Here is a 71932-nt window from a genome sequence, read left to right as displayed (position 1 = left end):
GTCAAAGCAAAGCCGAATAATAGACAATCAATGGAGGAGGATGCCACAGACATGGACAGTAAATAACCACAGACAGCCTCTTTATTGTTACTATTGTTCAGCTTCATGCTTACAGACTCAGACCTGTTGTTTTTGATTGGAAAAAAAAAGGCCAAGTGAGGAGATCTCTCCGTGGATGAGAGATCTTTAATCTAACGCCACATCTGGGACTTTGATAGGCCTTTTATGAGCTTGAAAGTCAGCAGTCTTCTCTCTTTCCCCTCCAGGCTCATTTACCGACGCATCATTCAGAATAAACTGGATGTGTCAATTTTGGTGCTCAATGCGCAAGATATCAAGGGAAGATGAAAGAACGGCTGTAATCTCTGAGGTGGAATGTGAATGTGTTTTGAGGCCTCCAGCGTGCGATTTAGAGATGCTGGGGCTTGAGCAAAACTTGGACAACAACGTCTGCTTCAAGGTAAAACCACATCTAAAACTGACAAACCTTGATCTCCACATTGAGAGATTACGCGACCCTGTCTGTGGACATATAGGGGGCTTATCATGTGTGCTGTGGGTGGAGAGCGATGGGTGAGGGGTACGAAAAGAAGAATATGTAATCTCACTTCAATCTGAAAACACTTTTGGCCATTCAGGCACTTTATGACTTGATTTATGTCTCCTTCCCTCGATGTGGAATGCCAAGTGCATGTCAGTCGCGAGTTGTCAAACGGTCTGCTGAACCCTCTGTCAGCCCTCCATGCCAAGTGTTCATCAGATAGTCCCTCAGCCAGTTAGTCAGCAACATCTCAGCACTGCAACAGAACAATGGCACTCAGAGGCCATCGCTGAATGTTCGTGCTTTTGCAATGGTGAAGACTGTTGGAAATCCATGCACACTGTCTCAATTTGCTTTTTAAAATCAAAACAGAAAGGCAGTTACGGAAGCCACATGTGAACAATTTATTTGAGTCCTGAGATTAATTTCAGAATTAGAATTAGAGTTTTATCTCAGAATTCTGGGAATAAAGTCAGAATCTCAGAACTCAAATCCATTTTTCACATGTGACTCTAATCCTCTTTCGTAGGCTGAATGTTCCAACTAAGTGGCCGAATGATAAAAATGAGTGTTTGGTATCTGACTGGGCCTTAGCAAGACATTATAATGGCAGTTGTGCTGACATCAGGGATTGCTTGGCTTGAATTGCTGTTACTGGAGCATCTCAAATAGCTTAAGCATGCAAGGATGGCTGACCAATGGAAGAGCAAACAGAATATGACAGGGAAGCTATCTCCATGATGAATAAACAAATTAAAATTCCTTTCAAGAAACAAACGCTCTCTAAATCTAGATTGATTGGACACTTATCTCAACAAGCATAACGCTATTCATCTCCAGAAGGTCAACCTGTTTAATTGCAAAAACACATTTTCCCAGGTCACGCTGTATACATTTTCAAGCCTATAGCTGTTGTTTAAGGATAGCCCTCCAACGCATGCACACAATTCATTTTCATTTCATTTATGTTACGCTGTGTCAAGTTCAATAAAGCTGATCTGACTTCAATCTCAAAACGCTGAACCTGCCCTCCACTAGAAGCTCTGTCTCCTGCCTTTGAAGAGACATTTTGTAACCTGCCCTGGAGGAGCTCAAGCACCCTTCTTTCTCAGAATCTGCCTGTTGTTCGCCAGCAAATGGAAGGGAATCTGGTTAGAGGGGATGAAGTGAGTGATCGAGCATCGTGTGCTCTGGTGTTCCAGCCGTTCAAAACAAGCCCGCAGTAATAAGAGGACTCCCCCTGGCTCCATGCAAACAGTTGATTTATATCTGATCCCCAACGCCATGACATCCCACACACTTCCTCTCCGAGACGAGAAAGAAACTGAGGGGGCAGGTAGGGGAAAGAGAGGGATTGGAAGGGGGATTAAGAAAGAAAGCATGGATAGCAATGCAACAAGAGACTAGAGGGTATCATCTTGCCATTATATAGCCTTCATCTATAGCTATAACTTGCCATGCTACAGCTGTAGAGTGTGAGTCCTTCTTCTTTTCTGCTTCAATATACTATAAATATACAATATACTATCCAATATGCCATGTAAGGAAAAACATGGCTCAATCACCAAAAAAGGCAAGAGACATTGAATTGGCATAAGTCTCCTCTCAAAGCCCAGTATATTTAAATTGGAGTTACTTAGTGTTTGCCAGGCAGCCTGATGGAAGCCATCTTGCCGTTTCCTCCCCTCCACTTTAAGCATGACTCCATGGAACAGGTTGGAGCGTCCCGAGCCGCCCTCCAACTCCAACATCTAATAACTCAAGTGCGGTAAACAGCCTTAGGTGTGCCCATGCATTTCGGGGATAAGTGCTTGTTTTCAAAGAAGGGAGGTAACATCCCAACATGAGCATGCTTTTTCCATTTCTGTTCCATCTTGAAATAAACCAGAATTGGGCGTTACAGTGGTCTTAACGTTCTGTCTGGGACTTTTGACTCATTTTTACAGTGAATAAAGTTGTACTGTGTCCTACATTTTGCGTACTGTAAATAAAATACTACCCTCCATGCATCTTTGGTTCTGTACTGCATGTCTTCAGATGGGGAACAAATGTTTTACAACAGATCCTGTCCACACCTTAAGAAAATATAGTAAATGTCTACCAAAGATGGGAATAATGGGATACTTTGATGGGGATTGATCCCCATTGTAAAATTCTATTTTTGCTTGGTCAGGGATTTCTAAATATTGCAGGATTTAAATCATTTCATTCTCCTGAAATGGTTTGGAAAGACAAAACTGCAGCTTCAGAATCACCCACTTCCATTTTCTAGAAGCAGCCTAGCTGCCAGACTATATAACAGCATCATCAGGGAATACAATAATCAATTGATAAACAGTGCCAACCATGAAACTAGCCTCTCCCTGGCCAACAAAAGAGAACATTGGTGTGATTACAACTCAGCACCTCAGCTGATTAGTATACATGTGATTGTAGTGTCTAATGCCACCACATCCCTAGGGCTGCTCAGATAGAGTTTGATTACAGTAAAAGCAGAGATTGGCAGTTCCATGCTAATATTATCTCTGTGTATCTGCAGGAGAACAATGGAACGCCGGTGTACTGGGGCACTCATTAACATGGAGAGACGCTGTACAGTTATTCAAACAAGCCTGTAATCATCGGATTCTCGGTTTTGTGTTCATGCCACCATTAGACAATGAGCAAGTTTGGGGACAGCTGTTCCTTTCATTACAATGCAACTCTGTATTTACAGGCTTTTATTTCCCAGATACCTGCCATGTGGGAACCTGAGGCTGAATAATGATTAGGTCTGCACAATATCACTGTATATTAAAGACACATTAATATGCATTTCACAGCAAACAGCTTATGGTGCTCATTTACAGTAGAATGTAGCTGCAGTTCAGCCTGTCATTGAACATGACAGGATTTCCAATAAGCATTCAGACCACTCAGTTGTGTCATTAGGATCACTGACTATACCCACTCTGTTATATAATCTCCTGAATAACAGTTATTCTTCTCCCGGTACCGGTAAACAAAAGAAGTCTGTTTATCAACATCAGCTTTGTTCTGTCAGGCAACTTCCTCCCTGACAGCGACAACTTCCTGCCCGACAGTTTTTTCCCCGCGCTGATTATCCGTCGCTCCATACTTCCAGCCTCTCGCTGGTAGCGTGGACGATCTCAGGTGCTTACAGACGTCTGCCTTTGAATGAGGAGTATTTTCAGGGGATGAAAGTCCTTTTCATCTGGCAACCTTTCTACCTCTCTCAGCCTCTTCATTTCCTCCGACTTTCCAGCGAGCGTACGTCTCATCTGTCAAGCACCCAATGACATTTGTTTGTCTTTTTTCCCCCTAAAAGCAGACAGTGGAGGACATGGTTGAATGGATGGTGAATGCCACATGGTATTACCTCTGCCAGAGCTTTAGGTTCAGCGCTAAAGAGCAGAAACACTGTCCTCAGTTCAACTCAAAAACAGTGTGAATGAAACTTTCAAGAATATAAGAATATCAGCAATGACATTTTTAAGTGAACTGAGAATTTCATCAACATGTATACTGATTAAAAGTGTATATAGGATTTCTGAATTGCTGCAGCTGCCTTGGTGTGATCCCTCCTGAGGTTATTTGGAATTTTATCCTTTCCACAGTTTCTCCTCCTTAATGCATTATAAGGCCACGCTTACTTTGGACGTTGGTTCCTCTAAAAGTGCTTTGCAGCAAACTTGAACAAGATCAAAGGTTATGTCTTTAACCTAAAACGCCACACTGAAGGCATTACTAACTGATAAAAGGGATCAAAAATGCAACTGTAAAAGTAAATAGCCTAATAAAAGAGGATCGGAGACAGGCATGTGGCTGTACAGACCGGGCCCGATGTACAGACCGGCCTGTAGAAGCATTAGCAGGGAAGACGTGTCACAAATCATAGATAAAAGATAAGCCCTCCAGGTCAAGGATCGCAATCAGGACTGAAAATGGATCCCAGAGGACAAGATCAGAGGCCACGAGGACAGAGATCCGACTTAATCCTGCTACTCAATCTTGAACTCAAACAAGAAGGTTCAAAAAGAAAGGGCTTATTCGTACGGAAAGTGATAGGGAGATGATAGCTTCGAGAGGTACACTGGGTGAATGGAACAAACATTCCCGATGATAAATCAGGCTAGGTGGGAGGCAATAAAAAAAGAGAGGGTTGACCGAAATAGCTCCGTTAAAGCAGGCACAGCGAAGGCACATCACACACACAGCACAGTCATTTCAATGGAGACTCAGGGGGCAAATCAGTCTTGCATGATCCAATAACTGCAAAATAAACACGCCAACACACGTGCACGCTCACACACGTGCACACTCTCTCACACAGACAAACATTGGATATGGATATCATGGCATGGATATGACATAGTGTCGACATTTTTCACAGCTAACTGTCTTTCCATTGCAGGTACATTTTTTGTTGATATGCACATTTCCGAGAAACCTAGGGAGCATTTCCCTAAAAAAAATACAGTTACCCTCCACACAAAAGCCTAATACCTAAACAAGTCAGCTCTCAAATGATGCACATCTTGTTAACGTGTACTGTAAATATCACCATTACTGACATTTTGTGCCTGCAGAAAATGGACTGATTTAAATGCCAACAGAAAAACTACTGGTCATGCAGATGATCCAGCCCAAACAAACAGCCAGGAGAAAAAGGCCTATGCAAATGACTGACCTTCCAAACGCAGCCTTCGAAATACCTGCAGAAAAACAATTTCTTATGTGAAAGTAATTTCTTTCCAGGACACCAAACCAAAATACTCGAAGAAAACCAAACTGTCGTCCAAATGACTTGTTTTTCTGAGTATTTCAAATTTTTCAAATTCCAAATACTCCAAAAAAAGAAAAAAAAGTAACGCAAATGATTGACTTCAAATGCGTCAAGGTGTGTGCCAGGGCTGCATAGACCTGTCAGAGGCAACAGCGGCGGGCAGAGGAGCAGCGGCTAAGATCATTATTGCAGTGCTAAAGGAGAGGAGAGGAGAGGAGAGGAGAGGAGAGGAGAGGAGGGGAGAGGAGAGGAGAGGAGGGGAGAGGAGAGGAGAGGAGGAGAGGAGGGGAGAGGAGGAGAGGAGAGGAGGGGAGAGGAGAGGAGGGGAGGGGAGGGGAGAGGAGAGGAGGGGAGAGGAGAGGAGAGGAGAGGAGAGGAGAGGAGAGGAGAGGAGAGGAGGAGAGGAGAGGAGGGGAGAGGAGGAGAGGAGAGGAGGGGAGAGGAGAGGAGGAGAGGAGGGGAGAGGAGGAGAGGAGAGGAGGAGAGGAGGGGAGAGGAGAGGAGGGGAGAGGAGGAGAGGAGGGGAGAGGAGGGGAGAGGAGAGGAGGGGAGGGGAGAGGAGAGGAGGAGAGGAGGGGAGGAGAAGAGAGGAGGGGAGAGGAGAGGAGGAGAGGAGGGGAGGAGAAGAGAGGAGGGGAGAGGAGAGGAGGAGAGGAGGGGAGAGGAGGAGAGGAGAGGAGGGGAGAGGAGAGGAGGGGAGGGGAGAGGAGAGGAGAGGAGGAGAGGAGAGGAGGGGAGAGGAGGAGAGGAGGAGAGAGGAGGAGAGAGGAGAGGAGAGGAGGGGAGAGGAGAGAGGAGAGGAGGGGAGAGGAGAGGAGGGGAGAGGAGAGGAGAGGAGGGGAGGGGAGGAGAGGAGAGGAGGGGAGGAGAGGAGAGAGATGAAGTGTTATCAACCCCATTGTTGTCCTGGCTGTGTGTGTGTGTGTGTGTGTGTGTGTGTGTGTGTGAGAGATAGACGAGGGAGTACAGTATATGTGTGTGTGTGTGTGTGTGCGAGATAGACGAGGGAGTACAGTATGTGTGTGTGTGTGTGTGTGTGTGTGTGGGCACAGTTTATTTATAATTATGTACTTCTAAATTTAGTACTGTCTTACAAGTGTATGTGTGTGTGACTGCATGCCAGTGTGTCACTACCTACTTTGCACTCTCATAAACACATTAGTGGTGCCTGCCTTCATCCTTCATTGCGTGTGTGTGTGTGTGTGTGTGTGTGTATGTGTGTGAGAGAGAGAGAGAGAGAGAGAGAGAGAGAGAGAGAGAGCACAGAAACATCTCAGTACATTGAGGGAAGCGTTTCTTTTCACTTGAATATTGTGGAGGGCTTAATGCGGCAAAACAAAATAAATAAATGTACCTTTATGAAATAAATAATTAGATGAACGAATAGGTATACATATTTCTATACATTATTAATACTCACTGTATTATTAAAAAATATTCTTGTTTCCTATTATTTACGGACTATTGAATGTTGAATTACTTTGTTAAAATGACTAAATAAGTTAAAAATGATTACAATTATACTGCTTTGTTTTTCATTATTTTTATAATGAATTGTTTTGAAACATACTGTATATAAATGAATAAATAAATTGTCATATAATTGAGTAATACTAAACTCAAATCAAAATAGAACTTTGTGATCAAGTAACATGATTGCATTTAATTGCCAATTTATTTAACAATAACAGATTTTATTTCCAAAGGGCTTATTTCAAAGAACTCATTTCATTTCACAATAGCTCTTTTCCGAATGACACATTTCTGAGAGGCTCTTATTTCCCCCTTTCCCTTTGTCATTTCATAACAATACTTTTAATTTCATAATAACACTTTTCATAATAGTGTGGTTGTCAAGCAACACAAATGCGACTAGACCTATTTGCTCATTGGATTTTCCTTTGTAATCCATTACTTTGTCTGGCATGAAGAGCTCAAACAGCGTTGAAAAGCCTCTATGCTGTCTCACAGACGGCATTATGGGTAACTTGCTGTCACATTCCTCGAAAAACCCAAATTTGAAAGAAATAATATAAAAGAGTATGACTAAATCTAGCTATAGAAAACAAGAAAATTACCATGATGCTTAGAGACAGCTGCATTGATCAATGTGCCTGGAAGACAAGCATAATATAAGGAGACATCTGCTACTAACAGAGTCGTATGGCTTGATTTTATTTAGGTAACTCATCTGGAGGCCAGAGAGTGTTAGCTACACCTTGAGTAACTTGTCTGAAAGACAGACATACTGTATGTCGGTAGATATATGAATTGTTTTTGCTTGACTGCTCGCTGTAGATCTGCCTGGCAGGAGTTTTAAGAAACTCATCTGGAGGAAAACAGTTGTGATGAGACAACTTGATCAACTTGTCTGGGAGACAGATATACATTATGAGTTACACTACTTGTTGTATAATAGATATAGCAGATATACTGTATGAGGTGTAAAAGCCTACTTGTTGATTGGCTGCTTGCTATAGAGTTGTCTGTCAGGAGTTTCTCTTCTTAACTGGTCTGGAAGACAAACAGGTGTGTTAGGGCCAGTCCTGACTAACTTTTTCATTCATTCATTCATTTTCTTTACCCACTTATTCTACTCAGGGTCATGGGGAGCTGGAGCCTATCCCAGCATGCAGTAGGTGGAAGACATATATGAGATATATATATATATTTATTTAATATTATATATTTGTATTTTATGGGCTGTATTTTATGAGCAACTTGTCTGGAAGACAAGGTTACTTTTTGGGGACAAATTATTTGCTTTTGGTAGGCTGCTACCTACTAGGACAGGTTAGGAGATATGAGTTTTGTTTTTGCTGGGCTGTTGCCCTTCTGTTTGTCTGGGAGCTTTGTAAACAGCAGCCAAGTGTCAGCTGAGGACATGTTCAGGTGTGCTCATCTTTCCTAGTTTTGGGAGAGGAGTTAGCAAGTTACCTTTTGGTCTGTAAAATGATCTGTAAGGCGAGGGTTCAGGTCTTAAACACCTTTTACGCACTAGAAGCACCTTATGCTAGCATAGAGAGTGGCAAATTAACACTCGTCACAAGGAAAACAAAATGAAATTGCTGAATCTTTGGCAGTGACTGGGTGTCAGTGGAGTGGAGCCCCCCTGGGTCCACAGCCACCTCAGCCATCAGGGAAAATACTGCTTTCAGTACGGATTCAACTCTAAACTCTCATTGGTGTTTGCTGTATTGTTGCTTTAGTCTGAATGTTTGAGTAACCAATGATTGACAGACACTTACACTATTATGAAAAGGAACACTATGAAATGATGAGTGTCATTATGAAATGAAAAAGGGGAAAATAACCACTCAGAAAAAGTGCCATTATGAAATGAAAATATATATTTTTTAAAAGCACTCATAAAACCTCTTATTATCAAATAAAAATGAAAATAATGCAATCATGTTTTTGTATAAATAATAATCACAGAATAATATTCGATAACAAATTGAGCATTATTTAATCATTTAACAATTTATTAACTCATTCATATATATTTCTGTATTTATTCATATAATTATTATTATTATTATTTCAAAAACACATATTTATCTATTTTATTCCGGCACATTTGACACTCCACGGTGCATTCAGCCTTTACAGAACAGATGAAAACTTTTGATAGCAGAATAATGTAGTGGGGCTTTGAGGCTTTGAAGTCCTTTTTGGGAATATTAGGTAACCCTGGAGGTAAAGCAGGCAATCACTCTCCCCTCTCTATCTCTTTCAAACACACACACACACTTTCTCTCTCCCACAGTAGACCGCGTGTTATTTTTAGCCAAAGAATAATGATCTGTTGAGGACCGGAGCAGACTTCTTCACTATTCATCCTCTGCATATTGTTAGAGACAGTCGGAGCAGCTGTCTTGGCAGGCAGCGACCCGGCCAGCCGAGTCACAGAGATGGATGACTCTCCTTTAGCCAACTGCTAAATACAAACACCACTACCATTTAAATGCCATTTAGCCAATTAAACACATTTTTAACTGCATGTGCTTAGTAGAATGTCACCATCTGGCATTTAAAAAAAAAAAAATAAGAAGAAAAAATATAAATATAAACAGTTTTGAAAGTTGTTCGAGACACAAAAGCCCCTCCTGACTGACGGCAGCAGATAATGGCCGGCCTGAGCGCTGCCCGAGCAGAATTGCCTGGCGTGAAACCCAGCCCGCATTGACGAGGTTCCCAAATCATTAACAGACATCGGCAGGCACGGCCTCGCCAGGTTTTATTGTCCCTGAATAATGGATCTAATTAGATCATCAAGGGTGGAAAGGACACAGCGCTCTCCGTATACAAGGGTGCGCATTTTCTTCGCGGTAAAAATAGAAATACACCGATATCTGCCTTGTGCTAAGTTTTTGTTTTTCGCTGCCCATCCCGACGCAGTGCTGGAAATGACATGCAGAGAGCAGGTTAGTGTATTATCAGTATCAGTATGGGTGATTGGCTGCATAATACTGGCTGAAGGATCATTTTTTGGCCTATGGCTGGATTACACCTCACTCTCAGTATAGTGCGACGCTTCCCCGCTGCGTTTGCAAATCGTAGCTCAAAATTGGCTCCTGCTAAATGTTATGTAAAGTAGGGGACTAATTCCTCTGCACTCTTTGATTGGTCATGCCCTGGCACCTACAGTATAAGACCGCACTGAGCTGGCATTAGCAGAGCACGGATTATTGACTGCAGTTCGCTGCTGTGGCGATAACAAAAACTCCTTACAGATTATTTCCAGTGCTAACGATTGTTATTCGTCAAGCCATTCCCCACAATATGCTACACGGTCCCAAGCCATTTTTACCATAAAGCATTATGGGAATGTAGAATGTAAGCCTCGTGGCAAGAAATATCTGGGGACCTTGTAAGTTTTTTTCTGGCGAAATCAACTGAGGCTTCAAAGAGATATACATAACTTAATATGACATTTTGAAGAGTGGGCGTTCAACTGCAGACAAAGCTTTGATCCTCCAGTTCTTTATAGTGGTGAAATAAATGAGGCAGCAATGGAACGCTCAATTGATTGGAATATGATCATTTGATAGAGAGAGAGAGAGAGAGAGAGAGAGAGACAGAGAGAGAGAGAGAGAGAGAAATGATCCTGGGGGAAATAATCAACACAACACTCAATCAATGTATCTCACAACTATCTACAGATTGTTGTGGTGAGGATAGTGAAGCCATTTCTGTGGTGATCTCATCTGATTCATATTGGTAGGCCTCTGACATTGTGTGTGTGTGTGTGTGTGTGTATGTGAGTACGTGTGTGCATGCTCTCTACGAATCCCAAACTATTTAAGATCAAACACAGCATTATATTTTCAAACTGATGAATGTAACCACTATTCAGAAAATAACAGTATGGATACTTAATGGCAACTCATTGCCATCCAGTGGAGGTCAAGATATGAAAAGTATTACAGAAAGGTAAAAATTCTGCTCCGACTGACTTGACGTCACCGCTCTAAAAATAACTCCAAATGAGATAAGTAGTCTTTTTTTTTTTCCGGCTCAGTTTCAGTATTCTGTCTTTTCAGGACCATTTAGATAAAACGGGAACATGCTAGGAAGGGATCTGTTTTATAGCTTTCCCCGTTTAGCCGGACGCTCGGTCCAGCTGTGCGTTGGTACGGTCGATGAGTTCACCGCGGTTTATCACAACATTAGTCCTTATCGGTGGCTGGCAAAGGTATTTTACTGCTGTACATGTGGGTCTGCTGGAGGGGGGAAACTAACTTCGCACCACCCCACACACACACACACACACACACATATATATATAAAACACAAAAACTCACACATACATACACAGAGGTGAAGAGTGTGGCTCTCTCTCTGTCTCATTCCCTCTCTGTCTGATACCATTACCATTATCTCAGCCGTGCTCATGGCAACCATTTGGAGCCCAGGAAGAGTCTGGCTGGCTAAGTACACTGTAAATTGCCCCACTATTAACTAATCAGTGGATAGGTGTACACTGATGCACTTGATGGTCTGCACCGTTACAGTGGATCTCTGCGGTGAAAAGCACAGATCACAGCCTGATAGAAATGCACTGATCAAAGGTTTAAAGACATGTTACATAAAGACACGCAACAGCCGAGCTAAATGACTACTTTTATGACTAAGTGTTTAAATGTTGTGTGTTAAGTTGTGCCTGAGTTGTTGTGTGTTAAGCGCAGCCAGCAGACTGCTTTATGCACAGAATAGTCAGTGTAATTAAGATTTGATTAAGTGTCTGATTTTCTAACTGAATAATTGATCAAATGATTTTAATTCAACCATTCATTCATTGAAAAACTGTCCCATGTGAATTCTATGATTCTTCTGGGAGGCAAATTAGCTTTTGCTGTACTATTTATTTAAATTTCCAGCTGGCTCAGTCTTATCGCTGACTGGTCGGACATGCTGACTTCTGTCATGCAGCGTACATTGCGTACACAACTTTTGATAAGCTTGTCCCACTTTTGAGTATGAGACTCAAAAGCACATTTTTACTAATATTCTGCAGCCTGCTTCGTGGAAGAAGTTTATGAATTGTATCTTAAGAAAAATAACTTTTTTGAAAATCAATTGGTACGTTGTAAATTCCAATATTGTTCCAGTTAGTGTGAGAGAACTTTCACAAGGTTTAAACTCAAATATACAAAACCCTTTGTATATTTTTTTATGTAAAGTTACTTTCAGGTCTGACTTTGGAATAAAAGGATAAACACTGAGATCAAACATCCCCGCAGGATCTTCAGAACAAGTTCACGGTGAAGAAAGATGGCGGCGGATGGGCCTGTGTTGTCATGTAGGTGACTTAACGGCAAAGGCTCTCTCTACTCCCCCACTCCATCTGCGGATCATAACTCACGTCTTTAAGATAACCTTGCTTTTTCAATTCCAGAAAAAACACACGCGCATTCTTCTAGTGTGTGCTTTCAATTATCACTGTGAAGGGAGGACCCTTTCTCCAGTGCCCTCCCCCTCCCACCCCTTCCTCTTCTCTCTCCACACCAAGATATATTTTTCAAAAGAATCTTTGCTTCTATCAGTCATTGACTCGATCTGGCATAAAAAAAATGAGCTGAAAGAGAGGCGAAGGCAGCCGAAGTCATCACATCCACCCACGTGCGTGCTCACAAGCCTCAGAAACCTTTGTCTCTGTGGAAGTGGCAGACATTTGCTTTTGGCTAAGTTTTTTCCAGTTCTGCTCAAAACTTGGAAAACTTGTTTAAATAGGTAAATGAGATAGAGTCGGTGCAAATGATGATATGAATTAATACCATTAGTATTTTTGCTGAGAGTCTCAAACATACCAAGGACCAAATCAACCAGCACAGAGGACACATGGGCCGAGATGGATAGAGAACTATCTGGATCACAAGAGACGTCTTTTTCAAAGCTTCATATCCGCATGCAACACGGATCCCCTCAGGATCCCCCTTTTGTCCTACACCACTAACTCCCACTTGCGTCCATGTGCGATTGCAGAGGAAGCGCATTGCAGCTGAGGGCTATGGGAAAGCAATTAAAGAAGTATTTTGTCCATGGACTTCAGCCGAAAGGCATTAGCTACGATTCCCTTCTGGGCACAGTGTTCCTAGTACGCTTTGTTGGGTCTGGGAGTGGACTGTGTCTGAGAGAGAGAGAGAGAGAGAGAGAGAGAGGTGCTGTTATCACAAGTAAGCACAGTAACCCACAGGACGACTAAAATAGTAGCGCAAGCACTGCAACAGACCTTTAATACTGGGACCGGGGGTAAAAATGTAAAGAGATGAAGAGAGAGAGCAAGTCAGACAAAGAGGAATGAAAGAACCGGAGGGAAGTGAATATGCATGACTATAAAAATAAAGTGATAAAAGACAAATAGAAACAGAGAATAAAGACAGAAGGAAGAAACCAGTGACAAAGGAGAATAAGAGTAAGGCCCATTCACATCTAGAATGATAACTCTAAAGAGAACTGTAAATATAAAAAGATTAATATCATTGTAAGTAAATAGAATGTCTGTATTCCCACTGCAATGTGAACTATAAAAACATCCAAAACGATAACTATAACTATATTTTTGTTCAATCTCAAGCGTGATTCTTTTGGATGCAGAGACAACGATTCAACATTTTCAACCAATCAAATTCAAGTTGTAAGAAAGAAGCGGGTGGGAGAATCTGGTAGCTCACTGCAGTGATGCTTCATTTGCTGAGGAACATTATCACAGATATCGCTGTAGTGTGAATGCTGAAGACTGTATCGTTATAGTTTATAGTTATCTTTATAGTGATCCTTCTGGATGTGAATGAGCCTTAAAGGAGTAAGTGGGAGCAAAGAGCGTATGAAGAAGGAGTGGTTTTTCTGCTGATCTCTCTCTCTCTCTCCACAACAATCCCCCAAACTGTCGTTCTGTAGCGTTAACAGGCCCTCCCTCGCCGCTGGAGACGGCTCAGCCTGGACGCTGTATTGCTCTGACTTGTTAAGTGGTTGTTAAGTGTTAGCCAGGGGCACGTTCACCAAGCACGCACTGTGGGCTCCATAACAAACAACAGCCTTTCTGTTCCCATTTCTGGCCCTTATCTAGCAGCTTGGATGTCATGCACTTCAGCTGTGCAACATTATTTTGTAACATTTAGGAAGAATCTAAAGTAGTGTTGGATTAAGATGAATATTATGTCTTGGGCCAATTTGAGCGGGATGCTAGAGGTTTGCTTATAAGTTAGATCGTAGACATCGTTGGTGAGGCTGAAAAGTGGCACAGTGCACACTGTTTGAAGTTTCACAGGGTTGAGCAGACATTATGCAGTGTGTGTGTGTTTGTGCAAATATCACTCGTGTGAAGATAAATGGCATGGAAATAAATAGCAACATCTTTCTGGGGCCACAGACAAAATGTCTCGCTCTGAGAAACACCACCGTTGCATCCGATTTGAAAACGCACCACGGAACTTTCAGAAATAATTGCCTCGCATCAAGAAATTGAGAAGGTTAAAAAGAGGGAGAAACATTTGGTCACATCCTCAAAAGTCAGCTTAACGGCTTGCCCTGGGCACCGCCAATCAATCATGGAACCTTAATAGGTTGCGATTACACCTGGTATTCTGCAGACCCCATGAGACACAGAGAGACTACAAGCACAAGCCAAAATGAGGGTGAAAAAGAGTCGGAGAACGGCAAAGGGAATCAATCAGCAGTCTAGGAGAGTCATTGCTCGCAGGGAAATTATATTGAAGGAGGGATAATATAACAAGTCAGAATTACCAATGTCTCACAGCACACAGAGCTGCCCTTGGAGGGAGGAAAGTAAGCTACATTAATTATTGCCAAACACACGGTGCATTCAGGCCCCCCGAGAGTGAGACTCATGATGTTGAACAGCAGGGGGCTTTTAGTGGGACGCCAAACGTCATTGAAGCTCCTTCTACGATCTTTCATCGGGCCTCAAAACTTTTCCTCAGACGTTATCCGAATGGGAGTCTCGGTGCCATTGACATGTATTTGTTTCAAAATGATTGGATGGCTGCTGCTTTTGCTGTCAAAACTTTTCTTCACTGTGTTTGTTATATATTCTTCACTGTTTGGGTTCTCGCACACCAACTCATAAATTAGTTGAAATAAACTGTTCCGCGCTATTTATCCGATGATAATTTAAACTGTGATCTTTTCATCCGCTCGCTGCCATATGATGGGTTCTGTGTAATGCAAAGTGCAGATTCTCATTAATAAAAAGATAAGTATCTGCGGCATCTTCTAGACAGATTGTGGAGTCGTATGCAGACAGATGCATCAGTGCTGTGTGACAGTGCCAAATGCGGAGAATCAGAGCCAGAAATACTCCCATGCGTCACTCTGAATGTCAGTGTTTATGGAAAAGGACAAGCATATCTGGAGCGATAATCTGGACACCTGGCTGGTAAACAGCAAGGAGGATCTCCTGAGGTGAACAGGGAAAGGCAGACACACAACGGTGTGTTTTGCCTGGCAGTGAGGACAGCAAGACAGGTTGAATCCATGCGGGAGACAAAAAAAAAAGCACTTTTTTCTCTCCTGACTTTTCAGGACGTATCAGTCGGAAAGAGAAAAAAAAGCAGAGTGCAAACAATTCCGTTTTTAGTGACAACTCCAGACTTCAGACGAATGTGAAGCAAACCAACTGGAAACACAAAACAAAAAAAAAGCCGCTGTCAAATATTCAATAGTGGCCCACTGATGCCCAAGCCCCTCGCTCTGTCAGTGAACTGGAATTATGTGCAGCCTGTGTGTTTCCCCAAGCGACAGAAAGCCATCAGGGGTTGACACCGCCGTACGGAAAACCCTCGGGAGGGGTTTTCCACCCAAACGAGAGAGAGAGAGAGAGAGAAGGAGAAAGAAGATTACGAGAAAAAAGGGGAGGATGGAGAGAACACAGAGACGGGCAGAAGACAGAGAAAGAGGCCGGGAATGCAATTAACTGTGAAGGACAAAGAGCGAAAGGACAAAGCGGCAACAGAGGACAGAGACGGAGAGAGAAGAAGAAGGGAGAGAGCGACAGAGAGAACGGAATCAAACAAGACGAGGGCTTGCCAGCGAGTCAGTCCAGCTGTAGCAAAGAGGGGGAAAGAACAAAGAAATCAGGCAGGGAAAACAAGAGGTGAACATCTAAAGCTGTCGCAGACAGTATTAAGAGCGGGTGAAATGAGGTTCACGCAACAGGCACCCGAACAGCCCCAAACACACACGAATAAAAGCTTGCTAGTAGCAGTAAGAGGGGGAAGTAAAATAGATAAAAGAAGAAAAGCAGAACAAAAGCGCAGAATAACAGGCGACTGAATTAGAGAAAATGGACTGCAAATACCAGTGAGATAAAGAGAGAGAGTCTGGAGAAAATGAAACAATTGTGTGTCATTTCTAGTTGCGCTGACAGCGGAAAATAGAACCGTAAGGGTATTAGCATGCTAATTGGATCCTTGATACAAGCTTGTCTGCACTGTTTACTGTCAAGATCATCCTGAAACAATGAATAGAGATGCCTCTGCAGCACGTTGGCTTTTAAAGGCTCAATGGTAGATTTTCTGTTTCACTATATACAGTATATATATTACAGTTTCATCCAGAGGGACTTCCAATAGCACATGGATGTTGCTATGACTATTTGGCTACAGGAGCGACTCTGTAACCACTAGGCAACCCTGCTTCCCCACTCATTGGTCATTAATAATGTCCAGAGCTACAAAAGCAACTCGATGGGGTCATTATCAACATTAAATATTTGCAAAAGACATTGTAGTAATGTAGTCACTGTTTGCAAGGTTTCTCTTGTTAAAGAGAGCAGAAATTGGAGATTTGGGATTGTAATAAGGTGTAACAGCTGTCTTTAGCCTGCTGGAAATTAAGAAGCCATTCTGGAGAATTGAATTGGCATTAAAGCAGCAATTGAACAGCTTTAATGGAGCTTAAATGAGCCTTCCACACAGAAAACTATTTGATAATGAGCCATTAAACCATTAAAAAAACACATGTCCATGAAAGTTATAACAGCCTTGGCAGGGAATTTTGTAGCTTCTCAACAAATTACCTTTATGGCCCAAAACGTCTTCCGTGATTTTCATGACCTTACGGCAAAGTTGTGAAATGAACACTGTCCATTAAGTGCAGAAGAAGATGAAAGAAAGTAATGGGCAGGTGATGTGGAAGTGCACGTCCCTTGGCCTCGCTAACGAACATTCATGGTTTCAGATAGGGAACATTCTATTGATCCAGGAAGTAGGGGAGCACGTTTCGCCATTATCTGTGCAGCTGTAGCGTCTTGAGTGGCGCTGCTGCAAATTGAATCCATGTACAAGAGGAGGGAAAGATGTCAGAGGCCAGGGGAGACACAAAGCTATCATCGGTTTTGTGAAGCCGAAAGCGGATGAAAAAGTGAAACAATAGAGAATATTCACTCGAAAATATAAACAATTGGCATCGGAGGAGAAAGGTGAAAATGAGATGAACAAAACCAGAAAGGCTACAGAGCGTGAAAATGTGATAAAAATCCATTTTACCAACATCACCAGTCTCTCACTGCAGCTACGCGCTTTCTCTCTCTCTCTTTCCCACTCCTTCCATCTCTGTCTGTCTCTCTCTCTCTCTCTCTCTCACACACACACACACACACACACTACTCTGGCCATCTCCGTGGTATAGACCCCCATTTGTTGTACCATTGGCCATTCACTCTATTCTAGCACCACCTATTGATGCTACTCCAACTGTTCACTATACAGATACAGCACTGTTCATAGGACTGAGAGGTAGCACTGTAAACCATACGCTGACGTTTGTATTAAGGCCCTGACTAAGCTATATTGGAGATCTTTTTTGATCCACAAATGTCATGTGCATCAAGTTCCCCAAGTCTTTAGAGAATACAAGAGCAAATCACATTTTTGCAAAGGTCTAGTAATCCAAAACTGTCCCCCCAGCCACCCGCACTTGGTAAACAGCTTAGAGGGGTGGAGATAAATGGAACAGATCTCTATGAAATTAAATTTTACGACAGCAGATCCTCTTGTCTCTTCATGGAAAATCATGAACAAGAGCATTTGCCTAAATAAAGTTCATAGCTGAGTCACACGGCGGGCTGAGAGCGGAGTGACATGAAAGATAGATGGACAGATTTTACTGAATGGCTGCAGCTGTGCCGCACACATATTGCAACACTTAAACATAATCACATCCTATAACCAGTCCGGAGCGCTCGATATTTTCAGCTAAGTCAACTTCAGCGTCCCTTCGCTACTCTGTAAGTGTCTTCGCCGTGTTACAGAGACTTAGCAGCGCTTGTCGTGAGCCGCCGTGCGTCTATCATGAAATACGGGAGCCTGACCTCTGGCAGTGACAACACAGTAGTACTTATTATGTAATGGAAAAGGTTAAACCGCACCCTTGGATCTGTCTTAGCCTGATGTATGGCTTGCTAGCCTGGGAACTCCAAACCTCAACGTGTGACATTTTGCAGTCGGTCCAAATGATGCAGGTTGGATTCTCAGAAACGGTTAGTCTGGCTCTTCTTTCAAGGCTTGCAAAACAGCCAATAAAAGTAGTTAATCGTATGACAGCGAAATTGTCCCAATCATCCAACTGACGTAAAAAAAGCATGCGGATCAAAGAGGAGGCTTTTCCTCAGACAGCTTGGACTAGGATCCTGTTAAGGCACAGGATTCTTGACGGGTTTATTTTGCCAAAAGAGCTTTAAACACCGAGGTAAGTTTCGCCGTTCTGTCACATTAGCCCTAAGGAGTAAAATGAGCGCCGCCTTGTCCGTGAACACGCCGATGACGACGCCCAGGCAGAGGGAAAGAGTGGCATTTAGGGCCATTCCACGCACCTATGAATAAAACATGGACCATTAGCTCGATTAATATTGAAGAATAACAACAGGCTCTGGGATAGTCGGCTGACCTTGCTTGAGTGATGGTTCTCAGTTACACGACTCTGTGTGTGCGTGTGTGAGAGAGAGAGTGGGAGAGTGTGTGTGTGTGTGAGAGAGTGGAGTGTGTGTGCACGCGCAGGTGCATTCGCATTTGAGCAGTGAATGCATGTCATTTTCTCAGGGCAATTGCCTAAGCGGTGGAGAATTACAGGAGTATAGTACTCCAAAATCCAAAATAAGAAGCTGCATAACCGTGCTCATCTCCCCCATTGATCTTCTCCACCCCATTCATTTGGGCATAAAGCTATTAAGCGGTTCCTCTGACATTTGGATACCAGTGAAGTCTAAAACGCATTGGACACGGTTTTGAATTCTAAAACTGCTCCTCTAAAGGCCTGTCATCTATTTCCTTCTCCGTCTTTTCTTCTGGCAGACCCCTCTCTCTCAGACCTCTCGCCCCTGTCCCTTCAGACAAGAGGGGGGTCAAATTTGCCGCTCACAGACGGGCAGATCGACAGCCAGAGCGTGGGATGATGAATGACGAACTTATCTGTGACACTTAGAGAGCAGCCAGACGTGTTGCCAGCCCTGCCCGTCTCACTGCAGGGAGCTGGACGCACCTCCGTCTGCCTGTCTGCACGTATCTCCTCATTCCTCTCCCCCGTCTTTCTCATTCTCTGCTGTTTCTGCCTGTCTGTCTGTCTGTCTCTCTCTCCCCTCTCCTTGCCTGTATTGCACAGTATGTTTCTCTGTCCTCTGTATGTGCTGTGTGTCTCTCGCCGCTTGCCCTGCTCTCTGCAGTCGTCTCGGTCCACTTCAGCCTCCTCACTCCCCGATGCCTCTCATAAAATCTTGGCTGACACAAGCCATTGCCCTAAACACGGTTACGTAAACACAAAGGAATCCCCAAAGAAGAATCCTGATTTAGCCACAGACATCTTCAAGGCAGCCACTTCAGCGTCTGCTCTGTTTCTGCCCCGATTGCACGTTGAAACGAGCCAGGCTGCGTACAGCGATGATTTTGGATTATTTTAGTTTCCGGCTTGTGGGCTGACGGGTCCATGAAGGAATGCTTCATCCCCTTCCATGAATTTGCAAATACAATCAATAAAGAGGGTGAATGCATGAGGGTGGTTCGAAGCGGTGTCAAAAATTCTCACGGAGGAGTGAGAAGTCCTGGTTGGATGTGGCTCATGAAAATAATAGCCCATACAAAGTCAACAGGCCAGTGTGAGAGGAAAGATTTGCCAGTTTAGTTGCTCTCTCCATACAGAAGCTGTATTCTATCAGTATGGCATTATGGTTGATACAGTACAGGACAGATCAATGCAGAGAAGTTGGATGCATTGACCTTTTAACAGTGTGTGTGTGCCTACTTTTGTGCATGCGTGTGTATTTTCATGTGTGTACTTGCATGTGTGTGTACTTGCATATGTGTGTGTACATAAGTGTGTTTGTCCTCGTGTGTTTATTAACTCGTAAAATTATATTTATTGCTGGGAACCTAACAGATGTCTCTCCATTCCCATCCTGTTAATTTCTCTGAAGAGAAGCAGGAGCTCGCATGAATGCAAGCGCGTCTGCTGGTGCGTGTATATACTGTGTGTGTATGTGTGTGTGTGGGCATCCGTATGTGGTGCGTGTGTGTGTCTGTGCTATAAGAGGGTTACATCTCTAGCACACACTTCTCCACATCTCTTTGGCTGCAGAGAGGAGGCATGTTGAAAGAGCTACAGCGCTGCCTTTTCTGCAGTTTCTCCACTGGCTAATGTTAGAAATTCACCTGTAAATTACTATTGATTCACCACTCAGTATCCAGTCTGAAGAAGTTGACTGTAGGTGTTCTTGAGCATCGTAACCTGTATTAAATATCCAATGAATTATTGCATTCCCCAGGATTTTGTTTTGTTTGAAATGCCTTGTATAATTAAGAAAATGTGTGCAATATCTGTTTACCATATCAAATCCAATTTAGAGTCTATTTATACTCATATTTCAGTTTTTCCACCATACATATAGAATATTTGTATCAGGCTACATCAAAACATGTCACATAACATGACTCACATTCTGTATTTTCATAATTCCTCTCTTGTTTAAAATAATCTTGAGCTGAGCCGGTGTTTATTTAGAGAGCCGTGCATATTCTACTACATGCTGTCATATCCATTTATAACCACTGAAAAATGACAATCCGTTTCATATTGTGTGTCTGCAGTCACAGTCATTCCATGCTGAAGGAGCCGCGCAGTCTCATCGACAGTGGAGCGCAAATATCACACAAAATACAGCAAACGAGGGTTGAAATTGAAAGACAAACTCCCCAGAAATTGTGCGGTAGCCTATTTGAATCACCTTCCTAATCTTATTACCCTGTTCACCAGTAACTCATTAAGTTAAAACCTGAACAAAAGCCTGATTCGGTGACTTACCTTACTTAAACAGATTTTAGACTGCAATCCCGCTGAGTGAAACGGATGCTGCGGTTCAGACGCGCCCGGCGGTGTCCTGCCTAGACCCGGAGCTTCCTCGGAGACTGACTCCCATCTTCTGCGCTCCTATTTAACGCAGTGTCAGTGCAAAAGTTTTTTTTTTTCATCCACGGATATAAAAAAGCACAATAAAATCAATCAGGTGCTACTACTGCCGCGGCTTTGTCCATTTAGTCTACTTTTTTATGAGCTCAATTAATGACCGGCGGTGCGCGCTTTGGAGGAGCGCAGGCAGGGCGCCTGTCGGTAGCCGTTGTGCGCGGTGACACTTCACTGCCCGGTAATCCAAGTGCGTCTAACAGCCTCCCGTTACTGAGGATGAGCGTGCGCCGGAGCTCCTCCTCGCCTTATCTCTCGTTAAAGACACACGGCGTGGCAAACCGGTATCCCGACTGCTTGTGCGCCTTGTCCGGTTTGGACACTCCTCCGGACACTAGAGATGAGTGTTAATAAGCACACACACCGTAACGACAAATCACTGTAACGATCATATAACACTTCTATAGGGACGCAGGTTAGTGTGGAGCCTACGTGGTGCTCATAGTGACTTTATAATGACCTTGGAGGTACTGTATGGTTCATCTCCTATAGTATCGCTATAATATTCCTATAATACTCCTATAGGGACTTCTAGTGTGTCTGTGGTACTCAATAGTGAATTTATAGTGACCTTATCCTACTTTTTCTTTAGCTCCTATCACTATAATATTCCAATAAGATATTTTAGTCTATGTACTTATATCCTTTATAGTTTTGCGGTGTTATTTGTGTAGCCTGGTCTACATCTTTCTAAATAGTTCTTTTTCGTAAGGGCAGAACCAGCCTTGAAGGTTTTGAATCTCCACAGTCGCTTCAAGGTTTTAAGTCTAACGAATAAGACGAGGCTGTACTGCAAACAGTTTTCCTGGTAAATGTATTGTGTGTAAAATTGGAAATTGCTCATATCAAATAGGCTTATTCTATTCAGCAGTCTATTTTGAGCTTGCGAAGGTATAGTCAGCCTTGTCCTCCTCTTCCTCCTCCTCCTCCATCATCATCATCACCAACCATCACAAAAAAAAAGGTTTGGTTATCAAAACTGGTTATCAAACTGGTTATCAAATTATGAATTGTATATAGAGCGTATTCAAGTATTGAGTATTTGACTTAAAGGAGCACCTCTAATCATCATGCTCATCCTCATTATCACCATTACTGTATCTTCCTCCTCTTCCTCCTCCTCCTCTTCATCATCATTATGGTCATCATAATTTCCACTATTCATGATAATCCACATCAGCATCATAATCATCCGCATAGACATGAGTGTAAACAGGCTCTGTACTCATTTGACAAAGCTACAGATCAAGTCGATTCCCGAGGGACCGTTGATCATAATCTAAACCTGTTTGTCTAATATCAAACCAGACAAGTCTTCCTGAGGATTTTGGACTCTCTAGTCCTGAAGCAAGAACATTATGTTAGATGTGGTTTATTCAAAGTAATACAGCAGAAATCCATATCACTAAGAAAGCAACTCATTTGACAGATGATTTCCTTATTTGAGGCATATAATTTGACGTTTGGTAGTCTGATTTGACATTTCCATAGTTGGTGTGTGTGGTAAACAGGCAGCATCTGTGGACCTGCCACTATCGGGAACACTTAGTCAAAGAGGAAGTGTCTTCTCACTGCTGTCTTTTTGTTCTACAACTTTCTCTCTGCACTTAATTACAACACATCCAGGTGTTCGTCTGCAGTTCCTGCCATCACAAATTTAGCACTCATCTGTCTTCGTCACACACACATACACACACACACACAACACACACACACACACACCATCATCATCATCGGCATCGTCATCCACAAAAAACCCACACCGGCACGTACATACAAATACATAAGCACATATGGATATCCACACACGCACACACACATGCACACACACACACGCACACACACTAAGGCAGAGAGGAGCTGGTGGGCATGAAGCTACATATTTATAACATATTATTACAGTGAAATGCATGATGGGCCTGTCATCTCTAAGACCAGGAGATCTGCAAACAAGCAGCTCTGCCTTCAAACCAGCAGAAAGCAGGAAAAGGCAGAAAATCCAGCCGGGAGGGAAGAAGAGGGTTGGGCAAACAGAGGTCTTCTTCGGGATAGTATTCATCTTCCAACTTCGAAAACAACGTTGCCCTTGTCAGCCACATGTGACGTGCATTTGCACATGTCTACGCAAAGTTCATTAGATTAACCCTAAATCAAACTGACTATCCAGTAACACACATTTCTCATCAGCCAGATGTATTGCAGTGCAACCCAGAATTGGAGATTATGAAAAGAGAAGAAATCCTTTTTCGCGTTGTGATAACGCGTTGCAATCCCTGATGTTGGGCTCTTTTTTTCTACTTCAAAGGGCTTCCTGCTCCTTTCCTCCTCCCCATTTCATCATCCATTACTGCTGCCCAGTATAGCAGCTTTCAAAGGTCAGTCACACCTGGATAAGTCATGTTTAGCATACGACACCGCAGGAAGCTGTCTTCCCAAGACCTTATCAGCATTCCCTTTCTGCAGAGCCCCCACTGGCCGGTCAAATCTGAAATTATGTTGCAGACGGTATTGTGGGTAAAGGACACTTCCACGAAAAGGGAAGTCTTTTTCTCAAAACCCCATCATTACGGTCCCAGTTTGTGGTGATAATGGAAGGTGGACGGATGATGAAAATGGAGCTGGAGGGACGCCTGTTTTGTGGGAGACGCTGCTTTCTAGGCTGAGTTTGTGAATCTACAGCATAATGATGCAGGGGAGAATGTCATGTGAGTTTGATGTCAGTGTTGGTGGTTTGAAATTAACAGGATGACGATGCATCATATCAGTGATGGCCAAAAATACATGCAATACTGGCATGAAGGAATGTATTTGCTTGTATTGTTTACTTTGTTTTTTGTTTTTTATTTCAAAATACTAAAAACATTTGAGGCTGGAATGCTTTTTAGCCTCTAATGAGATTGTGGGGTTGGATGCTCTCTGGATAAAAAAGGGTCTTCTGGTAATCATGTGGACAAGACAGGGATCCAAGGCTTCTATGTGCTTCTATCCTGATGAAGACCAGGGGGCCGAAACACAGTTTCTAACTTACAATTATTCTAGCCTAATAGAATAAATTACTCTGAGCTTTTTGGATGGCCTTGGTCTCTCTCTCTTCTGTGTGCTTACTAAAAATACATCTTTTAAACAGTGATTACTAATCATCCATTCAGAAACAAAATCCATGTCCCACGTCAAGTAAAAAACTTAATGGAAAAAAGGGAAAAATTAATCTGTTAACTGTCATCTTATTGCTCAGTTGCATGTCTCTATTCATACAGGTTATGTTGTGTAACGTCTTTTTTTAGGTTTGGATTCAAGGGTTTGGATGGTTGCAGACCTGAACACCCTGTGATGTGCAGCACAGAGTCAATCATAGTTCCATACCATTTTCCCACTGAGTCTGATTGGAGCATAACTTCATACCAAGCAGAGGCCTTATGATGCAGTCCTATCACTTGATCAGTTGATTATTTTTAACGGTGAATAGTCTCAGCCTCCTGTCACAGGGCAGAGCTATTCAAGTACCTCACAAGGGCCTTTTGTTTTACTATCAAAAAGCGTATTTGTAAAGTATTACGTGGAAGTACGGTGTCGTCAGAAATATTTCTATGAATTACATTAAGGTTATTTTTTACGCTTATAAAACCGTCCAAATATAGTCAAATATGTATTTCAAATGAATGCATTGGAAATTCTGCCCATCTGAGCGTCACATATGAAGAAATTGGATGTCATGGGGCATTCAGTGACAAAATACTTTTCAAAGCCTGGAGATCTGAAATAACAAGATGCATAATGCTCATTAGTTTGTATTGTGATAGAAGTGTGGGTTTCTGTGGCAAAACGTGGAGGTGTGAGATGTGCATGGAGAATAGGGCTGATTAAATATGATTTTCAGGGCTTAAATTCGCTCATGTACTGTTATACAGTATCTCACCCAGTTCCTCCCATACCATCCAGATCACACTTCAAACATCTGACTCCCCAGCATTGTCCTATTCAAAGATGCTGATAAAAAAACAACACAATCTCTACATTCTGTGACCAGGACTGCATCGCTTCACTCGCCCGGGGATCAGACACCAAAATATGTCCAGTTTAGTTTACAGCAGGCATCACAACAGAAGGATTGTTCCCCATTTGCATACAGCCTGCTTATTCAGGGACTTTGCAGTTCTCCAGTCCAACTCTCTTGGGGGGAGCGTGTGGTCGGTCCGCTTTCCCAGATGTGATATATATTAAAAAAAACACTTTATTAAGCAACAAATCCAATTGTGCCAATGTGTTTACCTAGTGTGTCTGCAGAGAACTGCTGAATAGGAGCTCAATATAAAGTCTTTAACCTCTGGGAAGCTGGTAATAGAAGTGCACAGGCGAAGAAGCAGCCCGAGCTTAGATTGAAATCTTTTTTTTTTTTTTGCACTTTTTAAATGTGCCAGAAAAAAAAAAATCATCTGGCTTAGGTGAAAATAGGCATCTGTATTCATTCGTTCTGCTCAAGTTATTTTTAATATTCCCAACCTTGATGAAAAAGGATTCTGGCACATTCGCAGGAGGGTGAAGGCAGTAGATTTATCTACAGCTATGAGTCATCTGCTGTAAAGGGTGATTCTGTTCTCAGACAGCAAATTTGCATTACAATCAATACAGTAAACACTGCGGCTTGTGGACAATGGGTGCGATTTTGTCAATTAGATAAGAAATTGCACATTCAAAAATGAAAATTCACTCCAAAAATCAATTACTGTAGCACTACCGGAGCCAAGACAGGTTGAAATTACATTAGGACTCCAGGAGCAGGGTGTGTGGGTGAAGAAATGGAATGACTATTAGTAACTCTCTAACGCATGACCACATTAATCTGTCTCAAGTTGGCATCTCTCCAGGAATCCGTTGGTCATTTCTACCTGCGATGGCCTCCAAAACATCTCAGCAGCAGAATTATGGAGCTGTCGGGGTTCTGTCATCGCACGACAGCCAAATGTGTTCAGCAGCCAGGTAGACAGTGAAGAACAGCCCAGTTCTTCATCATCAGACACATCAATCCTATGTGTAAGAGAGAGGGGGGGGGGGGGGGGGGACGTTCCACTTTGCCCAACAGAGGCTGGTGGATGCTGGGGAAACTGTGATGCCATGTCGGGGCTGAGAAGCTGATGTTTGGTCTACAGTTTAAACAGACCAAAAACTGTGAAAATGCACTAAAAGGCATGCAGTATGTTATTCCTGTGACCATAGTTCAGTTGTTGTGAAAATTATCATTCTCTATTAGGCCCAGAAACTAGAAAACCAAGACCCTAATGTGAAACCCCCTTGTGCTGCTCCTTTGACAACAAATTGGGACGTGATTTTCCGTACTCATGGAATTGAGCCAATATTATGTCATATGTCATTAGGGTCAACAAAGTCAGCCTTCAATCTATAGACAAGGGAGCAGCTCTAGAGTTTTGTTGCTTGATCATATCACAGATATCTTGGACTTCCAGTTTCTGGCTTTAGGAGGCACTTGCTTTCATTAACAAAATGTAAACTGATCTGTCTAAAGTCATAGAAATAACATGCATTCTATATAGGCTGCATTTTCCCTTTGAGGAATTGTTTGTTTTAAATTCCTAATTATTGCTTGATAATCTAGTCATTTCACACACTGTAAGGAGTATTTTGTGAATGAGAAACACAAAAATGAAAAGAGTGATGCTGATTTGGTTTAGCGCTGAATCTAGAGGGGAAACGGGTGAAACATGTAGTTGGATCTCCACCCGGTGGCTGTTTATATTCCCATCCTGCCAAAGCTGTGAGATCACTCTGAAAGAAGTGCTCATAACAGCAAACAAGATCCACCTACAGAAAGACACCGTGGTAGAAATGCTGCTGAGTCAGCGCCTGATCTGCTTGATGCGGATTTCTCCAGTATAGTAGGGAAACATAAAATACCTGCATTGCCTTAGAAAAACATTTTCAGGAGGCTACTGCGAGCCTCTTTGCAGTTAACAATTTCACTCAAACTTATTTAAAAACTTGGCTTGTCAGGCTAGAAACATCATTTCACATAGTCATGACTTTCCTCTACGTCTGAGAGGAACTTTCAATTACAAAATTAATATATTTACATTCATTTGTACCTCAAAGCAGGAGCATCACATGCCTCTATTTTCTTTTGGCTCTTATTAGATATATAAACCTGCCACCAGAGGGCGTCTAAGACACTCTCCTGCACCTACAGCTTCATGCATCCTCAAAGCAGTCCATTATCCTAAGGGGAAACTCTAAATTGACCAGTTATATCGTGTTTTATCAACTTGCAGTGAACTGTATGAAATGTGCATTGATATCATACTGGTACTCTACCTTCAGCACATATGTAGTGTTCATTAGTGAGTTCAAAAGCATTATTCAGCTATACAGTAATACTACACACAGTGTTTATACCACAAAATCAGGACAGTAAAAAAATTTGATAACAGTTTTCTAAATTACAGTATGACAGAGTGTGAGAAATTGACAAACGTAGCCTCATATATGGAATTCATCATGCTTTTCAACAGAACCATGTTTCAATGTAAAAGTCCATTAATTAGCAGGGGGAACGAGGGTTAAATTACCCTGCCTAATGTAGTGCAGCTAATGCAATATTGCCAGAGCAAGATCAGTTCATCTCAAGCACTCCGAGCTAAGCCAAATCTTTTGTAATTAGTTTAATATCGGCACCCATAAACATTCCAAGTCAGAGCTTTGTTGTAATTAAAAATTAACCACTGCGTCCATTTGCACCGACTCAAACATTCGTCATGTCGTTTGGTGATTAAAATACCACCGTAAGAAAGATGGATACATTACTACAGAAAGTAATCAAACTCAAAACAAACGGTTTGTTGTCAGAACGGTGAGAGTTGGCATCAGGTGCTGAAAGGCTAAAACCTTCACACTGCAGTAGAAAAAGAGTGAGCAGGGTATATAAATCAAAGATGATCTTTTCACACAACTGTTTTCAGGGTTTGGATCATGCTCTCTGTTATTTTCCTTTCCTCATGTCTGGTTCATTTGCCCTCAAAAGATTCATGCATGTCTTTTGTGTGATCTATATTAGAGCAGTGAGGCCTTATAACCACTAACTTTAGCTTTTAGGTTTAGGTAGAGTTCGACATCAGTAGTGTAGTTGAGCGTATACAGAAGTGTACAAAGTGTGTACTGACCTCTTGACCTCCTTTCTGGAACATGTATCCTCCCTTTTAGACTAATTTACCATTAACCTATATTGGATGGTGCCCATCTCCTCTTCAGTATCATCCCCCATGGGCTCCATCTATTTCTACACCTCTTGACTATGCTATTATTGGTCTTTTCTATTGGTTCAAAAGTAGAGATAGAGGAAAAAAGTTTACCTCACAGGGCAAGAAATGTATATATATAAGCTTAAAGACACAATGAAACCACATTTTGAGAGAATCTTGCTTCCTTAATGTGATGTATTTCCTGTTGAAACAGGGTGTTGGTGTGGGACATAGTGGGGCGGGATCATTCACAAGTGTAAACCACTGGGATATCAGTTAGGGAGAGAAAGGCAGTTTTATTTGATAGGATGGGCGGGGGGGCGGGATTGTTCAAAAATCTGTGATGGTTTTATATTTTTTATGAATTTCTATTTACGTGCAGCATGAAGTCACCACTTCAGATTTTCCATTTTCCAGTAAGTAAAAGTAATGAGATTTTTTTTGTCATTTTTTTTGGCATAAATTGTCAAATAGGTGTATTGTATAGTTAGAATGAGCTAAAATGGTGGAAAAAATAATTTTTCATCTCAGTGTGACTTTAACCTCATTTCCTAAACCCACTGCTGCAGTAAATTCATCTCTGTTCCGTTGAAAGCGGTGGACCAAGATGATCCCAAGGCTAAGTTGCTTTTGAGAAGCTGCGGCGCAGACTGTTATAATGACAGACTCTCACATCCCTATCTAATGGATGATTTAGCTTTGGTTCTTAATAGCGGGGGGCCTAGCCAGACGTATTACCTCTTAGTACTATTTATAGCTGAGCTGAATGGGCGAGCGGTTTCCTTTGATATCTCCCATAAATATTTATTGTCTCAAAAATCACACAGCGTTTCAACTATATTCTATTATAGGAGATGGAACAAAGTAAGGGTTTAGGACAGACAGGCCGTCCTAAAAGACAAGTATAATTCATCGGCTGTCTTCTTCAGTGGGGTTATGGAGTGTTTTGATGTCTCCTATGGTGCCAAAATTATTATATCTGAGAAAACTAAACTGGTTTTATGAAATATTAGCTTGTAAAATCGTACTCATAGACAGAAATATAACATATGACACTCCATTTCTGCCCTTTTCATTTTACAGACAAAAAAGGAGCTCAGGTGAAAGTGTGTGTGTGTGTGTGTGTGTGTGTGTGTGTGCATGTGTGCATGGATGCATTCGTGTTTGTGTCTATGATTGTGTGTGTACTTTACTATGATTACATATTGGGCTGTATATACTGCAGCAACATTCCTGGAAGATTCACATTTTGTAAATACAACCTGCAGCTTCTTCTCCTCTAAACACACAGCAGTATTCCACGACTGCTTCCTTCCTGATTCAAGGATACACAACCTAGAATGGCTTGAATGCCCTGCACAGTATTACCAGATAAGGAGGGGAGACGGCAGTGTCAATAAAGAATGGAAGAGGCCTCGAGATAAAGTGAAAGTGACTGAGGGAAAGTGAAGAAACCAGACAAGGGTTGTTTTTTTTCGTTGCTGCTGCAGTATTGGGCTTGAGTGAAAGAAGTGAAGGCAACCCTTACTGAATGCTGTGAGAGAGGACAGAATAGATTGTTGTCACATATTCAAGTCAGCTAATTAACCAAATGTTACCCAATACGTTCCTGCAAAAATTGTGCAAATGTACAAGAAACAAAACGATACTTGCACCAAATGTTTGATGTATATTTTATCAAAAATGTGCTTATGATAAAAAAGATCACTCTCATAATGTATTACATTAAAATACAATACAATACATACATACATACATACATACAGTATATCAAAATACACAATCTGGAACATAAGTGCAGTAGTAACAAACTTCATCAACAGCATACAGTAAAATCACATTGAAAGATTTGCATATAAAGCATTTCCAACAGATGCAACATATAGTTGGAATTGAGAAAAAATGTTAGTGTTCGCGCTCTTTTGTCAGTGTGCGGGCTACTTCCTTCAACCCAGACAAAAAAAAAAAAGTATGTGCCATTACAAACTGTCTTTGGAAAATAAACCAACAAAAATACTGCTGTTGGAATGATAGATTCACATTTGTCTAAATAGTTGCCCACAGTCCTCAGCTGTGCACCACACTACAGTATAGTTTACATCTGGTCAACACAAAGAATAGTGCAAGAAGTTAGTTTTGAAAGTCCCAGTTTAATGCCGGTTAGTTTGCATTGCGTGCTTGTCCAAGTGAAAACTCCTGAGACCAAGTGTCAAACGTCTAAACCTGCATGAAAGTGACGCTGTGATTTCTATTCCTCCTCATGCGACGTCCTTTTCCGGGCTGCTTTTTTCTTCCTGAAACAAAAAGTGAATGACAACTCATTAGCACAATAAGCTCTAATTCTACAATCTTGCTGACCCTCTGTGTTCATGATCAATTAAACACTTCCCCACACAGACACATCGTCACACGCAGAGACAGCTCTTGGTTCTAACGTTATGATTGGCTGCCGCTCATAAATGCTCTTGAAGACGTCTCTATCATCCCCGAGAGCGTGCTAATGGTTTCTTGGGATGCATTTTTCAAAACCGATAATGAAAACCAGTTGAGCGTTATTTGGGTTACTCCCAATTTCCCTCTCCCTCTCTGAATTCTCTCCATCATCAAACAAACAAATGGTTCCTGGATGCAGATCTAAGCAGGCAATTTCTCCTCAAATATTCATCTTCCGTTCTTCAATACAGGCTTCTTGGTGGACTGTGAAACTTTCGCATACATTCCACTATAATTTACTCCCACTCACACACGCACATACCTTTGGCACAAACATCCATGCAGCTCTGCCTTGAGACGAAGTTGTTGCTGCTCCCTCCGCAGCCGGAGTATATGAACTCCTCACACATCTTGGTGGCTTTGTTGTAGTAATACCTTGGTATGGAGGCTGAGCACTTGCCTTTGTCCAGAGGATCCAGGCAGAGCACAGGAACCGCTAAAAAAATAAACCACAAAACACACAAACTATGACAATAAGGCCTCTCAGTAGTCCTTGGAGAGGAGCACTATCAAAACAAACACAGTTCAAGTATTTGTATTCTTCACTGCTATGCTGAAATACCACTTGCCTGCATGCTGGTAACCACCAGAAACTAATTTCTTCCTTTCCTATTTTCCAACAAACTAAAAATTGTCCTCATTTTCTTGAGTGCTATTTTTGAGGCACAGCAAACATTTTTCCTGGGTTTGTTAAATCATTTCCTTAATGCTCAAATATCTTCATCTATTGTGCATCCTGACAAAGGCGTGATGTGGCATTCTTTTGATCCATAAAAAGCACCCAGTCTCATTCATCTGCAATGCTTCTTCCACAGTACTGTCACTTTATCTCTCTGAGATGCTTCTTTCATCCTGAATCAAATCATCAATAGTATTTCACACAATGTTTATGTATGCAACAATACTTTCCTTTTTTACATTTTGCCACACTGCACTCCATGTATGCACATTGCTGCCATTGTGCACCAGACTTCAGGTTAAATAAGTGTCTTTTTTTAGGTGACTCTACTTACTCTTGTGTGGACTGCAGTACTCTGTGCAGGAGGTGAGGTCTTGGAAGCGGTTGGAGTTGCCCTGGCAGCCGCCGTAGTAAAAGGACTCACACTGCATGGTGGTCATGTTGAAGAAGTAGCGCAGGTAGAGGGCGCGGCAGGGACCCTCCTCCTTGGTAAACCTACAGATCTGGGGAATCTCTGGGGAGAACAAGGACAGGGTTTGGGTGCTGTGAGTGAGATTGAAGATTTCTTGACATTTCTCAGAGCCTTCAAGTTGCACCCTTTGCTTCTTCCACAGAAACACCATACCATCAAAACTACATTGATGAAGTGCTTATTTCCCAAGGTACATTCATGAATGCAACATTTTGAATGCAAAGATTAAAACAAGAGGCATTTAAAGGTCAGGAAGGGGCACTGTCAGTTTAAGTGCATGCATATCACATGGAGAACTTACTTGGTATTCTGAAACATGTTTTCTGGCACTCCTGATAACTCTTGAAGTTGTTGGCATTTCCCTGGCAGCCTCCGTAGTAGAACGTCTCGCATTTCTGAGTGATCGTGTTGTAGTAATACCGCTCGATCTCCCCTCTGCAAGGTCCCTCGTCCACTTGAAGGAGACACGCGCCTGAAAGCAGCAGAGAAAGTTTGTTGTTTGCAACACAAAATAGGATGAAACTGTAAATAAGCTGCGAAAGTTGAAAACAATGCTGCACTTAATATTCCTGGGCAGCTCTATTCTATTCTCAAACTGGATATCAAAATTATGCCAAAAGTCTTTTACGCCTGAGGCCAAATTATGGTTTGAGTTCCGCAAAATATAGAAAAGTCGAGGAATACTTGAGAAAAAGCAGATACGCTCTTTTTTCCTCCATTACCTTTAGGTGGCAACGCAAAGACGTTGTAAAACGCAGAGAGAAGTGTAAATAGGGTTAATATGCAAAACTCCATGTTTAGTTTGTAGTCAAGTTTGGTTCCAGCTCCAGTCTTTTCCGCTCTCCCGAACATCCCGTCAGCGGCAGCTTTATAAATTGTTGAGGTTTTCCCAGGGGAAAGTTTTAGGGGCGGGATGGAGTGACTCATTTCCATAAAATGTCGACCGGATTAGAGCGATGATGAAGTTATTAATTGCATCACAGAGGGACCGTATTACGTTTGTAGAGAGTTGTAATGTCTACGCACAAGTCTGTTAAGTCGTGACTAAGAACATATTCAACCAACTAACCTTGCATTGACATGGGAATTTATTTATTTATTTTCGAATTAATGACATCTTTTCTCATAATTCTGATTCTGGTTTGGCCCTTCAAAATAATAACGCGGCAGTTTAAACGTATAGAAATATAGATTTAAACCAATTCATTTGTATTTTTTCGTCCTAACCAATAACTGAGTCCTACACACTAATATTTTCTGTCATAATAATCATGAAAATATCGTAACATGTGGCACTTTTTAACTATAAAGGCTGCATGTATTACACTGTGCAGCAGTTATGAGACAAGATGTCATTAATTCGAAATAAACGGGCTAATCTTTTTTTTTTCCAGGTGAATGCAACTCTTCCATAGTCCTGCCTGTGATAAGACAGTTTGAGTGGTGCCCTACTGGCTGACTGGCAAATACTATATAATTACAACTTTCAAATCTGGCCCATTGACTTATGAGATGATGATGATGATGATGGTGGTGTATCATCCTATTGTAATATTCTATGTACAAATATCCTAAAAGCCATACACTCCAGCTTCCCTATAGCTTTCTGTTGCTGTGTATTTGTCCTTTCTCCAGTACAAACATTGCATTGTCTCTAAGGCAATGACACTATTGTGAAACATTAACACATCTATCTAGTCTCATACATCCTTGCCAAGTTCCCATCACACACCCGTCTGACTGGATCTTATCTCTCTCTCTCTCTCTCTCTCTCTCTCTCTCTCTCTCACACACACACACACACACACACACACACATACACACTTCCAATCACTCCACAAAGCCTGTGAATAAAACTGTCAGCTCTCTTTCCAGCCCTGTCTGTGGTCTATGCTGTTTTCTGTTTAGCTTAATGGCTGTATCCACCTCCAACACACTTTCAGGGAAACAGTAATGTCTTGCTCCACTAAACCCCCCAAGGCCCCATTCCTTCCCCACTCACTGCCATTCACTGTGCCACACCACAATGTATTTGTACAAAGGATTGGACAGTTTACTGTCAAGACTGAAAGCGTCGCACCACTGGTCTTAAGAACAGCACTTTCTGAAAACAAAAGACAAAACACACAATATCATACAGCATACAACCGAGGTTGTTTGGAAATACAATTAGTCAATCCTACTGCTTTCCTACATCTAATGCTAAGGATCCACTCCAACTACACCAGTTAGGCGAAAGTTTCTTCAGCTTTTATATGTTGTTGTAGAACTGCTGTGGTTGTCATATTTAGGACAATGATACATCTCCAACTTGACAGGTGGAGGCTAAATACAGATTAGCCGTCTTATCAAAGTGACCTGAAACATGTGGTACCTCCCCTTGACCCATACCTGAATAACAAACAGTCAAAACAACATGTGAGTCCAGATTTAATCAGCGATATAAAGCAAACACAATCCATTGTTCCTACATAATTCAGTGGAACCAAAACACACACCTGTACGATTCACTCTCCCTTTTGACAGCACACTTTAGCTACTGGTGTGACCGTACAAAGGGGCCTCATTTTAATCAGATTAGCGGATTAGGATTGTTTATGCAGATTACTTTATAACCCAGATTTAGGGAGAGGAGAGGGATTCTTTGTCAGGGTTTCAGGGGTGGAGGACAGCTCCCTGTAAGCGTTCGTAAGTACAACAGTTTGTTATTAATATTCTTTCAGTAACTTTTCTTCATTTGTGTGGTCGAATCATTGAAGATTTTTTATCTGTCATATGAGTGATTGGGAGATATGAGTGATGTATGTCTGAATGACACTGGATGTATTGTAAGGGTGTTATTAGCCAGCAGAGAAGTAAATAAGCACTAGGCACCACCAGAGATATGATGATGATCTACTGTATCTGAGTAATGGTTGGATTTATTAAAGATACATTTGAAATTGAAAGTGGATATGAACTACTCAATACAATGAATATCTGTCTCCTCTTATAGAGAATGCCGGTCATAAATGTAGAAGAGCTGACAGACTTGGACAAGGCAAAAATGGAAGTAGACCAGCGTAAAATTGAAATCAAGCTTGAGAGGTGGTTGGTAAGTCATTTGCTTGTTTGTTTTTTTCATGAAGATCCCAGGGAAGAAATTGGATTTTCAGTCTGAATTTAAACTTTTTCAAGCAACAAATAATTGTAAACCTGTCAAATTGCAATGAATCCTATTTAGAAGCTAACAGGGACGCTATTTAAAGCAGAATACACTGCTGGGTGACGTCTCAACACCTCTGCCTGTTCACTTGCAGACATCTAAATGCTGTGAGGAGATAAAGGACTACATTCAGGCCGGCGAGGAGGAGGACATCCTCGTCAAAGGCATTGCAGAGGACAAGAACCCCTTCAAGGAGAAAGGTGGCTGTGTCATCTGCTAGACTGGACCTGAGGAGCTTTTCATATCTCAGATTAGCACCTCACTAGCGCCCAAGGACACTCTCCCTCCCCTCATAAAACGGATTACCACTTGCAGACAGAGAAGACTAGAGGAATAAAAAAATAAAAAAAAGAATGAGTCTGTATATAAAATTTCACGAGTTCCCATGTAAATGAATCCCCATCTTCTGGCCAGATTTGTAGCCTTATGATTTTCTTCTTTGAAAAGATGCAATAAATAAGAGTTGTATTGGGCAAGCAATGTCGGAGCTTTGTTTGATGGTTTATACGAATGTGTCTGTCTCATGTGGTGTAGTCTGAGCAAATGGGCCCATGTGTTGCTTCATACACAGAAGCCGCTGTCATTAAATGTGCTTGTTTATAACAACTGTAACTCAGCCTGTCTCATCATTCACTGTGGAAGACACTGCTGTCATGACAGGGCCGAGAAAAACATAAACCTTATTATTTGGCTTATTTTATGATAATGATAATTTCTGAATATGAAGTGTGTCAAACCCCTGGGAAATTATCAACTGAGTAGTCATGGTAGACAAGCTAAAGGTGTGCGTGTGTGTGTGTGTGTGTGTGTGTGTGTGTGTGTTAATCAATGATGTAATGGAGGGTAAACCTTCACTTCACTTTACATAGGCTACCTTTTGATTTGTGGATGACCGTTTGTCCACCTTTTGTGGTCTTTTTTTGTAGTATCCATCATGGTAAATAGTATCAAACTGATGTAAATGATTAGCTGTGACACTTTAAGGGGTGAGAAAGCATAGATGAATGTTTTTCTTTTTTCTTTTCCACTACACCACTGAAGTTAATGTATTATACCTCGCCTGCACCCTTAGACCCCGAAGAAACCTTACCTGCTTCCTAGTGCAAGCGGGTTACAGAGCAACCAAGTGCGCATGCGCAAGGCTCAGCAGAACTTGTCAACAGAGATGGCGCTGCGCGAAGGAGCCCTCCGCTTGAAGTTGATCCCCATCCGTCATTTCTACAAATTAACTTCCCTTGGCGGTGTCCGGCCGTTGTCTGAAAATGTGTCATCTAAACCCGTTCCCGCCAGTGTCTCAGAGACAGCGGGGGATCATTTAATCTACACACAAGAGCACTTTGCATTGAAGGAATCCCTCAAAAAGGTATGCACGACTGCTAGCATCACACAGCAAGCCATACCAAGAAATTAGGGCTCGATTTGAGTTTTATACAGTAGATGAGAATTGTATTTTTTTTGTCTATGGCTGCTAGAAAGCAGCAGTGTCATTGGGCTTTATGTAACCGTAAGCAGCTGACTTGAGGGGGCAATAAAACAGAAGTAGGTGAGAGGTCAATATGCTAGCTAGCTAGCTAACACAGGTCGAGGCTGTATAGCTGTGTCTGCTGACGCTGCTCTGGACTGATGTGTGTATTATCATGTTGCTCACTGTTCCGCCAAAGTACACGGTACAAACCGCCAAAGTTCAAAGTGGACGTTTGTTTTGATGATGTTGCTGCAGCTGGAAAGGGATGTCAGTGTCACGTGATGTCTGTCTGCATCCTCCAACCACTGCACCAGCAAGCCTACATGTTGTGTTGTTATGCTGTCACTATGGAAAATTAGTGAATAAGGATGGAGGTTCAAGGCAATGGACCTGGTACATTGAGTCTACACTGGTTTATAATCACAAATACAACCGCTGGCTCGTTTGTTTTCATTACCCATCCCACACTCCCACATCCCACTCCATTAACGTCAGCATTGCTCCTGCAGCTGAACATGTAGCATTGCCCTTGCACTGGAATACAGTATCTAATGCTATGGTTACATTTGTAATTTCAATAAAACTTTTATCGTCTGATTATGCCAGGTTGCATTAAGTGGCTGGTGCATAAAAATCTTATTTTGCTCACATTGCCCCCAGTTGTGGAAATGATCAGGCTTGCATTCTACATAGTGTGGGTACAATCCCGTCACAATGTGTATAGAAACAATGTAAAGAAATGGAGAAAGACAGCGAGGGGAAAAAAAGTCACAGATTTAAACGAATATAGCCACAGGAGACACATAAAAGCCATTTTCAGGGAAAGTGTGGACATACAGTGATGTGATCTCATTAATTCTGATCATTAGAATCAGATCTCTAAAATCACATTGAACTGTAGCCAAGGACCCGTTTACATCTGACACTAACATGAGTCCTGGGTGATCGAATTGTAATCGGATAGAGGGATACCAGGTAAAGTCCAGGTGTAAAAGCACTCAGCATGCCTTGAAGATCTAACCAACCAAACTACCCACGGAGGTGCTCAGAGACGCATTTGGCCACATTAACAATAAAGTGTAAAATGTAATGCGTCTCCAAGCCACATATAGCAAGTATGTAAACAGAAATTAACTTTAGTGCACCAACACAAGGAAGCGCACCCAGTGACAGGCAGCTCAGATACTAATATTCATTTATTAATTCACAATACCAGGTGTAAATAGGGCATACGACTCTGTAAAAGCCCACTATAACGCATAAGAACAAATATAAGGCTATTAGAAACAATTCAGAAGCCCTGAGCCTTTTCAAACTCAAGGCTTTATACAAAACATTGGAAAAATCAACTCTCGGATACACCTACACTGTTATATATCATCAATTTGTGATGTGAAAGACCTTTGGTGCACAGCCTGAACTTTCCCAGCTACTGCAAATTATGGTAGTAAAAAATCAAAGTAAATAGTAGCGACCAGACTTCACTTTCTCTATTAACTATGCCGCCACTATGCCGTAAACATTGCCCCCTAAAAACAGCACACGAGCGGTGACGAGTTAAAAGTTATCCTTTTGGCTAGACAGTCATCAGAGACGGAGGCCTCAAAAATAACACAGAGAGCCTAATTTAAGGCAGGGAGTAAAGATGTTGCGGTAAATGGAGGGAAACTTGTTGAGTGACTAAACCTTCAAAGGATGCCCGGAGGTTGAAAATAAACTAGCGCTGGGAATAATGGGAAGGATGAAAATGTGAAAAGGAAATGCACAACAATATGTAGGTAGTGCCGGAAAGGGAACTCAAGGCAGCGTGGTTTATTAAAAGAATTCACTGAAGGATAGTGTGTGTTTAAAGTTGGTATGCAGGTGGGCTTCTGGGAAATCCTTCAGTGACTGTACAAGGTCAGACGTTCTTGGTGCCAGTGAAACAAATTGGCAATCAAAATACACAATAGAAATTATTTCAGCTGTTACGCATAGCATTTTTGAAATAATGTGCTTTTTTGAGCAGTCACTGGATATTTCTTTCAGAATGTTCAAATGCAGACTGCAGTATTTTTTTCTTTTTGTGACCAAATTTTTAGTGATAGTTATTTTACTTATTAGTTATTTTTTAGTTAGTTTACAGAGGGTTACACATTAAATTGATGAGTAAACATTAGTGTAAACCACTGTTCTTTTCAGGATGGCATCGGGTCAAAGCGATTATTTCTTCATTTTCTACAATATGATAGTTCAAACATCAACAAAATAGCCATTGAAATAAGTAACTGAAAAAGAAGTAAATAATAGACAGCTCAAAATTAGTGCCATTATTGACAATGTTCAAACTGACCAACAGTTTTGTTTTATCAATCAGTTTATTGATTTCAAATATAGCAAACGTAAATAGACAATAATTACAGAAGGGCTACGGCAGGAAATAGATAAATAAGGAATGTCTTAGAATAGCCCTACTGAACATATATATATATATATATATATATATATATATATATATATATATATACGTATATATACAGTATATAGACATATGAAAATAAAAAAATAACAGAAAAAAAACAGCATATGAACAATTGTAAGCAAAGACAGCTGTTATGAAATAGAGTGAATGGGTATAGGCCTACCTTTAAGACAAAACAAATTATATTTTTCTATTTTTCAAGTGCATGGGGAACCTTGATACTGGTTGCCTTCCATTTGCCAAACTTTCAAGAAGATCTTGCCGAGGTTATTTCAGAGTCTGTCCATATGTAGCACATTCCCCAGGTCCCTAAGCCATAGATGAAATAAGGGAGATGCCTTTGGCTTCCACTGTTGTAGAATAAGGTGTTTGGCCAATAAGGTATAGAGAGAGATAGCTTGCCCTTCATACTTATTAATAGAAGGATTATCTATAACCGAACCAAAGATAGCCTGTAATGGATCAAGTACTACAGTTTTGTTAAAGGCTTTTGACATGTAATCGAATACAAGAGTCCAGAAGAGTTTTAATTTTGGGCAGGACCAAAACTAATAGTACCGGTCTCTTGTTTACACTTATTACATAATGGAAATGTACTGGGGAATATGGCATGAAGCCTGGATTTTGAGTAGTAAAGTCTATGAACCAATTTAAAATTTGCATGTCTGGCATGATGAATATTATCAAGAATTGCCTCCCATGTTTCAACAGAGATTACAGTGTTGAGTTCAATCATTTCTTAATTGACCAACATAACATCACTGATGGTGATATCCACGAAATGCCCACTCTCCCCCTTACCAGCCCCACCCCTATCCCTGCAGTAATTTTTGTTAACAGCAAAAATATTGATTTTCACATTGTGAAACGCCCTTGCAGCAAATCACATCTGCAGTATATAGTGGTATAGAATGGTAAACCCTCTTTAACACAGAAAAGCCCAGCCTGTGCCTCGCCTGCAATACCCCAGGTGTCGGGGGAAAAGGATATTTTGGATATTTTGGAAGTCCTGGATAACACAGTGTTCTTGACCCTATCTCACCACTCGACAGTTCGGTGGTGTGAAATTGTTCTGGTATGCAACAGAAGTAGTCCACAATGAAGAGTGAAGAGATTTAGGATCACTCCCTGGCGACCTTTATGTTTCCCTTTCCAACAGCTAGTCGACCCTCCCTTTCCCTCCTCAGGATTTGAACTTTGGACATGGATGAGTTTATTGCAGGCTAAAGGGGACTAAAAACTGCTGTTGTGTTGGATGTTGTATGAGTCTAATCCTAATCTAAACCTAATCTTCACAGATTCAGGCCGAGGCTTGTGTGTGGCTTGTGTGCCATTTCTGTTCTATCTTGTATTCAGGGGTTTTTGAGCCAGTACATTTTTCTTGGCTGGTAGAAGGGATGGCTGGTTTTGTTTTGTGTGTTTTGGAAGGAGAGCGTGTGTGCGTATCGCTTTTTCAATCCTGGAAAAACTTGTCATTCTTTTCTAGGTTCTTTGGTTATTTAGCTTGAACGGTAAGATACAGGCCTAGTCTAGCCCAACGCTTGCTGTGCTGCCACTCTCAAGAGGAGATTTAACCAAGGTTGACTGAGTATTAGAATTAGAATAATCAAATATGATTTTTTAACAAACCACGTTATTGAAAATGGCTCATTGAGCTCCTTGTCGTTGGCTGAGGCTTGAGTTTGACAGAGTAATCCCTTTTGCCCAGTAATTGCTTAATTTGTTTTAATCATTGCCTTTCATTTTCTGTACCTGCCATTGGGAGGACATTGTACTCAGCAGAGAAGCACATTTATGGACCAGTTTGTCAGGGTTCTGTTGAATCTTTTGGCCATTAAAAGTGTTTATGCATTACAAAGTCTTTGTCTTTAATGACCAAAATGGAATTGGAGGAAAGCCAGTTATGATTGTTTAGAACATTTTGGCCCAAGCACAGATCCATTTTTATGAGGTCATTATGTTTTACAAAATGTTCAACAGGAACTAGACAAGACCAGTCATAGCCCATAAGTTTTTTAAATTTGTTGTTAATGGCATGTCTTCGTTTCCATTATTTCTTTCTTTTACATCACCTCACCTTAGCTACTATTGACTAACCCAACTGTCCCAGGCAGACAATGATATTAGCATATACAGTATGTTTGCTAAGCTGCATGACATGGGACTGTTCAAAGAAATTATAAATACCACATATACTATAACCCATAGGTCTACAGCCTATTTTCTGTAAAGCAGCTTCAATTTCCCACACAAATGGGACTGTGCAAGTGCCTCAGCAGATTGGTCATTGGTAAGTGCTTTTCCAGCTGTGGACTGGTTCCAGGTGCTCAAAATGAGTCACTGTACCAAGGTTCACTCACTGGGTCTTTTCCATTAGAGGAGAAAGGGTCCATTCTAAAGCCAGGTTGCAACCCCTCTCACTCCCTGTGAATATTTTGTGCATGACACAGAAACCCTGGCAACAGCGATATACAGTATGAAGCAAACGCTGTCTGAATTTGAATTTGAGAGACATTTAGAATAATTCCACTCACTCATGAAGAACATTATGTAGAATTCAGTGACAAAACAGCAAGAATCCATTTGCTGCCTCTTTGTGAATTCACAATGGTATTTAGCCCTTATACAAGCAAGGGTTAGACCGATATATTGGTTTGCCGATATATTGGGCTGATATCGGCCTGTTATTAAATATTAGATATCAGACAGTCAATGTCATTCACTTCCTATATGATGGAGGAACCTGACCATGGCTACACAAAACCTTCTATGAAAAAACTATTAAACCTGTAAAACCCTCAGTGACATTTTATTTTCATTTCACAACTGTTCAAGAATGTTTTTTGTGAACTTCATTTATAGGCAGTGGTGTATCCAAGACTTCCCCATTGAATAGGTGGAGTGGCTTCTAACCCTAAAGGAATTTTATTAGTATGGGTTTCAATGGAGAGTTTTCATTTTCACATGATAGTCTAAATGTTATTTCAGAGGCTTTTCCACCCAGCCAAGAATAAAATTCTAGGGGAAACACTGAATCATTGAAAGTTTTGTCATGACAATAGTCAAATTTAAATACATTGAATATTGCCGCAATATTGGCTATCAGCAGCTTCAATACAAAAATATTGGTATCGGCCTTCAAAAACCCTTATCAGTCAAACCCTAATACAAACCCTCTGTGATCTAAGTGTAATTACAATGTACAATGTATACAACGGCTCTAACTGCAATAGTACTGAAGAAACCCACACATGACCGTTGTCTTACCAACGTTATTAGACAAATATATTTTTATTGAAATTATAGAACGATGTAGAGAACATGTACTTTTTGGTTTTACAGTTCCTTTTTTGTCCCTTACCAACATTATTACTGAATTCTGTGTTTGGCTTAGTTTTTAGGGAACCTGCCCATTTTTTTTCTACTGTGAAATGGCGAGGACTGGGACTGAGGCACAGGCCATAGATTTGGCTCTGTCTGTCTTATGAGCCTGCAGTTTGTCACATTCTGTATGACACCAGACTGGCATTGCGATGGTTGTTCAATACCGGACTGATAACATGTATATCTGGGGAATGGTATGCCGTGCATGATAGTATTCAACATCGTCATCATTATGCATTCACCATGCAGGCCATGTACATTTTTCCAGCCTGCTTTCTATTCATTGATATGTAAACCCTCATCGAGCTGTCTGCCAGAGATAGATTACATAGGCTTAAGTAGAGATACGCACAGCACAGCAGGAAACCAATGTATGTCTAAAAATCATTGTTTTTTTACTCACCTCCATTCACTAATATATCCATTGGGTCATACCCAGTGGTGAGTCAATTTCCTAGTGTTGGGATGGGAGATGGAAGGCTATTTGTCATTCATTGTTAGCATAGTGTTGCAGTAAAAAAAAAACAATCATGCATGCACACACATACACACACATACACACACACGTTTATGCTTGCATCAGTTACAATATTCACCGGGAAACACTGAAGATGATTTAATGTCAGTTATACTTGTGCTCTGCTGACAAACATTACACGTAATACAAAAGTTACAAAATACAATATGTGGTATAGTATACATACACGCACACATGTATCATATTTGTCCCCTGTTGTGTTTGTGCTATAGATCATTGACCAGGAGATCAACCCGTACGTGGAGCAGTGGGAGGCAGAGGGGACGTTTCCTGCTCACAAAATCTTCAAGATCCTGGGAAGCGCTGGCTTTCTCGGGGTCAACAAACCAGCCGGTAGGATGTCTGAAACTGTCTGCTCGTCTGAGTGGCTAGAATTCAGATGCCAGCATAAGCACTGAAAATTGCCCATAGGTGTGAATGTGAGTGTATTTGTCTGTCCACCTGTATCTGTGTTAGCCTTATGATGGACTGTCTAAGGTGTTTCCCTGCCTTCTGCCCAATGCATGCTGGGATAGGCTCCAGCCTCCCGTGACCCTGAATAGGAACAAGCAGGTTAAAAAAAAATAATGAACAGGGCCTTTGGCTATGATTGCAAATAATTGTGAGAGGTTTTTTTTAGCACCACTCTAGTGTGTTCACTGCACCCTTTGATCAGAGAACAGCTCCTACTGGACAATGACGAGGGTTTAATTAATCTAGTAGGTTTTATATCACCTGGATCAGAGAGATAGGGAAAAAGGGCTGTTCAATTTTAAGAACCGGAAGTCTAATCATGTTGGAGGACGCTTGTTTTCTGTGAAAGGATCTGAAGGAGATAATAAGCCTGCAGGCAGATGATAATGGCCTTCATGTCAAGGTGCCAAAGTCAGTGCACCTTTCTTACTGACTGGAAACAAAAGCCTCCTGCCAGATTGTGCTTCACAAAGAAAACTTCAATAAAGAAGTGAATTCAGTTAGTTTGAGTAATTTAATGTAACTTAACTTGTTGAAGTGTCCTTGAGTAACGCACTGAAAACCTACCTAACCTGGATAAGAGCATCGGCTAAATGCCTTAAATGTAAAATGTGTACAGTATATATAATGTATATGGTTAGCAAATGCTGTGTTTGAATTGTAGTTTCCTTTATTTGGCTAATAACTTATACGAATATGAAAGCACATTTAAAAGCCTAGAAATATTTGATTTGTGTCTACAGGATATATCCGTAATATGAAAATGGCTCTGGAAGGGTATAAGGGTTTTTCCTGGCATGGATTCTGGCCCGTTCGTTCCTTGGGAAATCCAGTTGCTAATGCTAATCCATATAAACATTAAGACTCTGATTGATCATCTGGGCTTCAGTCATGATGTATGTTGTTGGGAAGTGCCGTTTCTCTCGCCGTTACAGAAACTCCCATGATAAATCTGAAACATATCTGGGAATTGAAAAGACCTTGGCATATGGCTAACATAAATATCACTCTGTTCAAACCAAGAGAAGACCAATCGTGTTTTTGAGGATAGCGTATTTGTAATCCCAGAAGACTCCCATGAATATCAATCTTTCAGAATCATAATTTAAGTTCTGGTTAGAATTCGCCTAAACCTAGGGATAGGTAGACCAAAATCGTTCCAGGAAAGATACCTCACAACAGACTAGAATCTGCAGAATCTTTCATTGTGTGTGTGTGTGTGTATGTGTTTACCATCCCAGCTTTAAGAAAGACTGGGCATGCTTTGTTCACAGCTTAATTGGCGTCCCATTCATTTTCTACTGTATTTGACAGGCATACATTATAGCTAGTCTGGTGTAGAAATGTTCCCACTGTGATTGTGGGTGCTGGTGTCACGGCAACATCCCACCACAGCTGTGTGTTACAGTATAGCTATCCCATTTCCAGATGTGTACCCAGCTGCGTCGCTGTTGGGATGGGGGTGGGGTGCGATGGGGTAAGTGGGACAAGTACATTCGTGGAGATGAAATGGAAGTTAAATGGTGAACTTTTACCTCCTTTTATTAATTAGATAGTGTTCAGTCAGTAGTATGCTGTAAGGAAAACAGACAGGGTTTGTAGAAAGTATTTTTTCAAGTGCTGTAAACCATGATGAAGTTTGATAGCACACAGGTAGGGATGAAGTGTCTCATCCCAGACCATAATTTGCCTGTTAATGACCACGGTGCCTTGATGATAGCACTGTGAGCATAAGATTATGTTCTGACATTTGATGCAAAAAAGAAAGCTGTGAACAACTACGTTGGACAGTGCGGGTCCTCTGAAGAAGACTCCCTCATAAATCTGTAGGTCAGAGAAGGGGGGGAGAGAGCATTAAAATGTGCTGAGTATGCAAGCCTTAAGCATTAGTCGGCAGGATTAGAGAGGAGGGGGCCAGCGGAAGGCTGTGTTAAGACACACTAGATTACCACATGGTAGATTACCTGGTATGATTTACACCATGAGAAACCTTTGAGACATATTTATAAAACATTGTAAATGCATTATTGATACAGGGTTAAGTATGCCCTGTAAATCAAACACAACAAGAGTTGGGATGTTGGCTTGGGGTGTTTCAATATGTAATTTGTTTTGCCTTCATGAACTTGTAAAGGTGTATTTTCTTACAGATAACGCACCAGTACAGTCTTTACAAACTTGTTTAAAATGTAAAAAAAATACAAAAAAACCTTTGTAGACATCCATTTTCTGGCTTATTAATCACTTTCCATTAACTAGTATGAATTTTAGAGCTAATGCACAAGGATTTTATACATGCTGTGAAATCGGGCCTTTTCCCAGTACTTTTGGCTGCATTTGGTTCAGTTTTCGCCACATTTTCTGGATTGCCCAAAGCTGCCATGGAAGTATGTCTTCTGATTAAGCTTATAGTAACTGAAACTGGATACTTTTCTATGCTACAGTACTGACTAATACAGTACAGGCTCTCTAATGAGGCGGAATTCTGCACTGGGTTAATTGATTCAGAGGTTTGGATTGCATTGACTGGGAATACAGGTTTAGGAGTGCGTGATCTGGCCAATGGAGAAATGACTCATCAGGTATAGGCGGGAAAGAAATGGTCTCCCGTGATCAGAAAGGAACTCAGACTCAATTAATGATATGTTGTATTCACATTTTTTGTAGTGACCATGGCATTCTGCAAAACATTTGAGAGACTTCTTTAAACAGCTCATCGACTTAAGCATCTGATTAGACCATTAGACCATTTGTCAGTCAGAAGCCCAAAAAGATCAACTCTGTGGGCCTCAGGTTCTAAACTCTTAAAAACATGAGGTTGGCCTATTTCTGGATGCCTTTTCCGCATTCAATGTCTTGGAGCTTCTCCTTGGGAAATGATGAATACATAAAATCTGGCAAACATGAGCACTCCCAATAGACCAAATGAATAGATTCAAGGCAGGGTTTGAACTTTAAAAAGGCCTTAAGTTTGAAACTGGCAGCCAGGCTTGCATGTCTGTTTACAACCTTCAGAGCCATATATCCCCTTATTTAGCCTTCACCCTGATACCATAGACAAGAAAACCCACCACTCATCCCCCGCCCCTTCTCTTTGTACAAAGAAAGGCAATATTGCTTTTCAAAACACAAGAACAGGAAGTTTTGCCAAGGCAACCATGTTGAGGTAGAAGACAGGGATGACCCTTGGCTCCCTGCCTGTTTCCTGTGCTCTGACAGAGTAGGATCCACAGTTCCCACTCCGGTATTGGCCTTGTCTCCTGCCTGACAGATAGATCCTGGCAGCCTGCACCTTTTTCCCATTGAGCTGCATATTTGTGATACTAATGTTGTGATGGTTAAGGTCTGGGAGAGACTTTTGCTTTCAGACTACCTCCTTCAACGTCATTTATTTTTTAGTAATACAATGATGAATGCATGACAACGCCTAGTTTTTCTATCCCAAAGCCATTACTAACACAGTGACTTTTTGGATTCTACATTACGCCACACTGTAATGGTGACGTAATGGTGAGGTGTCATGAAAGGACTATAGTCCAATTAGATACATGTCCATTGTAGTAGGCTAGTTGTTACAAAATCTTGACCATGATTCACTGGTCATTCCCTGTTGTCACCCTTCCTGGAGACACAGTCAATTAAATCAGCCATGAGCCAAGCCATCAATTTGCAATGTTAGTGTCATCTCATTTACATGCATACATGTTGGCATGTACATTCAATACAGAAATTAGAATAGAATAGAATGCTACTGTACACTCCTCAACACTGCAAATGTTTGTGCTGCACATCTAAAATTTTCTCATTTCTTATTCTGTAAGTCTTTACTTTGTTAGAGCTCATTTTTACTTTATATGGAGCTCCGCCCGATGGGACCATATGCTGAGGAACATCTGCGGTTCAGAGCAGAGAAACATATGTGTATAGCATAGACGACAGTGACAGTCAGGATTTTGTTTGCTTGTCTTTTCTTGCGCTTGTTTGTTCAACCACAGAGCCAGCTGTTTTGCTGAAAGTGGGAGAAACCTCAGCGTTTCCCTCCGTCCACATTATCCACCGCAGGGTTTCCAGGACTGTCAGAGACTTATCGCGGCACAGCTGCGCCTGCTTCCTCTTATTTTTGGCTCCCCCGCTCCCTTGTTTGCTTGTTCCATCATATCTGTCTCTTTCTCTGTTTCCATTTATTTCGCTGTCTTTTTCTGTCTCCCCGTCTGACTGTCTGTTCTTTCCATTATTCGATAACTAGTTTGACAGGTGACATTGGCCCTATTGGCTGGAGTTGCAGGCTTCCATTTTTTAAATTCACTCATAGTTATTTATCCCCTGTCAGTGTTATTTATCCATTATCCAGCAGCTGACATATTTATTCATGGAAAATGACACATTTTCACAAATGTTGGGTGCTCTGTCATTTTTGGTTGATTGGTCATGATCATCAAGCTTTGTCCCAAATTAATAACTGTCTGGTTATATTTGGTAAACCAGCATGGGAAGATCATAAACTTTGTAACTTGTATTGCAACTTTGTATTGCAGAAAGACCGTTCATTTTCTCATTGTTTTATTCTGACAGTATGTGGGGTGTGTTTACCACAGAAGATTTGAGAGAAGGTGTGAAATGCAATAGGAAAGTGGGTACATTAGCTAGCATCAATTCACTGAGTAGCGGAAGGAAAATTGGCCTTTAGCATTAAGTATATTAGTATGGAAACTAGGACATTCATTTCACAATGGAAGCTGTAACAGATGATGAAAGACAAAAGAAAGGAAGGTGATGAGATACCTCTTTGTGAGAATAACTGACAGGTACATGGTTGATAATGCGCTGTTCAACTCCATTAAGGACCTAAGGTCTTTGCAAATGTCTGCCATGCCAGAAATGATACACAATTGAACCAATGCTTTGGAATGGGGGGAGGGATAATAACATTTTCAGACATCCATTTTTTGACTTTTTTCCACTAAATGGGTTGTTTAAGAGATCAAAATCATGTTCGACATACTAAGCAGAATTTGAGATGACAGTGGCCGTCTGATCCCCTAGCAGGGCTTTTTACACGTAATTACAGGTAGCATAATTACTGATTACTGATAACTGATAAGTGACTTACACTGGTCAGTCAATTTTTTCTGCCTCTCATCTGAGTAGTAGAGGTTTATTTCCAGAGGTTGTTGATATGTGCAAATAAAAAAAACATTGAAAAAAAAACATATTTTCATCCATTCACAAGAATATTCCAAACTGACCAAAGTGAACCTTCAACACATTGGACTGTAGGATTGAAGTAGCTAAAGGAGTGTGTGTCTTGTCCTGTGCAGAGTATGGAGGCTTGGGACTCGACTTCACCTACAGCATGGCAGTGGCAGAGGAGCTGGGCAACATCCGCTGTGGAGGCATCCCTATGGCTATTGGTGTACAGAGTGACATGGCCACTCCTGCACTGGCCAGGTAAAGTACATGCAACCACAATCAGTTTTCCATAGGACTGGACGCTCACCACTAGATACATTTACAGTAAAATCTTTCATGGTCCAATGAGCTGCCAAACCCAGGAATATGTACGCCATCTGTTGATGTATTTTAAATTCAGTCATAATTAAGAGAGACTACATATAGTATATGTACATAACACTAGAATAGCATTACAACCTTCCTGCCTTACATGGGCCGTATCAAGTGGGCCATTTCTTTGCTTTCCCAGAACCTCTTAGATGACCTCTTTGAGTGTTGTATTTACTATGTATCTCAGTCTTTGTATTACTAGACTAGAAAATAAAGCCTATTTCTTTCTACCAAGAATTAGTCAAGTCAAAATTATTTGTATAGCCCTTTATCACAGTTACAGTCTGAACGGGCTTCACATCGGCCACATAATGAAACTACAAATGAAAATATATAATTAATATATTTGGTAACTGTTTGTCTCCTCCCATGTAGACCATGGGCTTTTCCTGCTATGAAACAGCTGCTTGTGACACAAGATAAAGTTCAGTAAAATAGAAAGCTACTGTCTCATGAGTTTAATTAGGGGATCTACAGTAGCTGCAACAAGGCTTAAGTAATGACAGGGCAGCAACAAAGGTTGATCCCCTGGGAGCTTCAAGATAAGCCTCCCTCCATCTCTCCCAGTGGAACGCGAACTCCCGCACACATTTGGCATTGTTGTTTTAAAACACATGATCCCATGTTCTGACTTGTTGCAGATACACAGTACAGTCAGAGTTTCAACACTCACTTTCAACATTAGCAATCTCTCTCAGATCATTATCAAGTAGGGTATGCTTAAGGTTGCTTAAGGTTTGCCACTGACACCCAACATGTGTGTGCTCACGTCCATGCATGCATGTACACACCTACCTGCCAATCAAGTGTACACTGAATGTACTAAATATTAGGGATATCTTCCTGGTATTGAATTCTACATCTACATCTACATCTCCTTTTTTGTGATTGGATGGATTTAATAAGGGAAATCAATAAGGGATAATGGCTTTTTCCCTGGATTGACCTCATCAGCGTACTTCATGAAAAGAGTAAGTGTTCCTAATATTTTGTACATTCAGTGTATATTTATGTGTGTGTGTGTGTGTGTGCAGGTTTGGTTCAGCTGAGCTAAAGAAAGAGTTCCTCATTCCCTCCATCTCAGGGGACAAAGTGGCGTGCCTGGGAGTTAGTGAAGTTGGAGCCGGCTCCGATGTCTCAAGTACGCCTCTCCTTCATCATCCCACTAGTCTTTTATTATCATATAATTTCCTTCAGCCCCCCTAAGGGTCCATTTTGAATAAGCACTCAACTCTGGCCTATAAAAAGGATCCTGAAAAAAAAGTATCGAAGAGCGAGAAATACAGCAGTGTTAAACTCAAGTTTGGCATTAATAGTCTCACAAGAGACTATTAATCTGAGACAGATAGATATTTATGATGATACAGCTCGAGTGTGCTGTCACCAGTCTTTCCTGTTGTTTTTTATGTATTTCATTAGTGTAAGCTAATACAGTGTATCTGTATTATGTTTGTTGTGAACAATTATTTATTGATTTGTAGTATAATAAGCAAGTTGGGCCATAAATAGAGTTATGTCTGTGTATGCCATGCTGTGGAAGGCTTCATTCCAAAGTCTGTAATCTGTCTTGTATTACTGACTACAGGCAATCTGCAGAAAGATGGGCTGCCTCTCTGGACAATTTGGAAAGAAATTCCTCCATTCCTTCTACACATAGAGGCATAAAAATAGATACATATAAACAAACTACATACACTGACAACATTAATCAGTGGGCCTTGTCTGTCTGTCTGTTGGAATACATAATATTCTGAGCCATTTTCAAGTGGACTATATCAAATACATTCAACCTAAACTATGGTGACTCCAACAACAATAGCTGTCTATTTTCGGCCTTGGACCTACTATAATACTGATTAATAAATAAAACCCACTAACTAGCTCAACAAAGTATTTCAAAAGATGAATATTCTTTTAGCCTCTTTTCACCTTAGGTCAAACTACTGATACAATTAATTGCATTGGACCAGATTTTTAATATGAGCCTTATTGGTTTTTGGTGTTAATTTCTCCAGGTGAAGCATGTCTCTGAACACTGAGATCCAGACTGTACACAGAGAAAGATTCGGCTCAAACCTGCTCTTAATAACTGCCATCTTATCTGCAGTAGAAGAACCAAGTCAAATTCTTTTCTCCTGATAGGACAAAAAGATTCTGGGGCCCAATAGAGCCAAATTGAAACAGAACTGAATAATGTTTGACAGCAACATCTCTTTGGTTAAACTATCTGCTTTGAAGCCTTTAGATTTACACCTGCCAAACTTTTATTTCTCTCATCCACCCATCTAACCAATCATCTATCCATCTACCCATCCACCTACCCACACGTCGATTTTAGGTATCCGGACCAAGGCGGTGAGGAAAGGGGATGAGTATGTGATCAACGGGGGAAAGATGTGGACCACCAACGGTACGCAGGCTGACTGGATGTGTCTCCTGGCCAACACCAGTGAAGGAGCCGCGCACAGGAACAAATCCCTCATCTGTCTGCCCATGAACCTGCCTGGTAGGATCAAGCTGTTCTTATTTTCATGTAGGGCTGCTTTCCCGGTAAAGGTAGTAAGCCTATTCTTGGACAAAAACATGTTCTGTTTAATGTTCCATCAAGTTCCAAACCCTCTAATATGTGTTTTTCTACTGGTATATCCCTGCCTGCCTGACTGTAATACCCTTTCTGCTCTTTCCGCTATAGAGGGATTATGTCTGATTTCAAAACACTGTTTTCACAGGACTGGATATTTGTTATTAGTTTGCCCTTGCCAAGACTCACATGATGACGCTCAATTTTTTTTCCTGTCACCCCTACTGTAGGAGTACACATCGCTCGCAAGATTGAGAAAATAGGGATGTGGTCGTCAGACACTGCCGAGGTATTCTTCGATGATGTCCATGTGCCCTGCAAGAACGTCATTGGCCAGGAGGGCATGGGCTTCACCTATCAGATGCTTCAGTTCCAGGAAGAGAGGCTCTGGGCAGTGGCCAATAGTGAGTGAGCCTCCTGCCTCCCTTACTCTTCTCCATCTCTCTGTCTCCGTTCTCTTCCCCCCTCCATCACAGTCTATCTTTCCTTTCCTTCTCCCGACACTTCTTCACTTTATCTTCCGCTCTCACCCTCCCCTCTGTCCTTCCTCACATCTCGTCCCCTCTCCCACTGAGTTAACTGGAAATCGTCCCCCATTTCCAAAGAAGGCGAGCCATTAATCCTCTCCAAATGACTTGTCTGCCTTTGTTTTTGACCAGTAAGCGCGGATCACTATTTCTTTGGGTAAACGAGTAATGTTTTCAAGAGAAGTGAAGCCACACGTACCACATCGCTGAGTCTGCCCCTGATAAGTTAGTCTGGCCGGTTAGAAGGCTTGTTCAGGCAGTAAATCATGAGTCACAGATACAAACACAAACAAACTCTCACTGATAGGCATGCATGTGTGCACACACGCTCACAACCTCCCTCTCTGTGCGTATGTGAGGTGCATCATTTATTTTCTGTGTACACTCCCAGTTCTGAGTTAATTTGCTGATGTACTGTATAGCGCACTTTGATAGTCAAATTCTCTCTATCTCACTTTTTCTCTCCCACACACATTTTTTTTTTCTCCATTGAACAAAGTCATTCGCTACAACTACCAACATCAAAGAACTTCCTTAAACTGCAAAACAAGAAAGAAAGGTGAAGAATAAAACAGTCCAAAGCAGAATACTTGCCTGATTCAGCATTCAGCCCATGAGTGATGTTGGTATTCAGCGAGGACGTTAGAAATAACCGTACACCACCTCTCTCTGTATCCTTCTCCCTGCAGTCCTGACCATGATGGACAACATCATCCAGGAGACCGTCCAGTACACACGGCAGAGGAAGATCTTCAAGTTGCCCGTCCTCTACCACCAGTCGGTCCACTTCAAGCTGGCCGAGCTGCAGACGGAGGTCGAGCTGCTCCGCTCCCTCCTCTACCATGCTACAGGTGGGGACCGCCTCATAGAGACAGATGACGTGACATAGGTGGAACGATGATGTCGCTCCACGTCTCCAAAAGTTGGTTCACAGCATAGAGATAGAACACATAGACTGGCTATAGTGGTAATGCCAGCTTGACTGTGTTTGGTAGAGCAGTGTGGCTTGTCCCCCATTTCAAAGGGGGTACAGAACTTGCATCTTGCCACAGATATTGTCAGAACAAACATGGAAGGGGCTGAATGATAATAGTCCAGATAATAATTTTAGCCTGGTAGTTAAGCATTTCACAGGTGGGTCAGAATATACTGTACCTGTAGCCCTAGAAAACACAGAATGACTAAAATAAGGTGGCATAAAGAGGATTTTAGCCAGAAAATGACCAGAAACTAGGCTAGATGTATAGAGAGAGACTTAGCGTTTGTGTGCCGGTGTATGTGAGCAGCACCTGGGCCAATGTATCACCTGCTCTGCTCTGCTCATTCTGCCATTTGTGTGTATGTGGAATTAATTAGCAACAGAACTTAAATATCTTAAAAAGTAAAAGTCGCATCAAAAAGTTTAATACAAGCAAGTCTGCCCAACATTTAGTACAAGATGAACGGAAGTTGTAGCATGAGGTTTGCAGGAGGAGATAGCGCTCATGTTTTTGGGCAGGAAAAAAGAGAACAGTATCAGTAGCGGGCTGGCCTGCAGCTCGCCCTCTAATTAATTTGTACAAGACTGTTTACAGTCTGGGATATGTGTGAGATGGTGCACAAAATATACGAGCATTGTTTTTGGATGAACTGCCCAGTGGCACGACTTCAAAACCCCAAACCCCGGCCCACCTGGAACACTGGCTCCAACCCAGCTCTCCTAAAGCGCTTGAAACACGACTCAAGCGGTGTAGACTGCAGTGTTCATGATTTATTATATGGATGAGTGGGTGCATCTGTTGGGTGGAGGTCCAAGGTCTCGTGTTTTTCTTGCTATATTCATAACCACTTGAGTGGCTGGAAGCTTTGAATGAATTAATCTAGCTGGTAACGCTTCAAGTCAGACCTGCTTGCCCAGAGACAGATCAAAGCTTTTGCATCTGTTTGGCACAGGTAGACACACACACACACACACACACCCAAACAACTGGGGCCCAGGTCCAATTCCCTCCTCATTCTGTACACACTGACAGGGGAAATCGTGTGGCTCAGTTGATAGAACATGTTGCTCTGGTGGGATCAGTTCCTGCTAGTAGGAGAATTGATCACATGCAGTGTGAAAAGGTTTGGATGGGATGGGTACTGAAGCGCAGCCAACCACAGGTGACAGAAATTGAATCACTTTTGTGTATCATCTGTGTGTCTTTGTCTTTCTTTTCTCCCATTCATTCTTTTGCTTGCTCGCCTCTCGTCGTTTTGTCTCACTCTTCTCCTTCTGTTCCCCTGCCTCTGTCTGTCCTTTTGTTCCCTGCAGCGTTGTACATCAAAGGCAACGATGTCACCAAGCTGGCGTCCATGGCCAAGCTGAAGGGGGGGCGGCTGGCCAGGGAGGTGGGCGACAGCTGCCTCCAGTTCTGGGGAGGCATGGGCTTCACCAGCGACGTGCTGGTCAGCAGGTTCTACAGGTGAGACTGAAACCTGCAGCGTTCCAGTGACCCGGGTTCTGGAAATACATTTCCATAGATATTTCAGAAAATCCCATAGAGTTTGAAGCTTTGAACCAGTTGAATCATGAGCTTATAACGATACATCTGGTTTCTATGGTAACTGCGACCTCTCCATTTGGTGGGAACTTGCTAAAGCTTGTGGGTAGTGTAGTATCTCACAAGAAACTCAGGAGTAAAACACAATTTAACAAAGTTAAGAAAGTTGGAATCAGATTATCTAATGGCTTCTACAGGAACATACCAGGCATTTCAAAAGTAGCTATACAATCAATTTTTTATAATAATAATGAAAAACAAAGCTGTATCATTTTTGTCATTTTTAACTTATTTGGTAATTTAACATAAATCCATAATAATTTAACATTTACATCCGTAAATAATAGATGTACCTAGAAACGGGTGAAACATTTAATAATACTGTGAGTATTAATAATGTTTATAACAATGTATACCTACTTTTGAAACACCCAATATATAGTTGTTTCAGAGTCTGGTAACTCATGGTAAGTCTACCTTACATTGCAAAAATGTTATGGCTAGTGATGAAATTCCCTATGAGAAAAGTGAATAGAAAATTTACCTCTGGAACCCGACATATCAGCTCTGTTGTGGCACTTGTTTCTTCTTCTCAGGGAATCCAAATTTTCTGTATATTTTTGGCTTGATAAAACTTTTACAAAATTTTGCAGACTATTATGTAGGCAACCTAAAAAACTACTATCAACGACATGGTAGTAATACAAAATATATTTGCCTACAGAGTTATATTCAACTGACATGTTGCACAGAGATGGGAAGGCATTAACATAACACAGTTGATAACCTTTGATACTTATTTCTCCAGAGTCATTCTGGGTCCCATTTTAATCTTTCCCTGATCCACCTTTGGGTCACAGAAAGGAAAGAAAAACCTCTTGAAGAGAAGCAGTTGAGGTTCAATCTCCAGCTGTGTAATTTCTGTGCCGGCAGCTCCCTCGCTTGCTCATTCCCAGTTAGTAATGAAATGAAACTGTTGAAGTGTTAATCCTCTAAGCCTTACTTAACACTGCACTGACATCTAGTGATGGGGCAAATAATGCAACAGAGGGGTGTTCGTTGCAAACAACTGATCAGGATGCACAAATAAATTGCTTTCATTCAGAGAAGTAAAAATCTCGCCAGGGAAATAAATGAATATACATTTTCATCGATGGGATTCTATATATATGAATCAAATGTGGCAGGTAATTACGGTGAATGAGATTGAAAAGATCCCACTTACTATTAGTTTTGTTTCTCCAATCCACAGGGATTCCAGGTTAATGTCCATTGGCGGAGGGGCTGATGAGGTAATGCTGGGAATCATCTGCAAGTACATGGACACGCTGCCCAGGAAGTGATGTCATCAACGCCTGACCCAGGAAGAGATGTCACAACATTTCAGCTAGTGTATTAGTCATTCACATCTAATTCTAAAACTATCACCTCAAGTGCAGTTCATAAACTCATGAGTTAATTTTTGGGTTATTGTGCATTTGTCCTATAATAATGCTTCTATATACCATACAGTTTGTCAGTTCTATATGTGACTTATGTAAATATACACAAGTCTACAATGTAACTTGTTTTCTCTTCTTGGCCTTATAAGTGATAATACAAATGCTGTCCATTTTCACTGTTTTTGGCATTTTTAATAACTGCATTTTAGTAGTGATCGCCTTTTGAGGACAGAATGGTTTTTTTAGTCTAATCTCAGGAAAACAATGAATAGGATGTACAGTTCTCATGTACAGTAAATTTGTGTAAAATAAATCAATGTTTAGCAAAGATTCTGTTTTCTCTGTCAATGACTCTCAATGACTTTGTCATTGAGAAAGTCATAGAAGCAAGTGAAAGACAAGTTCATCTGAATAACTGTGCTAATGCAGAATGAAATGAAAAGCAATTGTTGGATAAAGGTTAAATTCAGAACATACATTTTGTTTATTTACATTAAAAAACATTTTTACAACAAAGTTGAAACAGTGGGTGAGATGTACATTGAAATGAACAGTTTCTATGGATGCCAGAAGATTTTGCTATGATAGATCCATTCATTCTTGAAACCAAATACACTAGATTTAGTAATGTTTCAGGTAACATACCATTGATCAAATGTAAGTCACATACTATTAAAAATGATCAAAATATCCCCCATCACTCTTAGGCGATATCACACTATAGCCCACAGATCTGCTATACTGTGATTCAGCTGATGTGCATAATGCTGCTTTTAATATTCCTATCATTTATCCACCACAGCTGTTACCTGTAATGTCTCATCAGCTCAGTGCAGGTAAAGTGGGCTTTTCTAAACCGGCTTTGTTATTGGGACTTCTTTATCAAGCCTCTCAGAGTAGGACTTTTGGGTCATTATATGAGATGCTCAAAGACACTAGTCCTGCTCTGAGACACTTCATAAAATCCCGGAACTATCATCATCATCATCATCCTGCATAATCATAATCATCACATTGGCCTGATCCAGGGACGAGTGGTCGTGGCACAGACTGGGTAGGGAGATGTGGAGTTACATGGCATGTCGGACAAGGTCCTCCTATCACCTGAGCTTGATGAACCAGTACAGCACGAAGAAGACAAAGAGGCAGAAGAGCAGCATGTAGCACAGGAGCTTGGTCTGGCTGCCTCTGGACAGCTGCTTCACTCTGCCGATGGTGGCGCCCAGCAGACCGCCTGTCGAGTCAAAGTCCGTGTCCTAGGTTGGGAAGGAGGGATAAGACGTTCAAAGTCCTGCTGCATTGGTATGTTATACAGAGAAATGACACGCGCACACAGAAACACACAGGTGCTAGGCAACGTTATACTGACTATTATAGTGTAATAGAAAGTGAAAACTCACCATATCATCGAGCATTTTGTTCTGGTACTTGACTTCCGTTCCGATGTCAATTGTCAGCTGAAAAAATCAAGTATATTAACAACACATTAAGACAACACAGTATGGCAGGGAACAATAATACTAGTCAATGTAAACATTTAGTGCGTTAGCTTAATGACGTTTGACGTTAGCTAACACAGACAGATGCTTACACTTTTCAAAGCGGTCACTTTAGCTCTCAGCCCCTCCTGTAAGTGTTCATTTTCCTCTTCATAGACGCTGTATCCACTGGCGACATAGTTCCCAGAGCCCCCTTCACCTGTATGAAATGACAGCGACAATCAATGTAAGTTAGCTGGCTAGCATTTCTAGCATGTAACGTTAAAGCCAGTAAACACACTTGGGCCTAAACTGCACAAGCATTCACTGACATCAGTTAACTAATAACATTAGCTAACGTTAGCTAACGAGCAAGCTAGCTAACGTTAATGAAACAGGAGGATAGAAGCTCGTCTCTTACCCAAACCGGCGCGCCTCATTTTGACTTATTACATACAACAGGATCCCAGCACTGTGTCTTATTTGTGAAAGTAGTATTTTAGCCCGAACTGTGTTAAGATACCGGGAACTGGATAACGGTGGCGAACTGTGAGCAGCAAACGCCACGACATCATACGGTGGCCGACGAGGACAAGCTTCTGGCTGTAACGCCTACTTCAGTCTGCGTAGGAAGCACATAAAGCAATCACCAGAGAGGGTTGGCAAGCTGTTTTACAATTTATTACCTCAATCACAGACAATCACAGGCATTTCAAGTCATAGATAAAAGTAAGTATCATTCTGACTAGAAAAAGTAGGTTACTGCTGGTTTTTAGTATCCTTGAACGGTATTTAGAGAGATAATGATTGTTAAACATTCTGCTCTATAATCTCCTTTGCTTATTTGTCTGCATTACAATTGTCAAACTTATTAGGCTATTAGTGAGAGCACCATTCCATCATGAGTTGTAAAAAATATAATGCTTTACAGTTGGTTTAGGTGGATATCAGAGCAAAAAGTTCCATTTGTAGTAATTACATTGGTCAGACTGATTTATTCATAACCCTGTTCCTTTGACAGTGGTGTCTGGAATAATGTGTGATTAGGAAGGTGAAGCAAATATTTCTATGTGACACTTTAATGCAGCTATGGGACAAGAAAATGAAGGACAATTAAATGTCATGCCATGCCTTTTCGCTTCTGAACCATCATCCAAATGGAAGAAGCTCCCATACTTACAGGTGCATGATTTATTCACTGCAAAATGACTTTATCTAGCTTGACAAGTGAAGAAAGTGGGTAAAGACTCCAGAGTCCTTTCTCTACTTGTCTCCTTTTTTTTTGTAATAACAGCCTAACAACGATAGTGCAACAGTAATATTAAGATAGCAAAAGAGTAGAGTGCTGTGTTTAAAAAAAGATCTTCCCATGCTGAGGGGTAAAAGTAATAGACTTTATATCTCCTTTCCAACTAACAAACGTTTATTGATTTGAACAGGGCCACATTATGAAAAATGTATTTATAGGATTTATATTATATATATACTGTATATATTAACAGAGATTCTGAGATTAATCTCAGAACTGTTGATCAAAATTCTGAGAATAAAGTCAGAACTCTGAGTTTAAAGTCAGACTTCTGAGTTTAAAGTGTTGACTTTATTCTCAGAATTCTGAGATGAATCTCAGAACTGAAATAAATTGTTCACACGTGGCCCTGATTTGAGCCCTTCCACAGATTTGAGTGTTTTTTATGCCAACATGAAATAAAACTTAACTGAAGTGTGTGTGTGTGTGTGTGTGTGTGTGTGTGTGTGTGTGTGTGTGTGTGTGTGTGTGTGTGTGTATTGATCATTGCACCAGGGGTGTCCTGGGCTCAGACCACCTTTTCTTCCAATAGCTTTCAGATGTCCAAACGTCTTTCTCCATTCTAAGGATTCATCAGATGAATCAAATCCTCTCAGATCCACAAAGGCAGCTGGGATGCACACACAGTTCAATCAATAGTCTCCTCTCCTCTGACACTCATGCCAAGGGCATGCAGTGAGGCATTACTGTGAGAACTAAAAAGATGTGTGTTGGGCAATTGAAATGCATTATGGTGGATAGCAGCTTAAAGATGTATTTATTTATAAGATATTGGATTGGAATAAATTCACGTCAGGGAAGACATTTTAATCTCTTATATCACATTAGCTGTCTCCTGCCATATTGGCACAAGGCTAGGTGAGAGATGATTTATGAGGGGATAAGGAAAGCTAATCAATGGTAAACAGCACCTCTAGGATTTAGAAATTATTGAGAATCTCTTTTCTATCCTATACATCACAGGTGGATCTGTCAGGGAGCCTGTTATTAAACCCACAAAGGATATTTGTCTCCATTTTATGGTGGTCACATTTCAAAATGCTCAAAGGAAACAATCTCTCTGCGACTGTGGGAATATCATAGCAATTTTCTCCTTATCATAATAATAATGGCTCTCTCACCAAACAGACGTTAACCCATTGATGTGTGCGAGTTTGGAAACTACACTGTTTCCAAGACAGGCGTCTAAAACAGCTGAAGGAGAATCAGTGGTTTTCTTCATAATACAAGTGTTTAATCTTCATCAGTGTGTTTACCTTAACTATGTAAGTGATGCATTGGACCATAGACAATTGTTTCATGTTTGAAATACATTTATTTCCTCTGTGTGTGTGTGTGTGTGTGTTGAGGGGAGCAACTGGCATGGGCCCTGAGACCATACAAAAATACTTGTGTGCCCCTACCCAAAACACACACACACACACACACACACGTGCGCGCACATACACACACATTTTGTTTCCGTTTTCAATTTCAGTTTTTATTGATATGTCAGTCTCTCCATCTATCAAATCAATCATCACTCCATCTTTCCACATTTATTAATCTAAGTATCAATCCAATTCATGGATCATTATCCTCTTCATTCATTGCTTTTGTTTGAAAGCGCCATCTATTCAGTATTCTATCTATCTATCTATCTATCTATCTATCTATCTATCTATCGATCTGTCTGTCTGTCTGACTATCTATCTATCTACCCACCTCCACCCAGACCCCACCCCCCATATGTAAACTAGGGGTAGCGGCACAAAAACATAGTAGGCAAATTATTCAGCAAAGGAAACTAGATCATTCAAATTTAAATTTGGTTTCTGTCGCAAGAACATTTTACAATGAAATGATGGAATATCCTAGAAAGATCCTGGAAGTGGGATTCTTTTTGACTCCACCTTTACATCTGAGGTTTAAAAGCAAAATAAGAACAGCAATGTCTGGACTCTGAAAGATTAGCAGTATAGAGCTCCTGCAAAAGAACAAAGGAGCCTCTAACTTATGTACTGTACATGGCTCATTATGATACTGAGCATGGTAATGATATGAATAATGTGACAACCATGAGAGAGAGAGCGGGAGAGAGAGAGAGAGAGAGAGAGAGAGAGACTTCTCTGTAATAATAAGAACTGTCACTCATTAATTGGAAAGGATCATGCAGTGTTTACTGTTGCCTGATACTGATTAACTTAATCTCCCTCCTTAAGCCATAGACAAACACTGTCAGACCAGAATGCATATGAGCCCCAGCCAATAGAGTCGGACGCTGATAGGTTCTCTAACTGATGAGGGTCGTGTGTGTGTGTAAGTGGCTTTGTCAGCTCATGGTGCAAATTACAATCAGGATTTCAAGGTGAATGTCACGCTATCTGATATAAAAAAAACAAAAAAACAATCACACAACTGCACAGAGACACACATGCAAACATAGCACACACACTCACCAATATGTGAACACACACACAAGCAAGTGTTTACATATACGCACATATAGGCTTATGCATACTGTGTATACACTGTGCGATATAGCCAGTGCTATCTTCCCTTAAAAGTTTTTTGAAAAATCTGTTTGATGTGTGCTGTATATGCAAATTTAGGTTATTTTCTGCATTGAGGACATTAATACCCAGCAATTTACTGGATTGCAAACCACAACTTGGTATCTGAAAAGGCCTTTTGGAGTCATTGATTTGTTGGAGTGCAACCAATAGTCAATATCAGTGGGGTGAAGAAATACCAGAGGAAGATAGATGCATACTGGAGGAACTTTATGATGGTGCCACTGCACACAAACCGGGGAAATAATGCACCGGATAACCCACATCTCTCTGGATCAGGATGAAAGAGATACTCCCCAGTCAGTGTAGCGTGCGTGCCATTTGGCAAGACAGGACTATAATTAGTTGAAAATGGAAATTCCTCACCTATCTCCGCGCAGCACCTCTCCTGTTCTCACAGGATACTGCTGATGCTTAATAATATCTGCTTCGCCCTGATTACATTAATTTCTCTAGAGAACGGAGGGATGAATAAGTCAGATGACAGAGAGGTGAGAGGAAAACCGAGCCTGGAGGAGAGATCGAAAGGAAGTTGTTGTTCTTCGTGCTATTAGTCTCAGGAGGAAGGGTTTCGATTCCCACACTTAACATTGCTTTGAACCGCAGTTAAAAGAACTCTCCTGGCCCTTAAGCCTTGCTAGAAATCCACTGGCTTGTAAATTACTGCATTTATATGAGGATTTGGACCCTGAATTGATTGTATTCAGTATGGACCGAAAACCTTCCATTCATCAGTAAAAAGGGTTATAATGAGATGGGGGAAAATAAAACAGTGATGTTTGGGTGTGATGGCCTGAAGCATCGCTGTGGTGGTCTGAAGAGTGAGGAGAGAGAGAAAGAGAGAGAGAGAGAGACTTAAAACATTTCATCAATTTGAAAGGTTACATTTTCACTCCATGGCATTCCATGTTTCTAAATTCCTTCAGGAGATCCCAGTCACTCCTAATGAACAAGGCCATTACTCAAACTAAAATAAGTTGTCACAGTTTTGGATCCATATTATAATTCAGTAGTCCCCTCTGTGTGTCAGTGTGTGTGTGTGTGTGTGTGTGTGTGTGTGTGTGTGTGTACCCCATGCCTAAAGCCCAAAGCAAAATTCTCCATTTAAAAAGAGCCTGCACGTCTCATCTTATTGATGTAATATTCCAGACAAGCCAACATAGAGTGCAAAAGGCTGTTTTGTTTGAATTGAGCTTTGATTCATGCATTAGCGATAAATAACTTTGATCCCCTTTATAAAGGGGACGCGGTTGAATTGAAATATTGATTCACTAGTCCCTTGGAAATGCCAGCGGGTGCTGCGCCGTATTGAGTTTGATTATAATGTGCTTATGATGTGTGTGAGGCTGTCTGACCCTCGCTCGCAGACTACTTTTATCGACAAATGTCACTCAAGATGTTTCTGATTGCAAAGCACGTAACTGTCTGATCTGACCCTTGAATGTAATACTTGACTTCTCCCTTTTGTCCTTCCTACCTCTCTCTCTCTCTCTCTCTCTCTCTCTACCCTCCTGCCTCCTGTTGAGTTCCAGTAAATAACCCCTCACCTGTTACAACACTCAACCCTTGTCTATTTACCCTTTAATGCACAGTAAATATGTTGTTAGCGTGCTGGACGAACACTGGATGAGAGAAACAGTGAAGCTGTGTGTGCTGTGTGGTTACAGTGATGTTGGCCTGGCTGTTTATACCACAACTATTACTGCTGTATTGGTATGGCTGAATTTTGAAATCAAAGCACGTAGCGGAAAACATAGTTGCATAGTTGCGGCGTGTATTGGTTTCATGATCATTAATCATCTGTGACGGATTATGTAATGAAACAGTAGTGGGAAATGATTATTAGAGAGCTGCAAAGTGAGTGTGTTGAAGTACATTGTGGAATAAATCATTATCGTACATTGACAGAGGCCAGCGTTTGCTTTCAGGATTGCAGACACAAGAGACAGACGCAGAGTGTTTACTATTCCACCTCACTACTCATCATCTGCCCTTCTTCACCCCACATCTTCACTTTAGGGTCATCTGGCAATGTGTGTCTGTTTGCTCGCTGCACTCGTCTGACCCGGGATGCTTTGCCGAACACATCCTCATGCCCATTAGCCAGGCAGACGTTGCGGGATTCAATCAGGCTGTGCTGTGGGCTGTTTACCTCGGGGCATGATGTAACAGAATGTAAGCGAAGCTGCACTTGGTGGAAAATTATCTTCTGTTATGACAGTCACCCTGAATCAGCTTGTCACTTTGCATCATTGAGTCTGAGACGGATTTCTCTTGAGTAGAGGTGGGAGGTATTTTTTATGTACTTTTATTTCATGTTAAATATAGCAATACTCTTTCCACCTCTGCTCTTGAGTAATTCTTACTGATATCGGAGCAGGGATTTTAACAATATTTAGTTTAACATGGACTTAACCTTTGCTAATCAAACAGAGAATCAGCTAAAGTCCTACTTAAACCACCATTTATGAAAGGATACTGAATGTTTTGTGCACCTTGTCCAACACCTCAGAAGGAGACTAAGCTGCCTCAGAACCTGAAGAAACAGCTGTGTCAAGTGTTACTTTTAAGGCATCCCATTGCATTTACAACCACTTTTACATTAAGTGCATATCAATTTAAAGATGCTTATCTATCACATATCATATAGTACAGGCGCCAAGTGCAGCATCCTTATAGCTCAGAGTGAGCCAGTCTCTGCGTTTACTTGCTTTACACTTTTTCAGTGTGTGTGGACCATAAGGCTGTAATCTGCCAACAGCTTTGTCAGCAGCCTTTGATGCTTTCTCAGCCCCCATCTGGCCCGCAGTCTTAAGTTCTTCTCCTGTGTTGTGCTTCCAGGTGGACTTTGGCCTTTGTTTGTTGCAGTCTATTGAAGTGGCAGTTTAGGCTGTATGGTCCCTGTCTAGTGAAGCAGTCTTAATGGTGTGTGTGCGTGCGTGTGCGTGTGTGTGTTTGCGTGCACACAAGCGCGCCTGAATGTGTCAGTGTTGATGTTGAAATTTCTGGTTAATAACGCCGAGGAGACAACAGGGGAAATCTGATGTGAAGGAGTGAGGATGCCTAACAGCATGTTAATAATGTTTTGACAAGGTATTCTGTTATACTGTTGATTTCTGGAAGTGTTTGTCCCAGGTTGTTTGTATATTAAATAACAGTGTGTTTTGGGAAACGCTTGATTTATGACAATAATGTGCCCAAGTGTTTGTATATTGAGCATATTGATTTATGACAGTGAGTGTCCTGGGGTGCCCTTGTTTTTGGTTGTGTGTGCGTGTGTGTGTATAGCTATGTTTTGGGGGTTTTTTAGTGTCTCTGTCTGCTCTTTCTCCAGGAACATACATGGTGCTTTAACTCTCCCACACACAAGCGCATTCCTGAGTTTCCCTGAGCTTTAAAACAGAACTTGATTTTCAATCCAATCCACAAATCCTTTAAGATCGTGTAAGAAAAGAAGAGAGTTGGGTTAAAGAAAATGGACATAACTTGAGCAAATCTCATAAAGCAGATGACTGAAATATATATGAGAGTCCTCCAAGATATACAGTAATAGAGGAAGTCTGTGGTTTGAGTTTGCAGGTTTTCTCCTTGCAGATAAAGGTGCAAGAGTCTTGTCCTCTAATTAAAAGTGCATGAAGTGACATCGGAGATAATGAGTGTGACGATCGTGATGCTAGCCTCAGCGCACAGCACCGTGTAACAAAGCTTGCATAATAATGCTAGCACGCACTAATTAGATTTCCCTCTGTAGCATCCACTTGAAGGGGGAAAAGTTTGCAAACTGAAGACACACAATTTAGCAGAGTGAGTCATAAGCCAGCCAGGAGCAGATTGAGCTTGTTTTCTTTGATCCTATTGAGAAAACATTTTTGTCGTCTTTTAATTCCTGCAGCGAAGTTGGGCTCTGTGCTTGTGATGTGGTTAGACAAGAGCATTAATGTGCCAGATTGTTTTGTCCTCTCCTCATTTTGACTTCACTATCTTGCACTTTAGCTTTTTCATGTTAGTGAAAGTTGGGGGACTGACTTTATGAACTTGCATTGATATGCCAATGAAACTCTTGCTGCTACCATGGACCTGACAGATTTGTATTAAAGGAATAGTTCACCCAAAAATGTCATTATCAACATGCCACACAGGTGAAGTTTGTTAGTTCATATAACACACAGGGAGGTTGCTGCCACAGCTCTGTAGCAGACTTCTCCAAAGCAACTGAAGTCAGTGGGGACCGGTTCTTTAGAGTTCCAAAAAGAGCAAAATTCCCATAAAATTGCTCTATACAGCTCATGCAGCATAATCCAAGTCTTCTGAAGCCAAATGATCACACAGTGAGTGGAAAAGACCTAAATTTCCACCATTATTTAGCACAAATCTTCACTACAGCCATTGTTTTTTAGAAAACATTCACGCTTGCACGCACCCAGACCTCGCGTGTTCATATGAATCTTCCCCACTTCCGTGTTTACATGGAATTTTAGTATGGAAGTTTGTATGGAATTTTCATTTTTGGGTGAACTATTCCTTTAACTGCCAGGAAAAGGACTGTTTTTTCTTAGCAGAAGAGCAAACCAGACAAAGCCTACCTTGGAATGAAGTCCATTTGAAAGGCTTACCAATACACCAAAAACAGAACCACAATTTTATGCGCTGCTGTGTCCCTCATGTCACCAGAGCTTTGGTCTGCTGCGCTTCTCCTCCCTACAGTGTGTCACTGCACTGCATGCCTTTGTCCCTCTATAATTAGTATCACCAGGGTTCAATTTCAGCCCCTCCTTTTGCTCCTGGTGCTCTGAATGACAAGCTTTGACAAGTAATTCATAGTTTGCTGAGTAGTGCCATGAATTGCTTTGCGGTAATCTGCCTTCAGAGACGTGGCATAATATCAAACCTCCTGTTTTGTTGCGGGCGTAGAATACTTATCCTGACTGAGAATGGCCTGGCCCAGGTACAGTCACTTTATTTATGTCCAGGCAGATATGGGTTCAGCCAGTATTTGGAGAGTGAATTCCCATCGATGTGCCACAGTAGCAGATGTGCGGCACATAGAAGAAACCATATGGTGAACATAATGAGGCTTGTTTAGAAATTGCACAGAGGGAAAAGAGTGCCAGTCTGCTAAATCTGGCAATGTTTGCCATCGCATGGGCTGAACTACAGCCTGTGTATTGGGATACATCACTCTTGCAATATTGATGCTAATATATGCATTCCCCCAGTGCTCCGTGGGCCGCATAATTGTTCTGCATGTTGACGCATTGCTACAGATTACTGTGCAACCCTGGACGAATCAGTGTCAATCTTAATGAGAAGACAAAGCCGCGCACAACTCCCACCTCAGATAAAGCCAAGTTGGGCAGGACATTTACTGCGTGTTATATCAGTGCAATAACTTAATTGATTAATTTTATGGCTTGGAACAGCGTATCATATCACAGCCCTATCCTCTTGAAGCTGAGAGTGAGGGTGAAGTCATTTATTCTCTGAAGTTTCACAAAAGTCACACAGTCACTTTGAGTACACGCCATCACCCTCTACAAAAATCCAGTGTCTTCTGAAAAGAAAAACGTGTGGGAGGAGCAGTCTGATCTCATGCTGCTTTTATCATTCTATGACATTCTGACCTACTTTCCGCCTTGGAAAGCACAATTTGACTATATGAACCGTAATCTGATTATAAACCAGCGCAGGTATTAGAGCAGCAGCACTTTCTAAACAGAGGGACTGAAAATCGAGGAAATTTGTCATACCTCAAATTTCAAATGTCGTGAAACCGGCATTTTATGAGACGCCAAAGCCAGAGGCCATGTTGCAGAATACAATTTATCTTTCTGCTAATATGACAAGTGTACCATATTCACAGCATGACTGTATTATTCAGAACCTGAGAAAATCACAGTGTCTTCAAATTACTCATTACTTTTACTGTAAAAATCATAATAGGTGACACCATATAGTTTCTGGTATTAGTGATATCTTGATCATATCGGCACCCTTAACACCTTGAACCCCCCTGCCACCCTCACCCCCATACATTTCACTGATCAAATCAATCACATTGTTTTCTCATCAGTGCGAAGCACCAGCTTCCTCCTCAAACAGCGGTCAGACTGTAAGAAGTGCAACAGTGCCATCTAGTCAAAGGCACAACATGAACTTCTCCATATGAGAGATCCTACTCACTGTTCAAGTGCAAAAGGAACATTCACTTCTAATGACCATGCATATATAATCAGTGCATTAAGATTGACTGGCATAATTAAAGTTTGACTAGTCTCGCTGTATCAGTGCAGAAAAGATCACATGTCAACATGCTGCTGTCAGGAATATGTTAGGGATGACTTTCATTGATATGTTTTTGCTGAAAAATGGTAAATGTTCAAAGTGTTACACACCCACAAAAAGGCTTTATTTAGACTGACACCTTCCTAATTAGTGTTAGTTCATCTCTTCACAGTGTTGGTTAATTTCCTCAGTTGACACCATGCAAATCGTGTCTTCCCAACATCCCTTGCACCGCTCTGACGATGAGTCATCACAGCACTATCAGGGGAACAAACAAACTTGATTCTGGAGGAAAAAAAAACAAAAAACATCCAATGTCTTCCTTCCTTTGCCTGTCACTGGGATTCAGGACGAGCATAAATCAACCTGTCTAACTTCAAATGAGAATATTCTAATGTTTTTCTGCATCAGATGGCACAATTTCAGACGGAAGCTTTCAGCCCGCATTTCTTTATCGCCCTTGTTTGGTTAAAGATGTCTCAAGGCTGATTTGCACAAATTGCTCAGTAAACTCCTGAAGGATTTTTTTTCATGCTGAAGAATGGTGCGACAAGTATCATCTCTGGTATGTTTTTATCTCCAGCAGTGACACCTGGGATCATAAAGTTCAGACCTTTGAAATTATATGATGTGTCACTGTAAGACAATGCAGCAACAAAACTTGTACCATTTTTTTTTTGCCAACGATAAGCCTCTTCCACTCTCTGCCAAAAAAAAAAAGCATAAAAAATTAAACACACAGTACAAATGCCCTTAAAGTATCACAGGATGATTGTGCATCTTTTGACTGAGCAATCTCTCCAAGCAGGAAGGTCCCAGAGAGAGAGGGGTTTTATTGAAGTTGAAAGTCTGGCTCAGGCAGAAGAAAAGACATAAAAGATAAGAAGTCGACAAACCCACGTGGATATATCCCATTCACAGTTTGTTGGAGGGCTTTTATATATTCCAGGGAGATAGGAAATACTTTTAAGTAAGAATAAATTTTTTCCGGGGTGTTATTTCAGCGTAGACCAATCTTCTGTGACAATCATTAAGGAGGCTATTTTGCCCTCTTCTTGAGAGTTTCTTTGTGCCTACCAGATTGTATATGCGACGCTTATGCAGATTTCCATAACGCTCCGGGGAAATCGAGTGTGAACCAGGGTCCAACTCTTCAAATTTGTTCTTTCCAGTTAGTCCACAAGGAGAGCGTGATAGAGGAAAAACGTCTGAATAATGTTCATCCCCGTGCTTCATTTGACAAATCCCCATATTTGAAAAAAGACATATGAGTATCAAACTGTAAGAGGTTAGCGAGGTCAGTGAGGTTGACATCAGCTGTCATCGCCTTTTATTTAGTCCTACAACTGTCACAGTGTCATGATCCGACTACTTAACTCCACTTGTCTCTTTCAGCTCTTAGCCGCTCCATTTCCAACACTTAGTAAACAGGCCTGATGCATATTCTGAACACCACCCAACACCTGCTTATGTTTAAGTGGGAGTGATTTGAAATACCCAGTTGCTGTCGAGGAAGGAAGCGCTCATCGATTAAGAGATTAGGAAGTAGTCCTCTCCTATTTCTTTCTCTCTCATTGTTGCAGAAGGAGCGCAAGTGGAAAGACTCAGAGAGATGAACAGATCAATAAAATTGTCATTTCTTACAAGCTGACCGGTGTCAATTAGCTTCACTATTTCAAGGCATTTAGATTGATAGACAATAGAGCGAAGGCTGTTTTTCAACTTGAGAGCAGAGGCAGGAAGGGTGCGTTATGAAAGCTGGCCATGTGTTGGTGCATAAACAGTTTGATGTAGAGGTGTAATTCTGTTGCGCTTTGATCCGAAAGATGAAAAAGGAAGTTTTGAAGCACGCCGGTGTGTAAGTGAAGCGATCTGAAACACTCTGCAGGCCTGTTTGTCGAAGCATATTAATCAGGAGGTTCTGTGGACAGTGATGAGCAGACATAAGGGAATGCTTCTCTTTGTTGGTGTGGTTTGTTCCTCCTCTTTTGATGATCAACTGTAAGCACAGTCTTTGAATTTAGGTGTGCTCTCCTTCTGGATCCTGCCTTCAAATCTTCAACTTCTACTATTTTGTTTTGGGGTTGTTGTGTGCATTTTTTATCCCGCCGTCATTTCAATGACACTGTCCTGCTCTGCTGTGGAGATGTGCTTTGACTTCAGTGCCATCCCAATGCTCCTCTTGTCACTACACATTCAAACACGACACCTTAAGATCTGCAGGTTTGGGGCCGCAGCCTCTGCCAAGGAGCCTGGGTTGTGTGTTTAGATGTAGAGGGGATGGATGTGTTTGGATGGTACAGTTGGGGGTAAGGCTCTGGTCAGACCGGCCTTCGCGGGGGTTGATGGTTACACCAGAAAACAAGGTGCTGGCAGATTGTGCTGAGGCCGCAGTGTGAGAGACAGCTGAGCGGTTCAATCCGAGGCCTCTTCCATATATTGTCGATAAAGCCGCTGTATCCAATCTTATTCCTTTGTCTCATTCAGTCACTGGATCATCATTCAGATGTGCACACAATCCCTGCTTTGAAGTTAAATCGTCCACACATGGGAGTTGAAAAAGACAATGCACAGGGAAAACAACAACAGAAAAACACAGAACAAGCTCCGAGATACAGACCAATATACAAATACAACATGACATCCATGACTATGCTGAATACTGTTTTAGAATAGCCAAAAGACAAATCGAGATGGCTGGTTTTGATTGACAGAATTACCATATACTGAGAATAGAGAACAGAAAAATGACTTTCAGAGAGATTGGTGATGGTTGAGTGGTTTTTTCTCCAAAGCCCAAGTACATGTGCAAATCTGTCACTCATTCTTAGGAATCAATGCGGAACGTTTTCTTTCTTGCAGACAAAAAAAGGAAAGACAAAGGAAACAAGGGTTACTGATACTAATAGAGTTCAAATCCAGGTCTCCTGGGAGCTGTACTGTGTGTAAGCCTGTGGATATGAAGCCTAATGCTAACTATTTGCTTGGAAAAGTAAGGTTTAACTTCAGCTTTGAGTTAGGGCCCGTTCTTGTGATAGCTCAGTATTTTCAGGTATAACTGTGTCTGCACATGAAGCCTGTCCTTATGTCCTATACTGGGAAGTTAATGTAGTAGCACCTTATCTTCACTACCCAGGCTGTAATTGGGTCAGCACCAGACAGCACCAGGTGTCAAACAAGATCGATATTGTCCACTGTTGGCTCCTTAAACCAAGCAGGCAAGTGTAACGATGTCAGAATTGAGATCAGGTAGTATCAGCTCCTCATTTCCAACAAATGTAAAACTGCATGAGTATGGTCTATAATATCAAAGACAGACAGAAAATACATCTTGATGATGTTCACTATTTTGTTAAGAAAACAGGGAGGTAGTGGACCCAAATTAGTTTGAAGGGGCACAAATTCACACAGACATGTCCACAATGCAAATCAACAGAGAACAACTGTAGAGACAACATACAGTAGTTATCACCAGCTTGGCACTAGCTGCAGCTATTTCTGCTGCTGCCAACTTATTCTAAAAACACAGGAGTGGGATGGGGAGTTGCCAAGGTATAATTAGCTCCACCAAGGAGGTTTGTTTTCACCCCTGTTAGTTAGTTTGTTTGTCAGTCTGTCTGTCAGCAGGATATCTCAAACCCTGATGGCCAAGGAACAGCTGATTAGATTTTGGAGGTGATCCCAATCCAGGATTTCCACCATTAGATGATTATTGTTTTTTAGCCCTAACTACGAAACTAATGCAGTTAGAGACTTGGTTCCAAATCCTATGGGCATGTTTGCAGGGTCAATAAATCAATTTAGCCTGAAATTGAAGGGATAGGAATGATGCCTTTGGGTGTAATGGTAAGTTGGAGAATTGTTCAGCGTTGGCGAAGGTTTGCCTTGTAGTTGTATAATTTTGATTTATTGTGCAGTTACAATCATCATGAGTAAATATTACAAATGAAAAGCAACAGAAATCCCAGCTTACTTCATATA

General features: G+C 41.4%; 4 protein-coding genes across 4 annotated transcripts; 2 read left to right on the top strand and 2 right to left on the bottom strand.

The window, feature by feature from the left end:
- Nucleotides 1–30205: 30205 nt before the first annotated feature.
- On the bottom strand, nt 30206–33038 carry tfpi2 (tissue factor pathway inhibitor 2). Its single transcript, XM_071910779.2, has 5 exons — nt 32913–33038; nt 32492–32662; nt 32053–32232; nt 31302–31475; nt 30206–30840 (listed from the first exon to the last, which is right to left on the bottom strand). Exons 1-5 carry the CDS (start codon nt 32983–32985, stop codon nt 30764–30766), a joined length of 675 nt encoding a protein of 224 aa, XP_071766880.2. The 5' UTR covers nt 32986–33038; the 3' UTR covers nt 30206–30763.
- Nucleotides 33039–34681: 1643 nt separating this feature from the next.
- Nucleotides 34682–36007, top strand: gngt1 (guanine nucleotide binding protein (G protein), gamma transducing activity polypeptide 1). Its single transcript, XM_071910788.2, has 3 exons — nt 34682–34878; nt 35186–35284; nt 35490–36007. Exons 2-3 carry the CDS (start codon nt 35189–35191, stop codon nt 35613–35615), a joined length of 222 nt encoding a protein of 73 aa, XP_071766889.1. The 5' UTR covers nt 34682–34878; nt 35186–35188; the 3' UTR covers nt 35616–36007.
- A 553-nt stretch (nt 36008–36560) lies between these two features.
- Nucleotides 36561–56704, top strand: LOC139920719 (putative acyl-CoA dehydrogenase 6). Its single transcript, XM_071910782.2, has 9 exons — nt 36561–36758; nt 43456–43576; nt 49015–49144; nt 50293–50399; nt 51597–51764; nt 52070–52243; nt 53056–53217; nt 54660–54810; nt 56141–56704. Exons 1-9 carry the CDS (start codon nt 36561–36563, stop codon nt 56229–56231), a joined length of 1302 nt encoding a protein of 433 aa, XP_071766883.1. The 3' UTR covers nt 56232–56704.
- Nucleotides 56705–56843: 139 nt separating this feature from the next.
- Nucleotides 56844–58396, bottom strand: bet1 (Bet1 golgi vesicular membrane trafficking protein). The gene is made up of 4 exons (XM_071910781.2): nt 58230–58396; nt 57922–58028; nt 57731–57787; nt 56844–57586 (listed from the first exon to the last, which is right to left on the bottom strand). The coding sequence occupies exons 1-4, from the start codon at nt 58246–58248 to the stop codon at nt 57431–57433; spliced, it is 339 nt and encodes a 112-aa protein (XP_071766882.1). The 5' UTR covers nt 58249–58396; the 3' UTR covers nt 56844–57430.
- Nucleotides 58397–71932: the final 13536 nt, after the last annotated feature.

This window comes from Centroberyx gerrardi, chromosome 19 (genome assembly GCF_048128805.1).
Source record: "Centroberyx gerrardi isolate f3 chromosome 19, fCenGer3.hap1.cur.20231027, whole genome shotgun sequence".
Taxonomy (NCBI): Eukaryota; Metazoa; Chordata; class Actinopteri; order Beryciformes; family Berycidae; genus Centroberyx; species Centroberyx gerrardi.
Note: the sequence above shows the minus strand (reverse complement) of the source record. Positions and strands in the feature narration are given on the sequence as shown.

Excerpts from the sequence above, each read along its gene's own strand:
- tfpi2 (XM_071910779.2), bottom strand. The coding sequence starts at position 32,985 with ATGGAGTTTTGCATATTAACCCTATTTACACTTCTCTCTGCGTTTTAC. Across the intron at positions 32,233-32,491 it reads AACATGTTTCAGAATACCAA|AGATTCCCCAGATCTGTAGG; the intron begins GTAAGTTCTCCA and ends TGTTCTCCCCAG. Across the intron at positions 31,476-32,052 it reads GTACTGCAGTCCACACAAGA|CGGTTCCTGTGCTCTGCCTG; the intron begins GTAAGTAGAGTC and ends TTATTTTTTTAG.
- gngt1 (XM_071910788.2), top strand. The coding sequence starts at position 35,189 with ATGCCGGTCATAAATGTAGAAGAGCTGACAGACTTGGACAAGGCAAAA. Across the intron at positions 35,285-35,489 it reads TCAAGCTTGAGAGGTGGTTG|ACATCTAAATGCTGTGAGGA; the intron begins GTAAGTCATTTG and ends GTTCACTTGCAG.
- LOC139920719 (XM_071910782.2), top strand. The coding sequence starts at position 36,561 with ATGGCGCTGCGCGAAGGAGCCCTCCGCTTGAAGTTGATCCCCATCCGT. Across the intron at positions 43,577-49,014 it reads CGGGGTCAACAAACCAGCCG|AGTATGGAGGCTTGGGACTC; the intron begins GTAGGATGTCTG and ends TGTCCTGTGCAG. Across the intron at positions 50,400-51,596 it reads AGCCGGCTCCGATGTCTCAA|GTATCCGGACCAAGGCGGTG; the intron begins GTACGCCTCTCC and ends CGTCGATTTTAG.
- bet1 (XM_071910781.2), bottom strand. Across the intron at positions 57,788-57,921 it reads AAGTGACCGCTTTGAAAAGT|CTGACAATTGACATCGGAAC; the intron begins GTAAGCATCTGT and ends TGATTTTTTCAG. Across the intron at positions 57,587-57,730 it reads ACAAAATGCTCGATGATATG|GACACGGACTTTGACTCGAC; the intron begins GTGAGTTTTCAC and ends TTCCCAACCTAG.